This window comes from Gadus morhua, chromosome 4 (genome assembly GCF_902167405.1).
Source record: "Gadus morhua chromosome 4, gadMor3.0, whole genome shotgun sequence".
NCBI classification, from domain to species: domain Eukaryota; kingdom Metazoa; phylum Chordata; class Actinopteri; order Gadiformes; family Gadidae; genus Gadus; species Gadus morhua.
In genome coordinates this window covers 16836850-16897797 of record NC_044051.1, presented here as the reverse complement: position 1 = coordinate 16897797, position 60948 = coordinate 16836850, and the positions used below count along the sequence as shown (strand labels likewise).

Genomic DNA, 60948 nt, shown 5'->3' with positions numbered 1-60948 from the left:
TCTGTCGCAACCAAAGCATCGAGTACGACCAACCTCTTCCAACACTTGCAGCAGCACAACGTGCTCAAAAAGCGACCCAAAATCTTAAGCTGTCGCGACATTAATAACTTTTTATTCAGATAAAGGCCGTACAGAAATTGTCCCAAAATGATTGCGGACACCATGTCACTCATTCAATTCTGTGCTTCAGATTGATGAGGAAGTGGAAGAACCAGAGACGTAGGAGAACCCGAACGTCGGGTTCTCGTTCGGGAGATATATTAATAATATAATTATTATTAATATGTAGGCTAATAAGATTCATAATATTCCGTAGGCGCATACAGCTTTTGGCCGTGATATTATATTATATTGCAATGTTCGGCAGTGTCTAGTCCAGTTTCAACGTTCAAACTGTATTCAATTCCGAACGGTAGGAATAGTAACGGTAAATCCAAACGGTAGGTAGGTAGGTAGGCTATAGTAATACAGTAGCTCCACGGTAACTCCCCCCACCCCCCCCCAAATCAGCAAGGCAGGTTAACGAGCACAGCGACGCAGGCAGGCTGGAAATGAGAGCACAGCGGCGCCACCAATGTAGAATGAAGAGTTTGAGCGCGGCAAAAGCAACTATGTTATTGCGTCAACAAATATCGATATTTATCTTATATCGATATTCTGCTTGAAGATATCGAGATGTGACTGTTGGTCCATATCGCCCAGCCCTAGGAGCGGTACTGGGAAGAGGTGGGGGCACTGGGAAGGGGAGGAGGGGCCACAGGGAAGATGAGGGGCACTGGGAAGGGGAGGAGGGGGCAATGGGAAGGGGAGGAGGGGCCACAGGGAAGATGAGGGGCACTGGGAAGGGGAGGAGGGGGCAATGGGAAGGGGAGGAAGGGGCACTGGGAAGGGGAGGAAGGGGCACTGGGAAGGGGAGGAAGGGGCACTGGGAACATGTGGGCGCACTGGGAAGGGGAGGATCCAGATAGTAGTCCAGAGCTGTAAACAGTCAGAAGCCTCGCAGGTTGCACAGGCGTGACAATAGAGGGGGTGCTCTCAGTGTGTAGCCCTAAGCAGGCAAGCGCGTAGTCGTAGGGACACTGTGGGGCGGGGGTAGACAGCCAGCTAGATTGGGGGTGTTTCACACGCGGCGCTGTTGGCTCAGTCACTCTCGTCTGGATTCTGGGGGTCCATTATTTTGACGTGGGTGAAGGGAAACAAGCCTCGCCTCCCATTCACCTCACCCTCCCATTGGCCGCTGATGTTCATCCGCATCACCTTGACGATGTCCCCCACCTGTGGAGAAACACAAAAAACACACATTCAGGAACTAACCAACAACAATGAAAAAAATTAAACAGTTAAGAAAGGCACACCAAAATTCAAGCTCGGGGCTATTCCTAGGAAAGAAGGGTTATCAAGGGACGTGCTCTCCTTCGAGACCAAGGAGGTGGATAGCCCCAATCCAGCCTTCTGGAAGAGATGCCTGATTTACAAATTGCAAAGTTGCGACAACCGTGGTATCTCAAAACAAGGACAGAATGTTAAAACGAGATAACCAAAAGTGTATTCATGCAAAGGCAGCATCTAGTCGTTACAACAAACCATGCATTATTCATAACATCTCGAACTGCTGGAGGTTTATATAAAAGTATCTAGACATGTGCCTCAGAGTCTAACAACCCCGGAACTACAGATTTTCAGCAAGGGGCCGAACTGCTTTACGACTTCGCTAAATAACATTGCACATTCAGAAGCATAGGCTCTCAATCCAGGTATAAAAAAATAACAGTGAAATGTCATCATCAAGATAGTGGACAAATCTCCAAAATGAAAGCGTGGAAAGCCCCGTCTGAAAGTCACCGTTATCTGTGATCATAGGTATCCTTGGGCTCGTGGATGAATTTGCATCGCAATCATCTTATCTGGAGCAGCCAGAGAAGCTGAATGCGGTGATAAGCAACTACGTACTTCATCACATGGGACTACACTGATTTACAATTCGAAAGAAACCAAGACTCAGACAAAATGAAAAACAATGCATACCCGTTAAGAAGCTGCCAATCACAGCTGACTATAAGGACCATGTTGTTCAGGAGTACAGATCTAGTATGCCTACATGTATACTATGGAGACTGTGGGTTAAACCAAGAACTTCTGGTGACTAGGGTGTGTTAACTTCCTCCATCATCTTCTTCCTGGTCCCCCAAAAGACCAGTGAAAACCTCATGCTGAGACCCTGCATAGCGGGTGTGAACTCCAGGCTGGGCCCTGCTCACACCCAGAGGATTGGAACCAAGGGATACCGTTGTCCCTGCCTGCCGTGAGAACATGTCAAACAGTATGCGTTGGGAGGGACTCAAGTGAGTAATTTACAGCGTTTGGCCATCGAGGCCAAAGTGGGTAATTGTGTGTTAATCGATGGGGAATTCCATAATTGTGTGTGTGCGTCCATAATTAACAGTTTGACATCGCCTATCCTAAATGAGTACACATTAAGTTATTGCAGTTCTTTTATCTAATAAAATGAGGCAAAAAAGCTAGTGCTACTAACTATCCTTAATAAAAGTGTGCTAAATGACAAAGATAAATAGATCACACTTTACACTTGGTAGTACAGTTCTACACTCTGTACTGTCCCTCACAACCATAAAACCAGTTTGGTCATCTGAGCCACATATGCTGCGCACTGTGGTGGATCCGGTCTAGGCTAGCGCCTGCATGCATCTTGACAGGAAACCCACTACGGATGTTTCTAGTATCTACACATCAGGTCTCACAGTATCCGCCAAACTTGTCACCTGGGACTCTTCGAGTTACCCAACACCGAGAACCAGTGAAATCCCCATCCAAAGCATTTTTCTCCAATCCGCGGTGTATCTGCAGCATTCATCTGTCTATCCAACACCAGTTCACCCTTGAGTCAGCACAGGGCCTTAATCCCAGGTCGTAAGCCAGACCTGCTGCCTGAATTTGTTCACACCAAACAACCATTTAGACTGAACACGTGCAAACGACATGATCCAATGCTGACCAATTTCGCTTACCCAATGAATGCTTCTGATCTTAAAAGAGCATCGCTCGATAAAAATGATTAGCAGACTACTTCAAGACTTGGTGGTTTAGGTTTATAGGATGCAGACGATACTCTGATTCAAAGATAAAAATCCCATTTGACCCAGACACCTCACATTCTGGTTTAGATGGAATTTAGTTTTTAACTAAAATGTATTAAAATGATCAGAATTAGTTTTTTTTATTGATCAATTATGTTTGCAAAAATTATATCCAATTGTATATCTTCTTGGTTTTTCCAAATTTATGCAATTAATTGATGAGGCTTATATTAGTTTTAAATAGCTTGACATCTCCAATTGGCTTCATGTACTGGAACTGTGATGTTAATTGAAAAAGTTTGCTTTATATATACTTGAAGGATCAGGTTCCATTTTCAAGTAATCTTATGACAGACTTATTGAAAGAGCTGCACAATGTAGTTTCTCTTTGCTGCTCGTAATAGATTCAAACTGAGAGGAAGCGAAAGTAAACTTGCAAAAGTCATGGCTACTGAAAAACTATGGCAATGCCAAATGCGTTTTGCCAGGTACAGACATGAACGTGAAGATGATTGTTTATTGTGCAGCTTTGTGGAGTCCCTGGCATGCTTAGGACATGACTTCCTGGAAGATTTCCACCAATGGGACTCGAGGCCAACCCAATTGAGTCTCAAAAGTCACATGACCGGAATCACTTGAGGCCTGTTTTCAACCCAGTCTGATCCAAATCCGATTTTTTGAGTGTCGCAGGCAGTTGTGGTCTCACACACACACACACACACACACACACACACACACACACACACACACACACACACACACACACACACACACACACACACACACACACACACACACACACACACACACACACACACACACGGCCGGTTTTAATCGCATATTTTTTCTTTACTTCCTCTTTGTCAGTGTTTCACAGCTGTTTTATAGAAAGGACGACAGCGGAATAATAAAATACCAGGATGGCCTCAGTTCTAAACAGATCTTTGAACAATGGAAGAATACATCCATTTCAAGGTTTTTAATTGGTCCAGTTCTGGCAGACCTTGCTTCCGCTGGCTGGCTGCTGCAATATAATATGTTGTTGTAATGTATAGCAGCCAGGGTAAAGAATATGGGAGTGAAGATAGGAAAAGTCTGTAGACCAAGACAAACGAAGAAGAAGAAATGCAAGGCAAGCTGAAATAAACAAGTACAGATTTCTTGACTGGGAATCGACATAAAATCGGTAGCAATGGATGGGCAGGGATTATACTAAACTAAACAGCTTACTAGCCCTGATGGCTAAATCAATTTGTCAACGACTGAAAATTGTAATTGATATGTTTGTCATACCATTGTCAATAATAACGGCATAACAGTTCAAGAGTATTTTGTTATTGTTTTGCATGTTATCCATAATAGCTAGCTACCAAGACTCCCACAGAATAAATTCTGAGATCCGCCTCCCGATGGGCTTTTATACAGATGAACCAACACATTGATCTGGCATTATCCCAGTCCCACCACGAGGCTGCCACTGTCCTTTATTGGTAATCTATGGATGAGTTCACCAAACAGTACACTGCCAAGTCACCAGGCCAAACATTACTCAGCATTTCTTCACTCAGAAATAGCTGACTGCATTTTCCCTTTAGAGAGTCAACACAGGGTGATTAATAGACCCTGGATTCCATTCAAAACGGTAGCAGAGCACCACATCGCTGAGGAAAAGGGCAGCTTTGGAGGGAATGTAAATGCTATGGATAGGAGAGTTGTTTTGAAAGTGGGTTGCACGTAATAGTACATTATGCTAAGCCATAGCATAACATAACAATCTCATGTGGCTACAATAGTTCATCCGATATGGATGGTGGTGGTTGGTTTACAAGTCAAATTCAAATGCAATTTCCCCCATTGTGATTGAAGAACACTTGCATTGATAGTGGTATCGGTCACATCAATCACTTATAAAGCCCAACATGTGGCCATGCCTGTTAATCCTTAAGATCATGTCATCTGAAAAGCTGTCTCAACAAACAACAGAGCTTCACCTATAACTAAACCTCCAGCCTCTGTGTGAACCCACTCCATCTCTTCAGGTGTTCACATTGCATTCTCTGATTATTTGGAAAGCTTTACCTCAAATGTTTCCTAATATAATGTATCGTAAGTTTCTTTACGTTATTCAAATTTTCCTACTGTGGAAAAGCTGACATATTTACAAAAGAAGTGTGAACTAAAGTGTAGCCTGATGTGTACAGCCCCGTGGATCATAGACCAACAACGTGTGCGTACCTCTAGAGCCAGGGCCGTCTTGTCATAGGCACAGGGGACTCTCCTCTGGATGGCCTTAGCCATGACGGGCCCGTTGGCCAGGGATGGCCCCGGGGAGATCAGGGCGGCCGGGGCCCCGGGGGGCAGCGGGGTCGGGGTCTGGGGCTGGGCGTAGGCGTGGGCGTGCGAGGGCTCGGGGATGCCGTAGCTGTTGGAGTTGCGGGAGCCGTGCGGCGGCTGGCCGGGGTGCGGGGCCTGGCGGGCGAACTTCTCCACGTAGGGCACGGGGATCATGCCCACGCGGCCCTCCTTGCTCTTGGCGCTCCACCACTGCTCCTCCGGCTTCTCCAGGATGATCAGCAGCTCGCCTTTCTTGAAGGGCAGGTCCTCGGCGTCATGACCCAGGAAGTCGTACAGCGCCCGCACGTACTCAAGGTTGTCGTCGGGGGGGCCCATGGGCTGTACCGGGCCTGAGACAGGGCTGGCGTACCTGCAGCAGGGCCATTGTTACAGGGGAAGACATGAGGAACAACATTAGCAACGATAGAATAAAGAGAGGATCGCTCTTTAAAGCTTTTTGCTCCCACCACTTCTAACAGTATTTTAAAATCAGACGGAAAATACCCTGCTAGTGTCAATGGTTGATTTCTTTACTCCTCCAGGATTAGGCTGAACGCCACTATGGGTTGTGCCATTAAGTATGTGTTATTCTTCATGAATGCATTGCTGCTTCAGCACCATAAACCCTAGGCTCAGGGACAACCAAGTATCCCTAGGTGGCTCAGATCGTTGCCAAATTGCCAATCATGCAAGAGTCAGATTAGGTTAAGTTTTTGAACTATCAAGGGAAGCACCTCTGACTACAGTCACCACCGTCCCTGTAACCTGATCTAGTAAAGCCTATTGTGTATTCTCTACATGCGTGTGTATTAGTATGTCATCTCCAAATAAACAATTCTAGGTCATAGTATTCCAAAGGAATCCTTTTGTTTGAATTTACAAAGACACAGAAACACACATTTGTGTCAACTTGGGAGGAACTCTGACAGACATTCCAAAAATTAACCGTGAACCAAAATTATTTGCAACATGCAAACAATTGTGCATGTGGTATGAACCGTTGTCCACGCCTCCATGGTCTAGTTGTAAACAAAAAGACAAGATAAACAGATATTATTTCCATTACACGTGTATGTATTCGGGAGCAAATGAACTTGCTCACTTGTCATATTACAAATGCGTTCGCTTTCATTTCCATACTGGCGCAGGCACACCACACCACACCTCCCTACAGACCGCCCAGAGCAGTGAGATATGTGGGAGGTGTTGGAGCGTGTTCCAGCCCCGGCATGCCAGCTACAATCGAACAAGGACGTTTGAATAAAGGCTTAATCAGAGCATAATTGCGGGAACCGTGGTAATACTTCATATGTAGCAATCCGGTTGATCAAAACACGGATGATCCTCAGAGTAACTCACTTGCTCGTCATAATGAGATATGTTAGATACAGGCAAGAGATTGAAGACATTAGCCAACACCTGAATGGAGCAGTCACTCACCTCGATGCTGGCTCTATCAACGTGGTGGTGTCCAGGTAGTGGATCTTATAGAACTCCAGAAGGGCGGCGAGGTGCTCGAACTCCTGGTCCCCTATCTTAAACCTCTTGCTCGTCAAAGAGTTTATAATATAGTGGGACACTTTTGAATTCTCAGATACTGACAGCACGTAGTCACCCGGGCAGGTCGACGAATCCCTCACCAGGAACATACCATGTCTCTGTCCCTGCAATCTGTTCTGAGCCTCCTGTCGAGACACCGGTCCGAAATACCAGGCGGACCGATCGGACGAGTCGAACCGTGCCGCGGACATGATTCTCTCTGCGCGAAAATAAATAAACAAACTAAAATAGAAATGACGAGTAGACTAACAGCTACACAATAAATTAAAAGCCTCGAGAAGCCGCCGGGCTGGAGGAACAGAGCGATCTACCGGATCTTGAGATCCAGGGCAGGGCGGTCGGCGCTGACGTTCTCGAAAGGTTTTCTATCAAGAAGGTGCAGGGATCCGGAGACCTCCACCGGACCAGGACCCGACGTTCAGGGTCAGGCTTCGACTAGCTGGCTCAAACTTTGGGACATAATGTGTCTCCCTTGTCTTGAGGCAATGGCGACGGGCGGTGCGAGCGGCCGACACTTGGACGAAAGACCCACATCCAGTGCGGTTCAGAGCAGCAAATGATTCAAAACGACGGTTCCCCTTTTCGTTCCTTCTTCCGACAAAGTGAGCAGTTCTGTTAAAACTACTCCTCTGCCGCCCCGGTCACGCCTGAGAACGGAAAAGGTGAACCTACAGTGGCATCAAACCGGGTCCTCATAACGGCGCCATAATGCGGACGGCCACAGGTCGGACACAGTTACAGTCGCTGGTCGATCCGAGTGTAAAACACGAGTCACGGAAGCGTCTCAGAGGTCCTCGTCTTGAGTCGGAGAAGACTTTTGGAAGCGGTAGCAGTCAAAAATGGCGGCCTGGAACACGTCTTCACATCAAATGCGTTAATAACAGTGACCTGCCGGCACATGCGTGCGACCTGGGAGGGTTACAAAACGAGCGCAGGGTTCGCGCGCACTCCAGTCACCGCTTTGTATGTATTTCCAGTTCGCGCAGGGCTGTGTTTTATACTTTCCACGGTTCTCTGCGCAGCAGCCCCCCTCTCGCAAGCCGCTCGAGTGAGACTATGCGAGAGCGAAAAATGGCGACGGGAGGGCAGGTCTGCGCGCTCCCACTCTCTAGCCGCACGTCACGGACCGCTCGAGGAGGCTGGCTCGAGCTCCCCGCCAGCCAGGTGACGAGTGTGGACGGAGAGAGAGGTCGACGGTGAGAGTCCCTCGTGGTCATAACGGGGTTCATCGATACGACTCCAGATCGACATTTAAAGGTTTATAAGTCATTTGAAACCTAGGTAACATAATACAACCATATCGTCGGTGATACTTTATAAAAAAAAATCCAGTCATTAGTAAGTTATAAGCTTTTAGTTCATTACAAATGATTTAATATACCTGATGGTTAAATTGCTTTAATGTTACGATAATGCTTTGTTCATAATGAACTAAAGGCTTTAAATTACTTAAGTTATTGTATGGTGATACCATATCTTCCATTTCCGTCGTAGTTCCTGGAACCATATCGTCATGAAACTCAGTTTAGGGCCCACAGTTCACACGGCTTATGATGATATGATTCTACTCTTCCGAGCTCTCGTCAATGAGTCAATCCCTTTGTAATGACATATTCTTAGTCTTAACACAATCCTCCTGAATTAATATAGTGTGAGATGTAAACAACAAGGCTGTATTCAAAACAAGCAAGTCATAAAACATAGTATTGTAGTGTATAGTCTATATTTCTTAGCAAACAATCAGAAAATCTTAATTCATCTGATCTGAGAGACCCCTGCCCCTTTTTAAGAATCACTCAATATTTCACACAACATGAACACAAGCACAAACAGGAGTCCGGGAGGGGGCTGGGTGGTGGGTTTACTTCTGCTTATGGCATAAAGAGGTAGTTCTCTCGGGCTACCAAACCAGGCAGTCACTGAGGCTCCAGTTCAGCCCCAGTAGACTGCAGCTGGCTGGCAGGACGCTGCCCGCTCCAGCAACGCTCGCTGAATGCTAATAGACACTGAGCCACTGGTTGGAACTGGCTATAGTGCCGGCCAGTTCCCACATCGCCCTACAAAGGCTCTGTGATGCAACAAAGTGGCACGGCCGATGCTGATGAATTATTCGTCCTAGGCCCTGACCACTGACAATGGACGCCGGGCGGCCTTATTGTGTGTGGTTCTGCAGAGCTTCTCTTCCCCCCATACAATGTAGCCGTAAGGCACGTTAAGCGGGAACACCAGGGCCATGATGGTTTTGGCTTATAATAATAATAATAAATGAAATTTATCTAGCGCTTAATATGGTACTCTAAGACGCTTTAAATATTATAGTATCTGATAAATGGCATTTGAGATGTTTCTCCTTCATGTTGTATATCTATGGTTTATTTAGAAACAATTATATGCCACGCAAGAGGAACGTGTGAGGTCGTCCCGAATATGTGCAAAATAGAGTGAGTAACAAGGAAGCTTAAGCATACAAAGACTTGGCTGTACTCTTTCGTTAATAACAAAGTGGTTTATTTATATTAACCACAGACAATGCCACACAACAGTCTGTAGGCATGTCTCTATTCATTGTGAAAGCAACTTCCTTCATAGGAACAGCCCCTGGTGGAGGAGGGCAGACGATGACTACTTTTGCATAAAGTAGTCATCGTTGAGTGAGTCAAACTTGCATATTCAAACAATGGGACCTCTTAAATTACTGACTGACCTAGGGTAGATCGCTGACCTAGAGTTTAATAAAGTCTCAGTAGTCGTTTCAAGTAATTTTTATGATCTTCATATATTTTCATAAGTTTGACATAGGCATGGCAATGTCATTACAAATCCTCAGTGAATGCGTATTAATATAAAGGCTAAATCTAGCCAGACTGTTATGGATTTGTAGACTGGGTAGCCCCGCCCATTCTGCCTGCGATTTGAGTTCGCCCTGCACAAGGGTCTGGAGAAGAGCAATACATTTCTTTCTGCTTCCGATACGATTTTGTGGGAGCCAATCACCAAGCTGGCTTTTCCCCTAGGCGCACTATTGGCTGGTTTAACACAATGACGTCAGAGAAGCGACGGCAAGTAGCCAATCGCGTACAGAGTCAGTTGAACTAGGCCTGTTCATCAAGCCTCTCGTGCTGAAGAAAATGACGGCAGCTTCCCCAGACCAACGTGCAATCTTTGATTGAGCTTGGTCTGGCAATAGCTAGACTAATGGATTTGGTCGGTTTGAGGACAGTGCTGTACATCAAATTAGTTCTTCCACCACTAGAGGGCGCTGTTTTTGTATAATTTGCTAATACAATGAAACACATGCACGCATAAGAATCAAAGTCATGTTAAAGTTTATTCTACCGAGTGGATGTTTCAAACCATGGAGCTGCATACATGAGGATGCATTTGTGAGCTTTAGTCTGACCTCAGCTTCATGCCATAGTTCATTTTGAGTTCCTTGTTTGATGTTTGTACTTCGTCTGGTGGGATGGCCTTTAGGGGGCCCTGAGGGGGGCCTGTGGGAGTCGTGAACACATTTTGAGACACCTGGAGCTTGCTCACTGCATGGTCCGTTTCAAGCGGCTCCTCTGCGCCGCCTGGCCCCTCCTTTGTCTCTCTAGGATGGTGGAGCTCAGACTCTGATGCTTCAGCGCCGGGAGGATCACTGCGTCCGCCTCCCTGGGCTGAGGTGGCCTGGGGCTGGGAAGAAGGAGGGCACAGGGCGTGTGGAAGACCCAATAGTAGCTCCAACCACAGGGGATTGGAGAGTGAGAGTAATTCACATGCCTTTTGATTGGTCACCCTGTGAAAGCTTTACTACACGTGACCACGTGTCTGATTTGACATGCATAGAACACTAATGTGGAACTTGAGCTAGGCTTAGAAAGTCGGGACTCGGGACACAGGTTAGCTTTACCTTCCAGGTTGTACAGGTTGTTATTTAATTTAAAAAACGAGACCTTCCCAAACAAAGATTGATGATTGTAAGATTGCTTGCTTAGATTAGTTTAAAATATAACTAAAACTAAAACAAGTGTAAGGTTTGTCCACCTACGTTTTCTTTGGGAGCTGTTTATGTGCGAGCGGTGGAAACCTCTCTGTCGACAAAGTCTTGCTGTAAAGTACAAAAAAAGAAGGATAATAATACTTGACTACAAACATGTCTGGCTAATGCATGCCTCTGCCGTGTTAACCATATGATAGGGCTCTGTCGTCCTACCGGGGCCCGTCTCCAAGGAAGGCCTTGGTCAGGATGTAGTTCTCTGGGCTGATCTTCTTGTGGAACACGATGTCTCTCAGAACGGCTTTAATGCGTATAATCTAGAAAAACACCAACTATTATTAAATTACATCATCAAACCTCTAAAGCTTGATTAGAATTGAACAATGTTTCTGTCAAAGGTTTCAACACAGATACAAAATCTTTGCACACCTTAAAGCTCTACATACCATTAGGTGAACGCTCTACCAGTGGGATTCGATCCCATAACCCTGGTAGTGTACGCGCCACGCTCTACTAGAATGAATCACGACCCTTACCCTTGTAGTGTACGTGCCAAGCTCTACTAGTGGGATTCAAACCGCTGACCCTGGTCTTGTCCAAGCCACATTCTCCCAGTGGGATTCAAACCCCTGACTCACCTATTCAGAGTCCACCTCGACTCTGCATAGCCACCCTCCCCCTTCTGGCCACCATTGTACACTGTATTGTGTTGTATTGTATTGTATTATAGTACTTAACTGTGTAGTGTAGAAACTGCAGTAGCTGCTATCATTGCTGTAACACGGGGAATGGGTTAGCCTAGCGATTGTTGTACTTGCACTTGGTTCTATGAACATCCTTTCTGTACCGACAGCGATGTATTGTTGCACTTCTTATGACAAATGTACCTATTGTAAGTCGCTTTGGATAAAAGCGTCTGCTAAATGCGCTAAATGTAAATGCAAATGTAAATGACCCTGGCAGTGTTGATGCCGACCCGGTCCCTTACCTCTTGAGACTGCAGACTGTTGGTGTTGTAGAGCTGTCTGATGATGACCTCACACTCCGGCAGGGTGGGGGCCCTGGGGTGGTGCACCGGGCTGCTATGGATACGCAGCGGCTGGAGGGAGGTGATGAGCCCCCCGAGCAACCCCGGGCCGCGCTCCACCGGCCCCGCTGCTCGGGCTTCAGGAACGGCCGCGCTGCCGGGTTTGTCCATTTCATTCAATATTATTATTATTATTATTATTTATTTTGTACGTATTGGTACGTCCAAGTATGATGATAGGTAGTGATACATTAAGGCTCCAAACGTTAAATGGTTCCCTGGTCTCAACAATTCAAACATAAAAAGTTCTGTTAATTTTACATCTCAGGCTATAACTTTACCAATATTGTTATTACCAATAAATAGCTATTTTGCTATATATATATATATATATATATATATATATTATATACATTAAATATTGCCATTAACCGAAATTATATATATAATTGTACATGCTATTATGTACATAACATCCGGCCCTGATTTATGCAATTTTGTGCTCATTATACAAATTCATACCTCGCCAACCAGCCATCAGTGTGATTAGAATACATTTTGATGTTTGTATGTTAATGTGTACGTTACACATTCAATGTTTTGTTTGTTTAAATTTGATTCTCAAATTAGTATAAACGGTTACTGTTCTCAAAAGGTGGCGCACATCCAAAATGTTCCACCTCCGCAAATGCAAATGTGTGGATAGATAGGGGCTCCCATAAAGTATTTTGAGTGGTTTGGTTACCTTTCACCTTAAAATTCTGCATCAGCTCATTTCCGTGCGGGTAGTGTAACTTTAACGGACTGCATGTTGGCAATTTAAGTTACACTGGAGAACCACAGTATGGGAGCAGCTGGGTGGGCTGGAGATCCCGTACCGTACCTGGCTGTGTGCTGGGGGTCCTGGTAGGGGCAGTGGGCCGCCTGCAGGGGCCGCTCCAGGTAGAGCCCTCTGCTGGCGTCACCTCCCTGAGTAGGGGGCCGGAGCCCCCGCTGACTTGGGTGTGTCGAGGCTGCACCCACAGGAGACAAGATATGATACATGCTGGCTGTGGTCAGTATTATTAGCGTGTGATGGCTGCATATGGTCCAGCGAATGGAACTACTGCTGAGACAACTTGTCAACGAATCAATTGCTCAGGAATGGATTAACATAATAATTAATCTCACACTTTATAAGTACAATGTGTGTGTGTGTGTGTGTGTGTGTGTGTGTGTGTGTGTGTGTGTGTGTGTGTGTGTGTGTGTGTGTGTGGGGAAGGATTACAACTTACTTTTTCGGCTTAATTTTGGAGGATCCATTATCAGTTTATACTGCAAATCTGAAAACCAAAGGAACATCAGGTGGAGTACAAAATGTCAGTCCTGTCCTCTTCCCAGTTATTAGCAAAATAACCTATTGAACCACACTGTCAGCCGGCTGCTGAGATGACGTCAGCAAGAGACACGTTACGGGATTCCTTTTCAACGTGTGTGAGACAACTCTTGGTGGGGGGTCCATTGGGGAGACATGAACATGGTGGCACTGCTCGGTAACGCGACACTGGAGCAGCGCCGATTACCCCCTACAGAGAGGCATCATTCACCATCCGCTTTCCTCCCCCCGTCACAACCATGGCGTTGCCATGCAACCACGAGATGTAAAAACCGCGTCTCAGTTTTCAGCGGCTCATCCTCGGGAGTCAATCGGGTCATTTGGACAGGACCACATTATTAGAACTGTTGTTTGAATTAATCAAATGCTTCATTGAATTAGTCAAGTGAAATGTCACGCTAGTCTTCCAAATCTGCGCTCTCCTTAAATTATAACATGTGCACGAATACTTTATTTATCTTAAAGAAAAGTTCAAATCTTGTTATTAAAGACATTATTATACATTACCTCACCCACACACACCTCACCTTTATTCTCTCGCTTGAGGTCGTCTATCTCAGAATGCAGCTTGTGGAGCGTATCCCCGTGTTGCTGCTGCAGGAACGTGATGTTCCTCTGGAGCGACGCTACGCGGGTGTTCGCCACCATGTCCCCAGGGGAGCGGCCCCTGTCCCCGGGGGTGCGGCCCCTCTCTCCGCCTCCCCCGGCCGCCCGCACCGCCACCATGACCCCGGGGGAGCGGCCCCTCTCTCCGCCTCCCCCAGCCGCCCGCACCGCCTCGGGGTCTGCTCGGATCAGGGGCTGCAGGGGTTTCGGTGGTCGTGAATTTGAAACGCCAGATTTGTCCAGAAAGCCGACTCTTGTCCAGTGCGGCAGGTTCCTGACCGGCGGGAGGTGGCGGCTCGACATCCGCTGTGCTGAGGGGACAGCGGAACTATTTTAGACTGGAGCTGATCGATGCTAACGTTAGCCTCGCACCTCCCGGCCAGCCTCACACATCAGCTCATATTTGGCCTTACGGCGTGTTGACGAAACAAAGTTAAACAACTCATTATTATAGTATCATTCGTCGGGATGTCGGTGAGGGGTCTCACCATTACTATTTTTGCGCAATTAAAAGCAAAGTAAACCACAGGTTTGTCACGATTTAAACCTGTTAGCTTTAGAAGCCGGAGCGTTTAACCTTCAACAGACATGCGCGTTGATCACTGACAACGTTGCCCATGACAACGGATTTTAAAGGCGATTAGACCAAATGTCAAAACTCATCTAAAGTGTTTGAAGGAAAACAGAAATAAAATAGTCAAGAAGTCCAGTTGCTTAACAATTTATTAATGTTGGACATTTCAAACAGTAATGGTACATCAGAGCCATTAAGATAGTGTCTTCATTTAAATGCCCTGCAGGCGTGGACCGTATGGGGTATTTGCTCATGGCCAAAGCTTCTTTGGAAGTTTTATGGTAATATTAACTCCATGCTTCCCGTGTCATATTTACAATAAGAACAATAACTTAATATACAATATTTACACATGGTACCGAAAAAGTAAGATGTGTTATGATCTTGAGCAAAGAAACACACAAAATAATCGAAATGAAATTAGATATATATATATATATATATATATATATATATATATATATATATATATATATATATATATATATATATATATATATATATATATATATATAGATCTATACACATATACAGAGTATAAGCATCTTCCTACCACTATTAAATGAGAGTATGACTTCACAGAGACAGTAGGAAAATAAGAACGTAGAAATAAGACATAGTCACGAGTCAGGGACATTATAACATCTTAAACTCTGGTCCCAAAAAGTATAATCTCCAAATTTGATTCTGCCTATCCTGTCAATCTGTGTTAATATGGTTTGATGTACATTGAATTCCTACACAATAAGAACGACCACAACAATATGATAACTATCATGATTGAGACATGACAGTGGTGATTGTAAGTAATCCTGGAAACAAAGTGTCACATGCTTCAGCTTAAAAAGGTCGGAGGTCATTTACAACCTGCTACGTACCCACAATGCACTTCAACGAGATGTGGGTCAATTCAAAAGGAATGTTTTTATATTAAAAAAAGAAAAAGTAATATATAAACACACTACAACTTGAATAAATTGTGTACGCAGGCGAAATTTGCGATTAGTCTTAATAAAAGAAATAGCAAGTACACGTGCATAAATAAAACACTTAAACCGACACATTCTCTTCACACACACACACACACACACACACACACACACACACACACACACACACACACACACACACACACACACACACACACACAGGGTTTAATGTTTTATGCGGGTTACACTTGGAGAAAAATAGACTATGTGAGGCTATGACACTGGGTTAGGGTTAGTCCTATTCCCCCCCCCCAGGATGTATAAAAGAACAGTGCCCCTTACGCAAACAGCATCATCAAAATGGGACTAATGTTTATACAGCACTTCTTTAGATCTGTGTACACCACACTATCCATCAACACCTCCCACAACAATGGCATCATGCATACCGCTCACGTCAAGTCTTTCTGAAGTAAACCAGGAATTGACCCATACCGCTGGTGCCACATTCATAACAACACCTGGGATGTTGGAGAACATCGTTGGTCAAATTCTACATAAAACACAAAAGGGGTTTCCACACTTAAAATCCAATGCAGACCATCTTTGGGCTACCCAATAAAAAACACCTTTTTCAAAATCTTTCAGTGTTCAACATTTTTGCTTTTCAAATTGTATTCATCAACTTCTAAAACCGCTTTCGAAAGGTTGAAAAGCTTAACACTCACACACACACACCAACCTTAACCAGGGGCTCTACCTACAAACGCTATTATTGAGAAGCAACCAAATGAAATTCCACAAAATGCAGCCCATACAGATAGCGATCTACAAAACAAGCTAAAACTGTTCAGCAAATACCACCAAACCTCTGTCCACACACTGCTTCAGTACAGTTCAACACTGCAGCTCACTCAGGCCCTCAGGCCTTTACCATAAACTCCTTTTGGTTGTGGTCTCCACTGAACGAACCTTGACATTCAATAACTGATTATACTCGCTATCACCCCCCACCCCCCCCCAATAAAAACCAGATCACAACAGGCAAGAGAAATGCAATTCAACTCAACTCATCCAAAATCAACTTAAGGTACTAGAGACGTTGCTCATGCTGCAACACGTCCATGAATCCCTGTTAAAGTCACGGTGATTGCCTGCATGACCAACACAGTTCAGTGTGTTCCTGCACAGTGATCCATTCCTTGTTCCAGGTTCTGTCTGTTGCAGGCAGCGTATCCAGCTTTCATCTATAGAGAGAGCCTGTACAACGGCTTTTCACTGATACACTATTGAGTCCAGTCCTCGGAAGAAAGTTGAACGTAGTCTTTGATATGGCAAACATAGCGAGCCATAAATACAGTGATCGATAATTACAGCGATCCATAAAGTGACAAAAGGACAGGAATAGTTCCTGGAATGTGAAAACTCACAAAACTCCTGGTACATAACTTAAATCTTAAAATAAAAACACACACTAAAGCTCACAGTTACATTGCCACTATTCTCGACAAGGGACTTTTAAATACAGCATTTTCTGCATGTAGTGAAAGTGAGTCCTTAGTACATCTATTTTTGCCGGATAAGCATATGGCCCTACTTGGCTAGGTGTGATTAGCTGTGGCTATATGAACCCACGTGGTCGTTAGGCCAGCTCCATAAGGAATAACCGAGCTCGGGTGAGATAAGGCTAAACTCCTCCACACCGTGGTCTGCTCCGTCCTCCATCAAGAAATCGGACGCTCCTCCTTCATAACAACACCGACACTTAATAAGTCCCAGCGCTGTGAAGTGATGTCCGGGGATGAGACACATCAGCATCTTGACACATGTGGGGGCGTTGCGAAGCCTCAGCGGGTGGACGAGCTCAAAACAGCATGTCACTTGGTGGGAGCTATTTGTGGACCGGGATGTCAATCAGCAGGGTTGAAAGGGCGAGGGGGGCGGGGCTAAGGGTAAGGTGATTGACACCCTAACGATGCAGTATATCCAGGCTCTAGCGGGGGTGTCTCGCTCTATTTCAAGCGCAGAGCCCCGACTGCAGAGCTGTGAGACGCCTCTCGATGCACTCTTTACCTGTTGAGGGGGAGATAGAGATAGAGATAGTTAGAGTTAGTGGGATGATTAAATGAATACAAATATATAATATCTCTTTCAATATCAGAAGAATCAGAAGCAGAATTATGTTATGCAGATTTTGCAGATTTGATTATGTACCGAAGCAAGAGATGTGCACTTTAGTCCGTTGAGGTTTTCATATGTTTAGATCTAACATAAAAGTCCTGTGGGTCCAAAAGTGCATTTAACTGCACCGCTGTACATCTATTAAAAGGTCCTATATTATACCACCAGGTGTGAGTGTGATTACCGAACGTGATCTGGATTATGTTCTGTATGTGCATGTTTTTCTGGGTTGGTGTAAAGTAAACATCTGACGTTTGGTGCAGACATCTGACATTTGCCCATGCATAGAAATGGTCAAAAACCTTTGACACAGTATTGGCCTGTAAACAGGATCTAACACTCTAATGCACTTCGTATTAGAAGTGCATTAGAAGCGGGTTCCCTATGCATGCAAACCACAGATTGCTTGAGAACCGTACATTTGCTAACACTGAGGATGTCGTCCTGTTCAGTGAGCAGCAGCGTCAGGCCCTCCATCAGCAGCAGGGCCTTGTGGTAGCGCATGGCCGAAGATGCCCCCTGCTGGAACATCTCGTCGAGTGCAGCCGCCTTCACCTATGGAAGGGAAGGACAGGATATTATCAGGGGGTTTCACACCGCATTCAAAGCATGGACCTATTAAAGAAAGGTAAAAAATGGCGCCCATTTTTGTACAACTGCTCAATGGCGCAGGGCAACATCAAGGAGAGATTTGCTTCCGCATTATGGGAGCCAGCCACGCCCTAGTGCATGACGTGCTGGATGCAGAAATATTCTCGTTGTCTAGCATTGTTAGCATTGTAGCATCATAAGCGAGAGGTCTGTCTGCACATCCCTCAGCGACCCTAAGTGATAAAAAGTCAACACAGTGCCTAAAAACCATCAACGTCCTTCATGTTAAGTAAAAGGAAAAACCTCGAACACGAGAAGTTAACTGAGCTCTCGGATGCCGGGCCCAAACGACATTTGTTTCACTACGACTCCTTTCAGCTAGCCACCCCCACTTCTCCTGCAAAAAATAAATATAAATAAATATAAATAAAACGGCTAATAAAAAGGTGGCGCTTTGAAAAGAGAAAACGTACATTTGGATAGTACATGGTATAAAGATAATTATGAGCCTTTGATTGATATCCAGACATTTTTTGTGGAGACAAATTCCTGTCCCCAACTTCTGTTGGAGTGAACTGAGATATCCATTTCTGGGCCCCTTGAATCGAGGGAGCCGTCCATAGCCCGCTTAAACAGCTGCAATACCAGGCTTGGCACTGGTGGATTGTGGAAGTATGCACTGCTCCTGGGGGCCTGATTCAAAGTGATTCAAAGGTCAGGGTTGATTCAGTCGGTACTAAAAACACAGCTGTGATCGCTGCCAAGAAACATCTGGGACGCATGTCATCATCTGGCGTCACTACATAAATAACACGTTGAGATGTGGTCCTTGATGATGAATGAGAAGACATTGTAGGTGTGCTCTGAATGCATATCTTTCTCTGAGGGCATGCCAGAGTTTTTTTCACCAGGATCATTCATGAGCCACTCAACAGGGAGGGGTAAGCCCTGTTTTCAGAAGAGGCAAAACATAAATCCAGCCCAACAGAATGAATGTGCAGAGTCTCAAGGCCTCTCGAGTGGATGGAAAACTCTTTACGTTCTTTAAGCGATTTATTTTAATACAGGCAAGCTGCAAACTACAGACGTCCTGATAAAAAAAAAAATGCAAAAACATGCACCTGCACGAACACACATGGTTATTCCGAAGGATGTGGTTTATCTATATACTTCAACACTATAACCCTACTACCCACACCTTTAGGCCAGAGCTGCACTTTTTCTAATGAATGAAAAAAATAATAAAAAAATAATAATTTCCATCCGCTGCGTGTGACGTTGGCTGACTGCGCCTGGGGGTGGCTGACTGCACCGGGGGGTGGCTGACTGTGCCTGGGGGTGGCTGACTGCGCATGGGGGTGGCTGACTGTGCCTGGGGGTGGCTTGTGGTGGGTAGTGGTACCCACCATGTGCACCGTGTGGCTGAACAGCAGCCTCTCGGCCCGGATGCAGGAGACGTGGTCCATGAGGAGATGCTTCCTGGAGAAGAAGTGCTCCAGGCGGCCGCTCAGCCCTCGGCACGACCCCACGCTGCTCTTGTAGAGCTCGTTCAGATGCCGCACCACTATACACACATGCACACACACACACACACACACACACACACACACACACACACACACACACACACACACACACACACACACACACACACACACACACACACACACACACACACACACACACACAATTATACTTTTTTTCGTTTCACTCAAGCCATACGGTTCTGGGTTTGAACCCCAATGCGTGAACCTAACTCCTGGGTTCTTGGTTTAAACCCAACCCCTAACCAAATCAATAGTAGTAAACGGTAACATATGACGAACAACAGAACCATTACTCACAAAGTGAGTGGAGAGGAGAGTAGTGACCCTGAAACAACTCAACGACTCTACCCCTCCTAGCGGTGTCTTACAGGGACCACGAGGCGGCCCCGGTGAGGGACGGGGGGTCAGTAGCAGGGTCCTACCTTGCTTGACGGTGGTGGAGGGGTACAGCTTGCCCTGCTTCACCTGCTCCATAGCCATGTGCAGGGCGCTGGACAGGAGCTCTGCAGCCTTCAGGTACAGGACAAGCTGCTCTGCATAACTAGAGACACACACACAATAAAAAATGATGGAAAGAACAAAATAAAAAAAGAATTGTTGACATGGGGACCAGATTAGAGATTTTCCTCCATCCTCCCTTGCCTGGGATGCCTGGCTGCTGCCTACGCACTAGCCATCACCACATACAGCCCTTTGGAGGGCTTAGAGTTAGAGGAGTGTCTTGAAATGCAGGCCTGCGAAGGCTTTTGACACTAGCTGTAGCTCATATATCAATATATTGCTACGTTTATTCCCTTCTTTCTCTGCCATAGTGACCCTAGTGTCTCTGTGGGTTGAACAATACTTTATTTATCACAGAAAAATGTCTGAGTTCTTCTGAAGTTAACAGAACAAGACGGTACTTTCTCTGTCCCAGACTGGGCGTCTGTGGGCCCGTGTCTTAACGCAGGGCCAATCGGCTACAACTGGGAAGTTTCGCTACACACAGCGCTGAACCACCGCGGAAGGACTTACCTCCACTCTCTGCTGAAGGAGCTGATCTGATCGGCCACCAGGCTCTGCTGTTGGAGGATGGAGTTGCCCCGGTCCAGGGCCCCTCCGGACCCCCGGTCCCCGTCCGCCTCACTGGACCCCCGGGCCCCCGCCACCTCCAGCAGACAGCGGCAGAAGTCCAGCGTGAAGCGCAGGCTCTGCAGGGTGTCAGTGTGCTCCTGCTGCACTCAGAGAGAGAGAGAGAGAGAGAGAGAGAGAGAGAGAGAGAGAGAGAGAGAGAGAGAGAGAGAGAGAGAGAGAGAGAGAGAGAGAGAGAGAGAGAGAGAGAGAGAGAGAGAGAGAGAGAGAGAGAGAGAGAGAGAGAGAGAGAGAGAGAGAGAGAGAGAGAGAGAGAGAGGGAGCGAGGATATGTGTAAGATATAGAAATAACAAGCTGGGGAGAAAAGATAATGTGCTCTCTTGTGTGGGATAACACGAGAGAGACTGTTGCGATGCTGAACAAACTAGACTCCATAGAGTCCATAGAGACTAGAATACGTCATAAGACACCTAGGACCCCTCACCTCCATCAGGGTCTCCTCCGGGAGCTCAGGGGCCTCGAAGGACACGGGCCCGCCCATATTGGCGGCGATGGGGTCGGCCGGGCCGTAGCGTGGGCAGGAGGACCCCTGCAGGCCGTCCACGCAGGTGCCGGCGTGGGCGTAGAGGCGAGAGAAGGAGCCCGCCGGACTGACGGAGCTGGGGGAGCCTGCGGCACAACGAGGGTTTATCAACTTTATACCTATTTACATTGAATATCTCTGAACATCTCATTACAATATCACTTATTTTCCCAGAGGGAGAAATCTCCGGCCACCTATGTTTACAGCAGCTCCTGTCGGCTCTGTAATGTTCAGTCATCTTATTCTGTGTGTATTGATCATGGTTATTCAGTATTAAGTGAGACAGAACAGGAGCCACACACTCACCTGGACACTGGCGTTGGTATGGTGAAAACCTTTTATGTTATTAGGATGAACCCTGGCTGCAGGGCATCACACTCACGCACATGTGCACACAAGGAGACACACACACACACACACACACACACACACACACACACACACCTGAGTACTTCCTGTGTCTGAGGGTCTGTGGGGGGGTGCTGCTGCTGGGCGGGGAGCCCACAGTGAAGACCACCTGAGCCGGGCCTCCGGGGGCCCCTCCACAACCAGGAGGCGCTGCAGGCAGATGAGGAGGAAGGAGAACCAGAAGATAAGATAAGATAAGAAAAAGGCATGTTTACAGCAACAAAAAGACTGGCAAAAATAGAGTAAAGTTGAAAAAACGCAATTCAATAAAATACAAAAATATAACATGACAGACATTAACTGCAATAAAGCAATTATAATAATGAACTAACAAATGTGCATGAATAATGCACAGAAACTGCATTATTTCAAGTGGATGCGCCTTGGTATTTAAAGTGTCCATAGGATAAGTGATCTATCTTTCTGATCAACCCTTTAGTTTATTGACTCAATTACATCTGACATTGGTTACCTGTCCATAATAATACTAATATGAATGATAGTCCATATGTCATGTCTTAGGGAGAATGATGAGCAGACCTTTTATGTCTATTGCTCTGGCCGAGGTCACGGGCTCCGAGTTTCCTGGTTCGCCAGCGGCCACGCCTCCTTCTCCTCCTCCTCCTCCCCCTCCTCCCCCTCCCCCTCCTCCTCCCCCTGCTCCTCCTGCTCCAAACGCAGCCATCAGCAGCATTTCAGTGAGACGGCTAGCACTGCTGGACCTGAGGACCAGAAGGAACACAGCCAGGAGATCAGGAGCGAAGCGTCAACACACACACACACACACACACACACACACACACACACACACACACACACACACACACACACACACACACACACACACACACACACAAACACACGAGGCTACCCCGGGGACCCAGCTACGTCTCCTCCCCGGCTCCACCTGTCGCCTTACCGTCCGAAGCCTCGGGGGTCCTGGTATGGGGGCCGGGGGGCCGTGCGGTGGGCCGTCGCCGGGAGCTCCGGCGGGGCGGGGCCCAGAACCAGGCCCTGCTGGGTCAGGAAGGTCACCAGGTTGGGGGAGCCGGAGGGGGAGTTCAGGAACTCAAAGGGGGGGATGGTCTGGGGAAGGAGATTTGACAGATTAGATGGATACTTTAAGTACATTTAAGAGGTAGTTCTTCTTAACTTGCACTGAAGTACAAAAGTCAATGCGGTACTGGCACGCAAACACAAACACACACACGCACACACACACACACACACACAAAAAAACAACCACAACCTAACTCACCCTGGAGGGGGAGCCGAGGATGGTGGGGAGGGGGCTGATCCGGGGGGAGGGGTGCAGGGGTTGGGGGGTCATCACAGGGTCAGAGTGCTGCTTCCTGACCTTCTGCCTAACGCCGCCACCGCCAGCACACTCCAGCAGACAGGGGGCGCTGTGGAGCCGCGTGCCCAGCCCGGACTCCTGCTGCTGGGGCGCTGGCTTTGGCTCAGTGGACTGGAAGGCTGGAGAGAGAGGAGATGGATGGTGAGAAGAATGAAGTCTGAATATCAAAGCCCACTTTAAAGTATTATATATATTCATTAATGCTTTTATTTTGGAAAATGCGCTTTTATTTTGAAAAACCCAAAAGATTGTAATAATTTTAAAAAAGAGTATAAAGATTGAACATGCAGTCCTACTCTACTACAGAGGGAAACTACTAATGGGAATGTAATTATTAAGTCAACAGATATGTTGAAAGTCCAACAAGCAATCAGAAACATATCAGAGGCCGTAGAACACATGCATGCTATATTTGAGTAGATCTTTAAAGCTGATTCCAATCAAGCAATCTAAGAATATATCCATCAACCACACAGTAAAAGCCAGCTCTTCCCGTCTCTCAACTGCCACATAAAAACACTGGTATCTTGAATGTTTTGGTCACAGCAGATGTTACCAGTCATCTGGTGGTTGAGAGCTTGGAGGAAGTGGGAACATCACTGCCTGTTGTTGTCGCTCGCACTGTGACTACCACACTTTCATATCAGCCCGTTGGTCGGCTGCACAAGAGGCACTGGGCCAGTCTTGAAGAGTGTTAGCAATATGCAAAACTACTGACATGCCTCCCGTCAACGGAGGCGTTGTATCAGTGGTGATGAATAGCCTGAAGCACTCTAGCAGAACTCTCTGCTCTCTTCTGAGTAAAATAAACGGCCGCTTGCAATGCACGGCTGACCGTTTAAGAAAAAAAAAAAAGTGCTGACGAGACCAAATTTAAATACTGTGAATAACTGATATCGGGAAATTCCAAATGCATTTTTACAATCAACACAGTCCGACTCAGGGGAGCCTCTAGCTGCCAGAGCGTGTCTTTGCAAAGCGAACGCGTCCGTTTACCGTGAGGGATGAGAGGGAGAGTCTTGGCCCCTCCGATGGACTGCCTACGGGGGGTGCTGCTGTTGGGGGGATGGGGTCCGTGGCTGGACGGAGATGGGGGTCCCATCCTGAAGAAGCCAAGCGACCCTCCACTGCCGCAGCGATGGACCGGGCTGGACAAGCTGGGAGGGGGATCATGTACACACATCAGCGCCCGCAGCACTCCTACTGCTCCATGCACTCCTTCTCAAGGTTCCTGCCTTGATAATGAAGTGAGGTTCTCCTCGCTCTTCTGAGGGCTATGGTTTGTGGGGGTGACGATGAAATGGGAAGCAAATAAAATGCTAATTAATTGCTCTAAAGCAGGGGTTGGTAAACTATGGCCAATGTGCCACAACAGGCATGCGGAGCAATTTCTAAACATCTAAATATTTTTGGAGTAATTGAGTAACTATAAACTGAAATAAAGTCATTTGAATACTGAAATAATGAGCTAGTCTCAAACAGCACATTTTGAAAGAAGAAATTTGAAGCCTTTGGGAGATGATGGTGGCTAGAGTTGAATACTCAATAAGGCAGTGGCCCAGTACGAGAAGCAAAGCAGTGGGTTTACAATCCTATGTACCGTCAAAAATCAAGATACAGAGGGCAGCTATGAAGTCGTGCAGTGCATTGCTAAACACAGGAAGCCATTCTCGGATGGAGAATAAATAAAGGGAGGATCTGCTCAGCAGTTCAGAGGTTATATTTGATGGATCAAAGACACGATCATCTCCAGGATTAAAGAAATGTACGCGACAACTCTAGAAAGGCGCATTACTGAAAAACACCAGCAAACTCTTGCATTGAAAGGTGCTTCAGTTTTTAAATGACGGTCCACCTCTAGTGGTGGTTGCCAGATACTGCGAGAATGCATCGATACGTGAGAAACGTTGAGTTTAAAGCCAACCACTAAAGGGGAGGATGTGGCAGAAATGATTTACTGATAATTTTGAGGTTAGAGTGTTTCAAATCAACAAGATATGCATACAATATATGTATCCTGTTACGGCGGCCGGAGCCGATTAGAAGATATTTTGGCATTGGCCCTGCAGACAGGGCGACGGGCAGCAGCCGTTATGTAATAAATTAATAAATGGCTATATCCAAATCATAACTGGCACAGGGGTCTCGTGTTGAATGTCACGTGACATCCAGAAGGTGGCTGACCCTGCTCTCAAGGGTTCAGGACAATATTTGAAATGATAAATAATAATAATCACCAAATAATATAAATAGCTCTCTTTAACCCCAACATGATCCCATGTTTCTTCACAGAGCTAATCGTCAAGAATAAACATCTCTGGGTCCCTTGGGTGGATGAGGTTCCATGCTTGAGGAAATCATAATTTGAAAAAAAAAGTCTGCAATTCATAAATAATGCATTTTTCTTTGACAAAAGTGAAGACTTCAAGCGAAGAGTTACGAGTATGTGCCTGTTTGCGCGTGTGTGGTTGCGTGTGTGGGTGCGTGTGTGAATGTGTTTGTGTGTGTGTGTGTGTGTGTGTGTGGGTGTGGGTGCTTGTTTGGGTGCGCGGGTGTGGGTGTGTGTGTGGGTGTGGGTGTGGATGTGTGTGTGGGTGCGTGCGTACAGACCGTGGGGAGATGTCCGTCCTGGGTGAACTGAGGTTCTCCTCCATGCGCTGGTAGTTGTGGACCTGAGTGGGAACGGGGATAGGCACTGACTGGCCGCGGTTTCCATGGTGACCACCGTAGTTACTCGGTGAGCACTCAATGGGCTTGCTAAAGAGAGGGAGATGAACAGAGAGGGTTTTTAGGAGAAAAAAACACAGTGTGTGTGTGGGTTGTGTGTTCGTAGCATATTGTCCGCGGTTTGGGGGAAAAAACACATATTGGTCAGGTTTAGATATGTTGCGTTAATTACACCAATTTATGCGTAAAATACTAATGCAGATAGTGCAAACGGCAGTTACAATCAAAAAACAGGGCAATTATCAGGGGTGCACATAACTTTTTTAGTGAGTTACTCGGGTGAGTACCAGGAGATGGTGTTTGGTACGCACCCCACACATAGCCCCAGACGTAACATCTGAACTTATGAAACTTACCCAGTTTCACAAAGGTGATTGTTTTTTGCTCCACTTTTCTTTTATGAAACTGTAGCAGCTTGACCACGGAGCGTTTCAATATCTCACTAAAGGAACGTTGCTATCAGCAGATTTTGGGCAGTTCTCCAGTGTGTGCGCGGTGCACGTGGTCTGGCAGCGTATCATACGTTTCGAGCCATGACCCATCTTTGCGCCACTTTTCAAAAAAAACAATTTTCTTCTGCTCCGGCTCCATTTGCCTTTTCTTTGCAGGTGGTGAACGCCAAAGTAGCGGCTCAATGTATTTTGTTTTATCAATTTCTTTCGATCTCCCGTTAGTGACAAAAGTGTTGTAGTGACACAAGTGACGTTACGCATCCGTGATTATAGGTGCACATGTGTACTTGCGTACCAGTTATGTGCACCCCTGGCAATTATACACATTTCCAACTTGTAATGGAGATTTGTGCACGTGTGTGTGCGTGTGCGTGTGTGTTTATGCTTACCTGACTGGGTTGGGGGATGTGCTGTAGGAGGGAGAGTGTGGGGGGGTCCTGGCCTGGACACACAGTCCAGCCGAGGCCAGCATAGAGCTGACAGAGAGAGGAGAGGAGTAGAGTAAATAGATGAAGACTTTACAAAAATCGTTTAGTTTTTAAAAACTCAATCTTGACCTTATTATCAGGATGTACGGTATATTAAGGAAGCGGGGAGTAGGAATATTAAGTAAAGTATGCAAGTGCCCCCTGTCAAGCTCAACTGGAAGAGGAGCAGACCATTCACACTGCCAGGGTTTGGGGATTAACTCCCAGAGCACCAAGCATCCATACTAAGATGCATATGTAAGCAATTCACACCAATCATTAACGCAATGACATTTACTTTATGAACCCTTTGCGGCGGTAATAAAAGTGAAGAGAACCATCAGAATAACGGGCGATGCTTACCCACTGTTCATCAAGCTGTCCTGGAACGCTGCGGCCTCGCCTGGGGAGAAACAACGTCCGCAATAAACACAGTGGCCTGGAAGTATCGGGAGGTCATTATCGTTATTGACTCTGCGGATTATATTACCCCCAGTATCTACCTCAGCAAAAGCCTCTCTATATGCATGCTCCTTTAAAGGAGAAACATTGAAAGAGGCCGGCTAGAGTTTGATTTCCAGTTTAGAATAGAACTCATAAAAATAATAGAAAAGTGTTGGGCTCTATAAATAGCTTAGACACTGTGCTTCTTCAATGTAGGAATGCCAGAGGACCGGGCCTTCATTAACACTGATATTTATGGGATACCGAGGCACTTGTCAAAAGGTTCAAGTATACTTCTAACTATATTTCCCCAGATCCACTCACAAAAACAGCGCTACCTTAAGAGATCTGCCTGAATCACCTGCATCAACTATTGGTCGACAATGTCACATGATAGACCAAAGCCTTACTGGTTCGTCATCTCCCTCAACTGCTGTGGATCACCCTTAACCAAAAGGTAAGGATCTACAATGTGCTCAGACTTCTTTTCAGCAAGCACAGACAGGTTGACTGTTTATGGGAGGGAGGTCCCGATGCCAATGTTCGTAGGTAACTGTTTAGGGGACGGATGTTCCCAGTAAGGGTCTTACTGGGACACTGGGCTGGAACCATCACAAAGTCGTCCGTGTCGCACGAAGACGAGTTCTTGCTGCTGCCGGCGCCCCCGGAGGAGTCCTTGAGGAACCCCGCTGCATCCTGGGTAGGAGAGGCCAGAGTCTTGGGCCGCGGTGGCTGACCTTCAGCCAGGGACAGCTGAGGAGACGCCGTGAGACACACCACACAGATACCGCCACCGAATGGAAGAAAGACAATACGAGGCAAAGAAATCAATGGATTGGAACTATAGGGTTACAAAATAGAAGCCTATAGAGCGGCTGAGGAATTATGGCTGATAGCTGGATGTCCCTTCAATGACTTGCACAATAAACTGCGGTCTGTGCGCCGAATCCCGCACTATGCAAGTTTCCCGATCAGCATACGATAGTGGCTTGAGTCGTGGAGCTACAGCTATAGCTATATTATTAAAAGACAGGCTACGGTCAGAATTGGATTAGATTAAAACAATACACAGAGGAAGACTCCCAGCATGGATTGAGCTGTGTTGGGGAGCGTGTTCTTGAGGAACCTTCTAGTTCAGGAATGTTTTAAAGTAGTATACAGCTGCAGTGGTAAAGCGACATAGTTCAGGTTTAATGGCTGTCATGGCGGTGTAATTCAGGCTCAATGGATCTCCATCACAAACCAAACACCACCCGAGCGAACACAGGACCCTACCGGGGGAGAGGCCAGGTGGGAGGTGGAGGAGCTGCTGCAGGAGCTGGCCGATGCAGAACTGGAAAAACACGTCATGGTGACGACTGGAGTCGCTGCAATAAAGAACGGCAAAGACACGCTTAAACACGCACACACCGGTGCCTACTGCCACCTCTCTCAGACACAGTCTGTTCAACTACCTTCCCCTTTAATGAGGAGATTGAGCTGACGAATGAGGAGGATCTTTCAGTATCAATGGGAACCTTTTTAGAGGAAATTCCTGGAATGTTTCCCTGTCAGCAAACTCTAGTAGATTTTTAGTTTGAGATACAGCTATTGCTATGTCATTGCCATATGACAATTACTGTTGTCAAAATAAAATTATTTAAAGTGAAAAATTCCCTGAATGGATAGCTGCAATAAGAAATTACATAGTGCAGGATTAAGTAGTGGGGCACAATTCTCATTTAGTCAGTGTGCGGTGCATTCTGGACTTCAGTATGTATGTCTTTATGCTATCTATATACACCATCATGATGTTGTGAACTCTTGAAATAGAAAGTACTGTACAATAGTAAAATTAATGTGCCACATTTATTCCAAGTTTACCGAAATACTGTGTGTTAATATGGAAAAGACCAGAGACAAAGAATAAGAGTGAAGAAATACTCACTCTTTTTGGTAGAGGAGCTGCTCTCGAGGAACGGATGAGTAAAGAACTCATCTATATAGGGTTATGGGGACATAAGGAGAGGAATTCAAAGTCAACAGTGATTCTGAGCCCAATCCTACACAGTCACACTTACATAGCAGACGTGGAATTTATAACAGAAATGCATCGTTATGCAATGGTTACAGTAGACCAATAATTAATGAAAAGGAGCTATCGTGAGAGGTTTTTAGTGGGAGGTGAGACTCAGTTCACACACACACACACACACACACACACACACACACACACACACACACACACACACACACACACACACACACACACACACACACACACACACACACACTTCAAAAAAGATCCATTAGCCATGAGGGCCAGTTCGATCAAGAGTTAACCAGTGTTGAATGTCATGTTCCCTGCAGGTTGCTAAGCGATAGACGTGTAGATGTAACTGTGAGCGTACCGAAGTCCAGGCGGTCCTTGTGGTTCCGCTGAAGCAGAGCCAGCAGCAGAACCCTCAGATGACTGGAGGTTTCTCTGGGGATGCTGGGAAAAACACACACAAAAAGAGACACAAATGTCTGTTAGCTTAGTCTGTGTTGGCAACCACACAAGACCCATGATGTTTTTTTTCTTCGGGCATGACATTATACTACATAATACATAATACATTTTTGTATTATGAATAATCATAATACAAAAATGTAACATTGTTGTTAACAAATGCGATGGACGAAGTGAAAAAGTTATATTGTACATTAATCTATCTCTCGGCCCCTTAACACAGGAGGTCCTCGTCGATGAACGGGTTATCGTCAGAACAGTCAAATTTGATTGTTAACAATACAATACAAAGCATGGTATCTTATTTCATGTACGTGGTAAATGACCGTACCTTGGGCTGAGATTCTTATTCTTTTCATAGAAGAGGCGTAGGTCCTGAGGGCTGCTGGCCTGTTGAACAGACACAACGTGGAGAACTAAGTTCACGCATGTTCACTAGTGTACATGCTAAATAATAAAACACAATCATAAAGCTGTGCTTAGGGCCACGTGGAGAGCAGTCCGCTGCACAAAGCTGAACATTTTAACCTGCAAATCAGACGCAGAGTTGAAAAAATTCCCCGCTCAAGGGAATCCAGTCTGACCGGTTCAGTTCAGACAATACCTCGAGAGGTGTGATTAACATCCAGTAACACGACAGAAGTGTGGCAGCACGATAGATAAACAGGCTTTGAAATTAAAATCGAACTCTTTGAAACCCAATCTCCGACATGAGCAGATACACCTCCGGTTGGATCCAACGTCATCGTGTTGCATTGCAATAGCAAAGCACTGCATCCAGTCAATCATACGAACAGCAATGGCTGCAATGTGAATAGACCTGCTAAGTGGAACATAGGTATTAAGAGTTTTAATCTCCCTTTGATGCTATTATTGTTTTAATACCACTGTGTAAGCAGAATTTCCAAGGCCTTCTCATTTTTGACAGGTTTGAGTCTGATTGGTCAATAACATTCAAAGGTTGTTTGGGACACCTCTGCCCTTTAACAGTGTCCAGATCAATGCGCTACAAACCTAACATCAACAACGACAGTCAAATACAACTATCGACCAGATAATTCCTTGACCGTGCAAAGACTATAAACTAAAAGCAGCTGATTAAGTTGTAAGAAGACGATTAACATTACAGATGAAAGTAACTTATATATAATCACTGTTGGTAACTAGTACAAGCGAAATAAACCACATGGGGAAAACAGGTTTCTTTGCGATGGTAGTCAACCTGGGATTACATGCCGTTCTGGGATTACATGCTGACAACAGACAGATTAGTGAGGTCTGATCCCCACGGGGTTTACCTGGAAGGGGGCCTTGCCAGTGAGGCACTGGAACACGATGGTGCCGATGCTCCAGAGGTCCGCTTTGGCATCGTAGTGCTGGGACATGATGACCTCAGGGGCCTGAGGTCAACACAACAGCAGGCCCAACCATTCAGAACGGCCCTCGTGTACCATGGGTTAGGTACAATGTGTGTTCAACCAACATTTGTGTTGTTGTGCAACCACCATTTTAACACATTCAATGGAAGCTCAATGTAACATTCTACCTCATGGAGTCGTGATGTTGTTTCTGTTTTAGTATTCTTTAAATAACGTCATTCAGCATAAAGCTGTTGTGCCTAAGAACTCATCATTGCGTTCTTAAGCACAGTAATTACTGGATGGTGTTTTGAGTATGGCTGATGGTCACCCAGTTACTCAACGTATATGCGGGCGCGGTTTGGCCAGAGGAAGGCTCACCATGTACATGGGAGATCCACAGAGGGTGGCAGCCATCATGTTGGTCTGGAGGTACCTGGCGAAGCCAAAGTCAGCTGGAACAAAACCAGGAGAGGATGGAAGAGGTAGGAGGGAGGAAAGATGAATGCAAAGATGAAACAGCTTACCCTCACTATATTCTAAGGCCATTTGTATTGCCTTCGCAGTTCCCATGCCAGCTGCTGGTAAGCTAGCCAAATACTTAAATTGCATGTTAACGTCGTCTTTTGTTATTCTTCTTAAAATGAAAGACACATCCGTTCTGATTCAATTGGTCACATCTTAATGTTCAGTCGTCCTCTGGCATTTCTTTGTATTCTTCTTTCATAACAAGTAGTTTTGTGGCTCTGTACACCCGGAAACAGCCTACCAACTGGGTACTGTACGGGGTACAGAGAAGGAAAACTGGAATATCCTTGAGAATCTTCCAGCATGAATCAGAGGGTTGAATTCCATTGAAAGCGTTGTGAACACAGGCATGGAAAATAATTACAATACACAAGTATGATCCTGATCAGGTCTGTGTAAGAATGAGAGCCTCATTCTTACAACTATTATGATGGTGTACATTTGTTGGCATAGTATGTGTGTGTGTGTGTGTGTGTGTGTGTGTATATTTCAGTGTATTCACTTAAAGGTGAAAAGGTATGAACAGAACAGTGATGATTATGAGGCTTTGCCCCTGCTCAATTGTGTCCCTCCCCCCCGTACCGATCTTGATGCAGGTGTTGTTGGAGTGGGATTTGCGCCCCGGCGGGTAGGAAAGCAGGATGTTCTGGGGCTTCAGGTCCCGGTGGATGATGCCCTTGCCGTGCAGGACCTGCATAGCCCCTGCGATCTGCTGCAGGAACACGCGGATGGTGTCCTCACTAAGGGTGCCTTTAGCTGCAACACCGGGAAAAGTACAGGCCAGTATGTTATAGGTGCCAGGAAAAAGAGTAACATTCAGCACTACATTTTGTCCGCACTTCTCGTATATTTTTTGAATACGTAGGCAGATTAAAAAGGTGCATTTAGAAGTGTATCATTTTACAATCTAGATCTGTTTTTTTTTGTAAATGATAAAGGGATAATAGAGATATTTCCAGTCAAGTCTTGCCCTGACTCATGCCCTGCCCTTGAGAGCAAAATTCATTGTGAAAATATATCAAACGGTGTAGGCATGTGTTATGAAAAGTGGTTTGATTTAGGCCGAAACTGATTCTTGGCTCAGGGGAAACCCACTTAATCATGTAGTTGTTTCTCATTTACTCCTACTAGCGCTTACAATCAAAGTCTTAGTCAAAGAGAGAATGTGGTATTGGACCCACTGTGCTCTCCATTCTCACACCAAAATAACCCACATATCTCGACGCCTTAAGATAAGAATCTAAGAAACCGTCACAGAGTAAGTGTAAGAGTAAGACAAATTAAGTGACTCACATTTACGTTTTAGTCTCTGAACATCATCTTTTGTTTCATTAATAAAATGTATGAATATTCACTTTCATTTTGGTGTGTGTTTCTTTATTTCTTATTCACCCGTGATGATGTTTGATCATTGTTTATGCGTTGAATAAATCTCTCATAAGCCCATTGGGATGGAGCATAATTAATGATGTAAGACACTATAATAAACGTAGGATCAAATCATGAACACAAACACGCCACTAAACAACAAAATGAAAACAGTGCAGACAACAACCTCTGGCGTTCTATCTCAAAAATTTTATTTACACACAATTTAATACAAAAAATTATAATGTGAGGTGTGTGTGTGTGTATATATATATATATATATATATATATATATATATATATATATATATATATATATACATACATACATATATACACACACACACATATATATATATATATATATATATATATATATATATATATATATATATATATATATATATATATATATATATATATATACACCCCTAACATTATAATTTTTTTTCAAGGAAGACATGACTCATTTCATATCATTTATATTTTCCAACATGGATAGGTCTAAGTCTCTTGTCCCACAGTAAATGTTTCCACTCACAGTGTAAATAGTCTGCCAGGTCCCCGCCGTTGCAGTACTAGATGTATAGAGAAAGAAATAGTAAAAATACACAAACTTTACAGGAAATGTGTGAAAAGCAATAAATTGGTCGGGTCAGAAGAGAGAAAAACGTAACTAAAAAGTTACACTTGTGACTCTGGTCAATGTTGCCCTGAGAGGCTCAGTTCACAGAGGCGTCATCCTAGGACAGTGGTTCTCAACCTTTTTTGAGCAAACGCCCCCCTGACCTTACCCTGATCCTCTGGCGCCCCCCCCCCCAATAAAAAAATAAACAAACTACCCCACTCACACTCGTGAACACTCGTAAACTTCCACACACACACACAGAGAGAGAGAGAGAGAGAGAGAGAGAGAGAGAGAGAGAGAGAGAGAGAGAGAGAGAGAGAGAGAGAGAGAGAGAGAGAGAGAGAGAGAGAGAGAGAGAGAGAGAGAGAGAGAGAGAGAGAGAGAGAGAGAGAGAGAGAGAGAGAGAGAGAGAGAGAGAGAGAGAGAGAGAGAGAGAGAGAGAGAGAAGCGTTGAGGAAGAAGGGGCTGGATTGAACATTCATTCACCGTGACCGCAGTGTGGGAACTCCCGCGACTCCCGGCCGCCACGTCTCCCGTCGTGCCGCGGCACCCTGCGGCCCGGGCACCATGACCTTTGGCACTGCGACCACTCCCACGGCAATGCCCCGTGAACGAATTAATGTATGGCCCGGGAACCAAGGGCACCGCGGCCCGGGCAACGCGGACTCCACGAAAAAAGATTGCACGCAGAGGCCTAATAAGGCCTATATATTTTGTATTTCAAATGAAACAGCCTTTTTGTGGAAACTACGCTCAGAACAGCTGGAACTGAACAAGAGGAAGAAGGAAAACGGGCTATGAAACAAAATTTGATATTTTTTCCTTGCTATCGGCCATGTTTGATTGTGTTGTGTTGGTTATTGACCTGTTAACCCGCGAACTTGGGTTATGTTTATCAGCGTTACTATAGAGATCATGACGATACCGCGCTGTATTGTCAATGTTCCACTGCGCATAGACAGTAAAAAGTAGCTGAGACGGTAGAGGGGTTAGAAACCAATAAATGAAAATAGGCTATTTATTTCAGGTGGCCTATTCTTTCATAAAAAAAAAAAAAAATCCCCCCCAAAATTGGAATCACGTTCCCAGCGCCCCCCTAGGTTGTGCGAACGCCCCCATGGGGGCGGTACCGCCCCCGTTGATAAACCATGTCCTAGGACAAACACAGCTCTCGCTCAGAACACTAATTAAGGTTATGCTTCTTTGATGTACCAGGGCATGGCTAGTAGACTTATCTTCACTAGTTTATTATGCTAGCAGTGCCCTGGTACATCACAGAAGCAGACCCATAATTAGTGTTATGCGTTTGTCCTACGACATCTGTGTTTGTCCTACGATGACCTCTCTTTGAGGGTCTATTCCCAGCCTGAATGTGTATGTGATCTAGTGAAAGGACAACGGTGTTTTCTGACATCACAGGCTGCGGTCACATCTCTTAGTATGAAAGGGCTCTTCTGAGGGATGCTAAGTATGTACTACCAGTGATTGTTTAATCATTTATCCAAATAATTGATTAATCATGAATATATGTATTTGAGATAGTTTGGTTTTTTATAATATAGTGATTTATAAGTTGAAGTGGAAAACGCAAAGATTTCTGTTATGTTCTCTTTTGCGACACCTTTGGCAATAAGTGGTAAGTGGGCCAATAGATCGTCACCATAACCCAGTTAGTAACAACCATAATGTCTTTAATCAGTGTGTTATCATTGTGTTGCCTCATTAGGCAGTGGATAGTGACTTAACCGCGCTCCAAAACCAATACACAAAACGTACCTCCATCACCAGGTACACTGAGCTGGCCGTTTCCTGCATGGAAGGTAAGAGAGAGCAGAAGAATACGTTACTTTGTGATCTTGTTCATGTGTGTAACGCGTACGTATGTGTCAGCTCGTTATCCTTGTGCAAAGGTTCAACTCTCACGATAGGGGAGCCAGACTTGGCAGGATGTAAGCAGTGTTTGTTTGGAGGTTTGCCTGAGTCAACACAGGACCATTATGTATAAACTCCACCAATCCAGATGTCATGTCAGCTGAAGGAAAGCCACCGTGAAAGGGGATTAGATGAATAGGGACATTACTTTAGCTGACACTCTAAGGGCATTCAGGTTACACCGTGTAAACCAAACCTGTCTACTTATTCAGGACGTCAGCAACGCTGACACAAACCAAGTCATTCAGAAAATCTAATCAATGATATGACAAAAGATGACCGGAAACACATTAAGAAAAACAGACCAACGTCCCATTTTCTACTCATTCTCACTATGATCGATCTCGTCCAGTGACCATGAGACAGAGTTTGCACACATTATCAACAGCTCTCTCTCATTACGGTCATCTTCAAATAAATTCAATTTAATCTTGAAATTCTAAAGTTTTCAAAAGAATGATGTTGGTTTTAATGGAAGATGATGGAAACATAGCTTCTCCAACTAAAACCAAAAGAGGGAACATGGATGGAATAAAAGATGGAGCTTTCAGACCTCGCTAGCAAGGCTTCCAGTCGCCCTCCATGCTGTTGTAGCATGAACAAGTACCCTGTTCACCTGTTTGGAGACGTCTTTCCTCTCCTCACGTTAACCCTTCAGCGTTAGTCAACACGGCGCACGCCACCCCAGAATCTCCTCTTATCACCCAGCAACAGGCCACGCTAGACTGCCCCCGTCTCCTCAGTCGGCCAATGACAGAGCTTGATTCTGTGGACATAATCCGGCTGACTCAGCACTTTCAGACTTTTTTTTCACCTTTTTTTTTTTTTTTGGATGGGTAAAGCAAACCAACAACAAGCCAAGTTCTATCTCTGGGGAGAGTCGTTAGCTTTGGATTCGCTGTGGTTTTCCGTCCGACATTAATGCAGCACCTCAGTGGGAAAAAAATAGAAGGGAGCAGAACGTTGTGAAACGGTTTCAGCCTCTTTAGGTGACCGTGGGGATGAATAAAATATCTTAGGTGAACCGTTAACCCTTTGACACTGTATTTATTAAATCCTTCCCTTAATTAAATGATGCCTGCGAGTCTTTAAGTCCTTGCTATCGACTGCCTTCAGTTCTCCTGCTACAATCTGATAAAAGTTTTCTACACACATATTCTCCACCAGAGTGGGAATTGAACAGGAAATGGGTTCCTCTGTAGTCGTGACAGCAATGCATTTTCCCTGCGTCTGAGACGTTTGCCCCGAAGTTCAAGTCGTGAAGCCGTCGCTGGCTAACCCACAAACTGTCCACACAGCCGCTGTGCGATACCCTGCCTGTAATCTTAGAGCCCAGAGAGAAATTGTTTGGATGCTGAGAGAGTCTCTCCCCTACCACCGGATCCAGAGTACGAGGCTGAGAACATACAGCCAACCCTGGTCCTGCAAGGGCCAACATATCTAAGGTTCCCATTTACTGTAACGACAAGCAGTCTCCAGGCATGGATGGGGCCGCTCCTACACTAGGGTTACACCCTCCACAACCAAGTGGTTGATCTGCACTCATTATGATTTGATGTTATAATATACTTTAATACTATCTTGGATAGACAGGTCAGTAGGTTCTACGACGCATGCTATTGAATGACACTATTAACCAGCATGTTAACAGTCAGACAGTGCAACATTGATGCCACAATCAACTACATTGTATCCGAAAATGCTCAAGACTCTTTATTATATCAGAGAGGAGGGTGCAACGTCTTAGCGGCCAACATGTTTTATGCATTTAATGGGTGTGCAAAACCGAAAGTCAGGTCAGTGCAAGCGAGAAAGTTACGGTGTACAACTGAAATGTAACCACCGCTAACAGCAACCAACCAGGTGGTCTCTCCAATTTCCTCTCGATAGGTCACAGGCAAACAAACTACATCCTAGCAAGATATATTCAATCTATACAATTAAAACATAAATTTGGTTTTGTCAGCAGAACATATGCCACATTGTGTAGGATCAAATGATGACCAGAAGAAAAACAAAGGACAGCGGAGAGAGTGTTCTTTTATGGGAATCTTTCCTATTTTAAATAGAGTAGTACATATGGAACTCACTGCCTGGTTTACGTCTAAATACCCCCAACTCATTATAAGCAAGGAAGATAATTTATTCCCAAAAAACAAAAAATGCCATGAAAAGTATGGCATTTAAAGGACTCTCTCTCTCTGAAACAAGTTATTTAACCTTTATGAGCCGTTGTGAGTCATATATATTCTTGTTGCTAATTTGTGCATATTCTGGCAGACTACTATAAGTTTCCCTTCAGAGTGACTCCTTCACTTGCATTTTTTTTACTTTCATGTTCTGCTTTTTGGAATATTTTAAATGGCCAGACTTGCTTATAGCAGACCACACAATGCTTAACCAGGTGCTGAAATATCCGGCGGTTGGTTTATTAGTGTGACAAAGACAAAATAAACAGCCAAGTGTGTATTTGGAGTCTGGCTTGCCTTCTGCCGCTGAAACTCTCAGACAGGTGTGTTCACATGAACCACCTGAGGTTGCCCGGCAACGATCAGGAATATCACCTTGGAGGATGCAAATTCCACTCGGACCCAATACAGCACGAGGCAATGGGTCAGTAAGAGGTCAAGCTGGCCAGCAGCACAGTTGGTGTTAGCGAGGTGTTTTAATCCACACCCAATGCAGGCTCACACCTCTTGTGAGTTGGCCACAACAGGTCAGCAGGTAAAGAAATTCCTTACGACACAAAGCCGCTTTCTAGGGCCCTAAAACAGGAAAAGAGCTTAACAGGAACCTTTCCTCCTAATAGGGAACCAATAGTGGCACAGAGTTACATCTGAATACACTGACCTAGAGAAATATACAGCAGAATCTACCAATTATAGTGAGTGTATCAGGTCCAACTGAGGTTAGGTTAGAACTTTTGGATGTGTAGCATTAACAACAAATTAGCCACACACGTAAATGAAATACATTCTGAGGAACAGACATAAATATCAAATGCTGACTACACATATGATTTACATTGCATGTGTCAAATTAAAAACACTGAATACTACAGGTTCCAATCCAATATCTAGAACACTGTTCTAGATATGTACTATTAACTATCTGTGGCTATAATAACTATTACAGCTGGAGATCAGACCGAATGTAAGTAAATCAGGTGTAAATCAAAGGCCTAATTGTAGTTGTTTAAATCTAAACAATGTCCCTTTCTCTGCGAGTTTGTACTTGCAGGTGTACCTAGCTAGTTTACTTTGTCTGCATGACATGAGATATCAGATACATCCTCATAACAAGCAGGCATGTGACTGGACATAAATTGTCTACAGAGGGCCATGCAGTATCCCAGCTTATTAATACACAATGCAGATGGTAGGTTTGCAGTGTGTATCAAGTGTTATTTGGATTTCCCAAAACTTGTTCATGCAATTGAATGGGTAATTTTCCATGTTATATTTTAAAACAATAGATAAATATATGGTTTAAGCAGCACAACCTTTTTTAAGCCATCTAATTTCCTGCTGTCTACCGTTTCCTAAAAAGATTATCATAATGTCACTTACCTGAAAGTCCAGCAAAGCAACAATGTTCTCATGTTTCAGTTCCTGTTTGGAAAAAAAACTTAAATCATTGTGGATCCAGCACACCAGCGCATCCAGTATCTTATATTGTTAGTGTACCAAATTAGTCTGCACAATAAACTGAAAAGCTGAAAGCTCTGAGGAAAATTAGAACAGAATAATATACCAACAACATAAAATATTTTGTAAGTCAACAAGTAGAACTTTCTAAACAATTATTTAGATACAGGTTAACATAGCACTATTTTGGCAATGATATACAACACGTCTGGATATTTAGCTTTGCAGCTCTCTGAATTCATGAAGAGAATTTAATTCCCCCTCAGACTATCCAACCTTTATTTCATTAGTGATGGTAGCCGATCTGTCTTTTGGCACAAAGAAGGCTACATCGTGTTACCAGTCGGTATGCCTAATGCTCAAACAAGACTGTAAATAGTCTGTAACTGACTGTCGCTGCTTTTCATTCAAAAGCAAACATGTTTCAAGTGGTTGTAAATACTGGCATCACACAGATGTACTATTTCTATGCATATTTTTTTTCTGGACGCCCATTGAACACAGGAAAGTACACACGGACAACCTTGCACATTGTGTTACTACATGTGTTAGGCATTTAAAATAACAGTATTATTGTTCGCTGGGCAAGTTAACAATCACAACACTGTCATTATACAGTCAGCACGTACAGGAGTTTGACTTACCTTGAGTATTTTGATCTCTTTCCCCAATAGTGTTTGCGATTTGGAGAGATTCTTCTTATTTATGCACTTGACTGCCACCTCCCAGTCATGTTTCTATGGAAATACATTTGCAAAAGTACGGATTAACGAATGCAGTGCGTATAAACGACAGATACATCGGCTGTAAGATACATTAACACTTATGTGATTGCATGTAGGCCTAAATCATGCAACATGGTACATTTAACCTTTAACAAGAGCTATGAACAAACATACACAAGTACATATTATTAACCAACTTTGAAGGAGTAAAATGCTTAACGTTATTTTATATACCTATTATAAACGACAGTGCTGTCTAGAGTCAATATTGTTGATGGGAGAAGCGTGTGGCTGTTCACGTCGGCCTCTTAAGGTCGTACCACGAAAGTACACATATTTACTGGGTCTCATTACAGGATACAAATACAGAGGGAGCTCCGCACTCTCCTGTTAGATGTACAAATAGCTTTGCCCCTGATGGTTGACATGATATGTCTCCTAGTTTGGCCCCTGGGGGCTGACATGGTTATTGAGCCTTGTCCACTGTAATTAATTAACAAATCAATAAAAACAACAAAGTAGCGACTCACCTCTCGGTGCCTGCCTTTGAACACGACTGCGAATGCGCCATGTCCGATTAGGTCCTTACGGCTGAACTCGAACTTCCCCACGGTCTCCATGACGGACACCCTGGAGGTCTACTCGGGACGGGCAGATGGCAGCGGGCCTGGTGCTCCCGTCTCCTCCTTCAAGCAGGACCAGCAGGAAAGTGGCACCCTTCCTCCGCTTGCCATGGGCAGCCGTCCAGACAACAAACCACAGTCTTCTCTCATGTTCGTGTGCAATGACACAGGCGTGACCCCACTTAACACAGTGCTACAGTGATCCCCATCGTCGATCCAATGAAACAACACGAAGCGAAAGATGGAGAGATGAAGGAAAATAATAATACGCTAGGTGGTTGGAGAGTTCAGCTGGCGTTGACGCGCCACCTTAAAACCAGCTCGTCGTTTGTTTGTATACATGGGAGTCGCTTTTCTGTCGCGATAGGCACTCGATTCTGCTGTTACATTCCGAGTTGTGCTATAGAAGCAGCAATAAATTATATTAAAACACGCTCTGATGATAGAAATAAAACATCAGCTTGGAGGGAAGTAGGCGCACGGAGAGGTTCAACAAAGACCCTACATCAGCGCGCATGCGCAAAGCTCAGTGTATTCTGACGTAGGAAAGAAAAATGCTACGCCGACACTAAACGAAACAAGGTTATTTATGCACTGTTATATTATAACATACACAGATACACCAGTACAATTATACGAAACAGCCAAGCCCTTATCCTTCTTATTGCTAACAATTTAGAATCAAAGAATAGTCAATTAAGAATAGTCAGAGACCAATGTGCAGTACAATATGAAAAACATCTGATCTTTACAGCCTAGGTTCTGAATTGAAGCTAGAAAATTACCCTGTATGATAACAAATACTGTGAGCGATCCTGACATAGTTACAATAATTCAAAATAAAACAATGCCTCTAAGAGGACACAGGGCAATAAAAGAGAAGGATATTCTCTAATAAAATATTGATATCGTTTTTTATTGGACTTGTCATTCTAACTCTCGCGGACCAAGGAATTATAATTCCCCCAAATTTGAACATGAGATCAAGTGGAAAGCAGCCAGACGGAAGCAGATGATTGTACGAGATCACAGGAGAGCCCAGCAATCAAAGGGAGGCTTCAGGAAACACACTCCTGCCGGTGTGAGTACCAGATGTGTTCGGCTGCCAGATCGGCTCGGGGACCTGCGGACTTCGGTGAGGGTTTCATTCCATCTATACACGGGTGTACGCCTGCAGCAGGGGGCGCCAAAGTACCTATTCCCCACACAATGTTATGTCGTACTTCATTGATAACCGCTACGCAGCGCATTTTTTTTTTATACTGCTCGTGGCGCCACCCATGTGATTTGCCGCCCCCCACAAATATGCCGCCCCGGGCGACTGCCCGGTTCGCCCGTGCCTAAAACCGCCACTGCACACACACTCCAGCTGGCGGAGCGCACGTCAGAGCTTCCGGAGCGCGCTCCCCCTTGCTCCCCCTCAAATTAAGCACTGCAGATGACGTATCGACACTTGACGTTTCGACACAAGCCAATGGACAAAACCGGAAAGGTTGTTTATAAACGGTGCTCAATCAGTTTTGGTTTTCATTTCATTAAACAGAGCCCGTTCTCTCACAAAGCCATTGGAAGCGCGTCTAAAAGCAATGAATGCATATTTTCATTTTCACATATGTTAAAGTAAGGATTGGCATTGGTAAAGTTGGATATTAAGACAGTATTTTATAGTTTATATTAACTGAAAATGAAGAACTTGGACAGTCATATGATTGATGAGATTTTATTTGCTCATACAAAACAGAATAAATAAGACAATACATTGATACAACTGAGGAACAGCTAAATGTAAATCCATAAATGTCTGTCATGTTTAGATCCCATGGTGAATTGAGGATGAATTCATGAATGTGTTCATATTAGATAGTCATCCTATTCCTTGAAAATTGATTTTTTTTTATGATTTTCAAGATGTTCAATGAATTGTATCCTTGCCTCTAAAACTAAATTTCTTAATACCAGTAGTTATGTCGAAATAAATATTAGACAACATAACATAACATGCAAAATAAAAGAGCGCCCTAGTTTCCATTTCCTCCGCGCCCCTACACTTCCTTGTTATTTGGATAACCGTTCTGCTTTTGGTGTTATGGCGCATGACTCGTCGGATTCTCGTCTCTGGTATTTCTCCAACGAGACTCGTAGTCGGGGTTATCTCATGGTTGAGAATGAATTGGGGGAAAGGAACTTTGGCTTTGACTCCTCAAGAACATGAACCACGACATGGAGGAGAAAGGGATTGTTGGCGGCGAATGTCTCCCGCTTCTTGAGCCCCGCTTCCCGCTCCCGAGGGACCACCGCCTCGGCGCTGCAGGAGGCGGAGGTGCCTAAGCGCTGCCCAGCAACAATCCCTTTCTCCTCCTTGTCGCGGTTCAGTCTACTTCACATTGATGTGGACGTGGAAGAACCAGAAACGTCGGAGAACCCAACACGGTCGTTTGAGATTCATAATATCGGCTCACACAGCTTTTGGCCGTGATAATATATATTATTTGATATAGATATCTATGTAGGCTATATGATATTATTTAGATATAGAGCTCCAGGACTCCCGTGTGTTCTAGAATATTTACAGAACACGGCTAAAGGCTGTGTGCGCCTCGCCATTGCGATACATCCACTGTAAACAGAGCGCATGGTACCGAGGCTGCGAGTTGCTCAGGGCCACACCCCCACCCTCCTCCTTGACCCGCCTCGCTCCTCCTCATTTTTATTATAGCTACAGACACCAAAAGAGCGCATTTGGGGGAAGCTCAATGTGCGACTGGCTCGGAGTGGCTGTAACTCTGCACCACGGCTGAATTTCGGGAACGTCTTTGAATACTTTGTTAGTGGCCCAATAATACCTATACTAAAGCATCCATAAAATAGCATGTCATGGCACCTTTAAGACTTTTGAAGGACTGATTAAATACATTTTAATACCAATACCATTTATGGTATTATTTTAAGCATTTGTATGACTTGGATTTATTCTATACATTTGCATAGCAATTAAATGACTTACTTGTAGATGTATGAAATCAATGCTTAGAAAATAATAATATAGATACATCACTCATGAACAATTATAGGCCCATATCTAACTTACAATTTTTAAGCAAAATCATTGAAAAAGCTTTTTATCAACAGCTAAATAACTACTTACTTCTTAGCAATGAATACATTTACATATCGCTGACACCCGGCTACTGAGTGACACGCATGCGCATTTAATGACATCATTTACAGGAAGTGCGTCATTATTGCGCATCTAGGACCCCCGAGCCGATCTGGCAGCCGAACACATCTGGTACTCACACCGGGACCGTCTTCAAAGGGCACGCTCTCACATCTTTAATCAAGAGCTGATCAAGAGAAATACGAACTAGGCCATTAGATTAAAGTGTGAAATAAGGTTGTGGGACGTTTTGGGTCTCGCTGCTCAGTGGGATAAACTGTACAGTTATGCTCTGTGCACAACAAGATTAGTTTGTTAATGGTTATTATGACAAAGTTATCTGGAAAGGCCAGGAGAGGAATTAAAGAACGAATAATGAGATGTTGGGCAAAAGGATGGGGATTTTTAGAGGCAGTGAGAATTATGAACGAAAAAACCTGAATCACAAGTCGCATCTGGATGAGAATGGCCTCAAAGAAACACAATTCCCACGTGAAAGAGCAGGCATCTATAACATGTGTGCAGAATGGGAACTGGTCGACAGCAGAGGGCGCTATGAGAACAGCAACAAAAATGAGTATCCAAAGTCGAATGGAAAAAATAACGAGAAAGTTCAGGATGAAGCCAGCCATCCATCTATTTATAAACATTTATTGAATGGATTGACGACCACTTATGGCCACACAACTTGAAGCTGTATGCCATCATGTCTGGGGAGGCAGTATTTCAGTCCTTTTTTAAAAAGCATACCAAAGGTCCATCATGAAATACTGTTTCTACGGCGTATGACTGGATTTATACCAGACCGTAGGTGGCGCCACTTAATGCTCCATTGGCTTCTGCTCCTCTGTACCGCATGAGGGCAGCATGAAGACCTGGATGCACACATCGTCGGTAGGGGAATTCTCTCTTCTTTTTTTTTCTTCTTTTTTTTAATGCAATGAAAACATTCGGCCACAGCAATTTATTGATATTAGAAAAATATAATTGTTACTTTTGAATACTTTAGAATAAAGGATGCATTGAATTGAGTGATTATTGGCCTACACATACTAATCATAAGTCCGAACGGGCTACATTTGGCTGAATTATAAAAGGTTTGGGAGCCAAAAGAGCCGGCTCTTGTTGGTGAGCTGATCTACGCACAGACTTTACACTGCGTTCTCGCGAAATTATTAAGGCTTTAGGGCTGTCCGTCCCAATGTCGAATTCCAAAGGGCGTGAGGGTTTAAGTCCACCCTTACCGAGCCCCTTCCGTGAGTCCGCATCAGTGCAGACTTTACCGAAGGGAATTACCCCCATTTCAAAGCGTTGTGACGTTTACCGCGGAGATGTTGTAAATTATTTTGGTCTATGCTACTTCAGATGAAATGTTTCAAGCCAACCAGTTATGTATGGTGTTGCATATTCTCGAAGAAAGTTGTCCAATCCCGGGTTGCTTTAACTCACTTCATTTATTATAAAGTCGGCATGTTTCGGCATGGTAAGTGAAGCTATACGGAGGGAATTGTTTCTAACGCGAGTGAGAGGAAAATACCGTGATCTACTTCAAGCCCCCCGGGCTAAGGCCCGGGTGGCTTGCTGCGCCGTCTACCTATTGAACTCTGGCCTGTTCACTCGACGTCCTCCGTACAGGACGTCAAGTGGGTGTGGCCTATGCAGTGGGCGTTGCCTAGTGGGCGTGGCCGGGGTGACGTTATGGCTTCGGCTTCTTCACTTAATTAAAGGTGAAGAGGGAGCAGCCTTCAATAACATCATGCTCCCCTTGTGGCTATGTGAGGGTAACGCAGCTTATATGTTTGGTCCTGCATCATTGGGTCTATGTGTGGGTAGCTTAGATTCTTAAAATACGTAACAATCCCTCCTTGGTCATCTTAGATGACCATACAATAATATTTTAAATCATAAACACCATTTACCACACCGAAAACATATCCAAAGTAGGATCAATCATCAACACCATCAACCGGAGTGGAAACAACTCTTGAAGAGAGAAAAACCACTACGCGTCCCCATAACACTGAAACGGTATTCACATTGTGGGTCTCATTAGAAATACAGGTCATTATTTAACAATACAAAAATGAACATAAATCTTGTTATCATACAATCACATGGCCAAACAGCACACAAACAAAACTACTCATAGAAATCCTGAGCTAATACTTTTGGTCATGTGCTACAAGGTCATACAATTTTCATCATGTGCGAAAGTAAAGTAAAAATTGGTAGTCATAATACAATTTTAAAAAATTCAAGATTATTGATAGCCTAGCATGGATTCGGGTGGTTCAGGTGATCTTCGTGCATTGGTTCGCTGTTGCATGTGGGTGGTTTGGGCATGGATTCTGTCGCCGTCGGGCCTGTAGTTCATGAACCCAAGAATCGTCCTTCCTTGTCAAGGGCTCAACTCAGAGAGGTTACTCCTACATCATGGGAGCCTCCAAACAGGTTCTCCGTCGTCGTCGTGTCAGCAACAGGTGGCCTGTAAACAACCGTCTCAAAGATCAACAGTACCATTATCAATGCAGCGATTCAGAAATAACGGGTTGCACTCGCAACCAAGCAATACTACCAAATAATAAACATAGTCTGGTATGGTTGTTTTAAAATGTGTTATTCAAGTAAATCCGGGATATTGATTATCTTAAATACAGTCGATTCTACTAGAATAGTATAGGTGTTGACTATTCTACATATTGCAGCTGGATAGGGTCGGGCCCCTCAGGTAATGTAAGCCTGAATGGCACTTGGCACTTCTGTAGCGCCCACTGCTGTGGTGATCAGCAGATGCAGTAGCCCTCGTGCGCAGGGAATACAACGGCAGCCGGTGACAATTAACACGGTCTCTGCATTTATTCCCGCGACGGGCACTTACTGGATTCTGCCTTTCCACCTCCCAGACATATTCTCCATCCATCCTGTGAAAGGGTCATTAATGCCGGAGTTCTCTGCCAATTCTAACCTGAGGGATTGTAATCATACCAGCGCCCTGGCCACCAACCCATCCGGTGCGATTCAAATCCTGCTGTTATTTGATCTCCTCATGTGACTGTTAGTCCTTGCTCGGCGGTGGTAGTTTGTAGGCTCCGGGTGTGTCTGCATCTGGTTCTGGAACTTTTTGCTTCTATTGCAGAAATACAAACTCATGTACAGCAGTTAGTTGTTCAAAAACATATTTCCATGAATTCTAATTTTAATTGTTTTACAGTATCTACTTTGGTTTAATTTCACACTACATCCCTCCTTGCGCATTGCTTCAGCCACGTGCATTGAATGACAACCAAAGATAACAACACCGTAGTTCAACCAAGTTGCTATAACCAAAAAGATGTAAAAGGGAATTAACAATGTTAAAATTTGCATGTTCAATATCACTTCTGTGTTAACCGTATCTCATAATAACAGTTACCTTCATCATACTACCCGATTGTCCTACACTAACTATGCATATTGGATGACCTAATCTTCATTTATTCTACCTATTGCTCGCATTTGATGTTGTCCACACTTTGATTCACTCCTATGTACATCGCATACCACATCAAACGTGAATACGCCTTATTCTCTGCACAATATCCTATTGCGCCACTTTCTGCATACCACATCAAACGTGAATATGTCTTAGCAAAGTGAAGTAAAGTAAAACTCAGTTTTATCTTTACTTATTTTATAGCTACACATGTCCCGGACACGTTCATTACTATTTCCAAAACAGTTTTTTTAGCTACGCAGGTCCCAGACCTAACTATACCATTACATGAACAGTATTTATTATTATAATTATCTAGTTTTTTGTTGGTCAACATCAAATCGATACATTAATTCAACCTTCTGACTTACCGACCTACCCGATTTCTCCCCGTGTGAGCCCGCGAATGACAACTCTCCCGGGGCCTCCCCATGAGCCCCATCGTTACCACCTCAGAACACTGCAGGAACGATTAGTCGATTAACGTGTGGCTTGGAGGAGGCTCCCAGGAAGTGCCACAATCCTACGTCTGACACCCGGTGAATCTTGAGCTAGGTCAATCAAAACCGTCTAAACTAGGCAGAACAAAGAGTCATCCAAACCTACAACAATTATGCACATCTGGGTATCAAATATATGGTGATATTCTATAAACAAAACAAAAACTGAACCTAAAAGAAAAATTCAGAAGTTATCGGATGAAACAAATGTTATTGTAATTGAACTACAGCAGTTGAGCTAACTCCCGCCTTGGGCACCGGTTAAAACCATGAATGCCGGGCATCCATCACTGCTTGTGTTGCAAAGGCCTGAAGAGGAAGAACAAATTTAGTACAAATGTGAACATTTACAGATCGTTTAAACTATTAATGTTGGTGAATCAAAAAACATTGATTACAACCCACACAAACATTTGCGTGTTTTGCCGATCTCAACTAGGTAGTGGCTCTCTGTATTTCAGCACCTAGACACACAGACCCTCAAATATACAAACACTAAATTTACATCCTGCCTCCAACACATGGCTAGGTGTGAGGGTGGGAGGCCTCTCTATTGTTAGTTAAATCGAAGCCCCCGTCCCACCGTTCCCGATCTTCTTTAAGCAATATGAATAAGGAAGGGTAGGGGAAGAGAATGTTTGCAGGGACAAAGGGTGGGGAGGGGAGGATCCGACGACTGGACCTGTGGACAGGGGGATGGGGGGTCTGACTACTGGACCTGTGAAGACTGGGACAAAGGGAGTGGGGGGGTTTCACGATAGGATCTTCTAGAGGGAAGGGGGGGGGGGGGGGGGGTTGAGGGGAGAGAGGGGGGGGGGGGGGGGAGAAGAGAGAGAGAGGGGGGAAGGAGAGAGGGAGAGAGAGAGAGGGTGGGGGGGGAAGAGGAGGGAGAGAGAGAGGGGGGGGGGGGGGGGGGGGGGGGGCTCCCCGCTGCTCTTGGTCTCTGCAAGACCCAAGATGGCGGACGTCTGGACAAAGGAAACCCACGTCACGAAGACGCGCCGTCTCTTTAACACCCCGTGGTTACACTCTACGGCTGCGTTGTATACTAATCAAAATTGCACATTAGATTTGAAATGAACCGGGAGGAATCAATCCAATTTGAACTCCTTGGCCAAGCCTCCGTTTTAATATGCAACTAAACTAGATTAACGTTAAAAACCTGACCTTTCCTCACCCCACCGTAAAGAGTTTGGAAGTTTGTGGCCGGTAATAAATAAACCTTATAGTGGCCCGGCTTAACTTCGGCGCTTTCACTATTTACCTTATGATGGTCTCGGCCTAACTTCGAGACATTCATCAATTACCTTATGATTACCTTATCTCGGCTTAACTTCGAGACATTCATCATATAAATCAAAAAACAAAACAAAACAGGTACTACGTCTCCCACGTGGTACAGACAGACACAGAGACAGAGACAGACAGAGACAGACAGACATAACACACCGGGGGTCCCTTTGTGCAGGCTACCATTGCCTTATCAAACAGCCAGGAGCGCCCAGGTAAACAAAGGGATGGGGGGGGGGGGGGGGGGGGTCTTCACAGTTCCTTGCAACCGTTGATCTACACGTGTTGTTATGCTAGGCCACTGCAGCAGCACAATCGGACGGTGGCTAAAACAAGCTTACACCTAAGTGTTCTTATAACCAATCCTATTTCAGATTTAATCTTTAAAACAATGATTTATACTTACCTCAGACGTGTGTGGCCTGTTGAAGTTGTTTTAGCGTCGCGCCCCCCGGGATTTTCGGGACTTTCTTCCAAACGTCGCGGGTCACCAAATTGTTGCATATTCTCGAAGAAAGTTGTCCAATCCCGGGTTGCTTTAACTCACTTCATTTATTATAAAGTCGGCATGTTTCGGCATGGTAAGTGAAGCTATACGGAGGGAATTGTTTCTAACGCGAGTGAGAGGAAAATACCGTGATCTACTTCAAGCCCCCCGGGCTAAGGCCCGGGTGGCTTGCTGCGCCGTCTACCTATTGAACTCTGGCCTGTTCACTCGACGTCCTCCGTACAGGACGTCAATGGGTGTGGCCTATGCAGTGGGCGTTGCCTAGTGGGCGTGGCCGGGGTGACGTTATGGCTTCGGCTTCTTCACTTAATTAAAGGTGAAGAGGGAGCAGCCTTCAATAACATCATGCTCCCCTTGTGGCTATGTGAGGGTAACGCAGCTTATATGTTTGGTCCTGCATCATTGGGTCTATGTGTGGGTAGCTTAGATTCTTAAAATACGTAACAATGGTTTCTTCACTACACAATGGACAACAACATATACGGTTTTAATCAGTGGTGTAGTCTATTTTATTGTAGTGGGTATACTGTGATGATTCCCTCCCAGCCTCGGCACTTATGGGATGTCGCACCACACTCACCAACGCAGGGGTCTACAACCCGCTGACCTATAACGATTATCAACAATCATGGAAAGCTGAGTAGGTTTATCAGTTTTAATAACAGTATGAACAAATAGAAGGCAAAAATGACAAGTTGTCCTTTGTATATCTATAGTAGCAATAGCACATGCTAAACAAGGACAAAATCGACGCAAAATAATTTAATGAACTGTTTACAACCATGGCTATGAGAAGGAGATGACAGGAGACTAATGTTTCACTCTTTCAATTGCTCTAATTTGAGCTCTTACTGTTGTTATCCAACATACCATACAGTAATTGAATTGTGTAAAAGTGTGAAATTACTGCACCTTAAAAATTACCATGAATTAGCTATACTCTCATTTGCATAGTGATTAACATTATGAATTTCAATTGTGGATACCAACTGTATGTTGGCTGACATTTACCTAACTTGTTTTCCCTCCACTCTAACCAAGGATGCCTGTTTTTAAATTCCCTAGCCTGACACCCCCAGTCCGAAAGGCTGGCCAGGGGTTCTCATCTAAAAGTAACAAGGAGATATAAAGTGGGATTAAAACATTGTCTTCTGTTGACTACTTGTTATGTGGTTTACACATTAATATGGGAGGACTGGACACACACACACACACACACACACACACACACACACACACACACACACACACACACACACACACACACACACACACACACAGACACACGCACGCACACACGCACACACACGCGCGAGAAGGAGGGGCTCGGCCAGCCAACTAACGTGCAGAGATGCAGGGGCAGCTTCGCGCTTCGTAACAGAGACAGGGCAGAGCGCGAGTGCGCAGGGGGAATTTAATGAATGTGTGAATGTAGGAGATAACTTCCCCTGCTTAAAGTATTTTATTGCAGTTATACCCAACCGATATTTGCGAAAAATAAACACAGAAGTGAAAGATCTGTCACAAGACGATTGATACGTATCCGTGCATATTTTTAAGTGGGTATACGCAAATCCTGGTGCGTTCCTAGTGGGTATACGGCGTATACCTGCGTATCACGTAGACTACACCACTGGTTTTAATGATAAGTTAAAGACTACTAACATGGCCACTTTACCATTTCTTTTTAAGCCAAGACAGACCAAAGGTTTACCTGGGTAAATTCGAACATGTAGGCGTGGCCTATTTACCTTACGCCCACTCCCAATAACTTTGTTTACCTGTGTTCGCGAGCTGCCTCATGAAACACAAAGTACTGGCGGCCGGTGGATAACATGGGTTTCAATGGGAGAGAGGAGGAAAATGCGAGATTCTTCATGAACCATCTCCAGAACGCAAGCCCGTTTACCTTGTATCTCTGTTAGAATAAACCACGTTGTTGAACATGTACCACTCTCCGAGTCATACCTAGCACGAGACCGACCCACCACAAAGGATCAAATTAGTTTTACTTCAGAGACCCCAGGGAAATCCGGAAATTAGGAAGGTAAACGAGACGTGCAAGCCACCAGGAACAGTGCATACTTCCGCAATCCGACAGTGCTCAGCGGCCAAGCCTGGTATTGCAGTCTTTTTAGCGGGCTGTTGACAGGCCCCTCAATTCATGGGGCCCAGAAGTAGATATCCTCGTTCACTACAAGTGGGGAGCATGAATGTGTCTCCGCAAAAAATGTCTGGCTATCAATCAAAGGCTCATAATTATCTTTATACCATGTACTAAAAAAATGCATGTTTTCTCTTTGCAAAACGCCTTCTCAAGCGTTTTATTAGCCGTTTTATATATATTTTTTTGCTGAAGAAGGAGGGGTGGGTAGCTGAAACGAGTCGTAGTGAAACAAATTATTATTATGGCATCCGAGAGGGCCTAGTGCACTGCTCCGTTAACTTCTCGTGTCTGAGGTTTTTCCTTTGACTTAACATGAATGACGTTGATGGTTTTAGGCATTGTGGTGATTTTTATCACTAAAAGTGTTTTAGTGATAAAGGGATTGGGGATTGAGACTGGTACAGCAGCTACAATAACTCTCACGTCCCTCTTCTTGCGATAATTTCGATTCACCATATATTGATCCATTCATTCAAAAAAAGAAGAAAAAGAATGGGTGCATTAAAGGGACTCTCACCTTTGTTGCATTTTTACACTTTTTTTGGATAAGCAGTGATGTTGATAGGTTTTCAATGTAGTGAGTCCCCGGGACCCACAGGTGGCGAGTTGGGTGGGTCCCTGAGAAATTCAATGGGTCCCGACTCCCCAGTTTAAAAAATGGGTTTATTTTTTATTATTATTCTATTTCTTAAATTAAATTAATAGTGTTAAACTCCTTGATGGTGGTATGATATGGTTATAATAAACGGATACATTAATGTATGTTCAAAATGTATCTGAAATTAAACAAATAAAATTCAAAATCTGAAAAGTTTATTGCAGAACTGTCACAGTGGCATGACATATTACATTCAAATCAAACAGGATTTTTGTAGCATCATAAATAGCACCAAAATAAATTACTAGAATTCAAATCAAAAGAGGAGTGCAGAGGTAGTGGGGACAGAAAATGCAGCTGCAATAGTTTGCTGACCTGCACTAGGTTTCATCTTTTTCTTTGGTGGCATTTTTGCGTTCTCTCTTCTCTGCCTGTTTCTCGAGAATAACGGGATCTCGTTGGAAGCGCGATGTATGCGCAGGCACCGTTTGGGCATAACAATATGGCGGCTGCCGTTCAATGTAGTTTTCATCAACACCACCGGATTATGTTTCATTTATTTCATTACAGCACGTCCCCTAAACGTTACAACATAATCGACACGAATGAGCACAGCATCGAGCAGTGGAAACGTGGGTTTATGTACTATGAAGTTCGTATTTTTAATTGTTGAAATGAAATCAGCGGTGACGAGCTAGTTGTTTTGGTAGCGGCTAAATTAGCATGTCGCGATACTTTGTACAGGGGATCACGTCTGCGCCGAGTAGATGCGCAGAGGGTTGAAACAGCGCTTGTCCGGTCTGCTCACAAGAAGGTTTCTTTGGCCAGTTACTGTGATTAAACACGAGTTGTTTAATGTTCACAATGTATCGTTTTTCATGGGGAAAATGAGATGCGTCCCCGGGACGCATGGATAGTGAGTTTAGTGCGTCCTTTCAGATTTTAATGCGTCAGGGACGCAGGACGCGTACCTAGCAACATCACTGGATAAGGTTAAATTGGTATTAATAAGGTAATAACACTCTAATATGCAAGACAGACCCACCAGGAGTAAAAACTAACAATTATTTTACTCTCATAATATTTAGTGAAAACTTCAACCAATAAAATTCTTCGGACCGAATGACCTTATTGGCCGACAGACCTGTCTGTTTGCTGCATGGATATATAAGGTTTTCCGTCTGCTTCTTGTGGCGCATTCGGGCCCGCGTCATCAAGGCGCGTCCTCAACTAGAGGGTTTGTTTTGATTCCACGGCAGACAGCGAGTAGCGACCGTAGCGACCGTAGCGACTGACGATGGCAGACCAAAGTGGTCCACGGCATACTGAAACTGCACCATTCAGTCCGATTAGGGGACTCATCTCGGACTCAGACTCACAGAGTTACCCTCCTCTGGAGCCTCAGGAAGACCTCCAGACTGTTGGCCACCAACTGCACCATTCAGTCTGATTAGGGGACTCATCTCGGACCCGGACTCACAGAGTTACCCTCCTCTGGAGCCTCAGGAAGACCTCCAGACTGTTGGCCACCAACTGCACCATTCAGTCCGATTAGGGGACTCATCTCGGACTCAGACTCACAGAGTTACCCTCCTCTGGAGCCTCAGGAAGACCTCCAGACTGTTGGCCACCAACTGCACCATTCAGTCCGACAAGGGGACCCGATTCGGCCTCAGAAGCCAAGTGGTCCCGCTCCCCTGGATGATTCTCAGGACCTCCAGACCGTTGGCAACCAACCGCACCACTCAGTCCGATTAGGGGACCCGTTTCGGACTCAGACACGAAGTTGTCCCGCTACTCTGGAGCTCCAGGAAGACCTCCAGACCGTTGGCACCCAACCGCACCACTCAGTCCGATTACGGGACCCATTTCGGACTCAGAGGCGACGTTGTCCCGCTACTCTGGAGCTCCAGGAAGACCTCCAGACCGTTGGCACCCAACCGCACCACTCAGTCCAATTACGGGACCCATTTCGGACTCAGACGCAACGTTGTCCCGCTACTCTGGAGCTCCAGGAAGACATCCAGACCGTTGGCAACCAACCGCCACACTCAGTCCGATTACGGGACCCATTTGGGTCCCGTAATCGGTATGTGGTGCGCCGAGAGGATGGTCGCAATGACAATGGCTCCGCATGCACTACGCAGCTTTATGTTTATAATTGTTTTTATTGTTCGTTTTTTTGTACGTACTGCACTGTCGCTCATTCAGTATGATCGACTGGCACTTTTGCAAATTCGTTCGTCACTTAAAACGAGTTTTTCTCAACTTACCGGAGTGCTTGCTGTGACTCCCTTGTCTTACCGCCGGTATGCCTACCAATACGCCGACGGAAGAGAAAGAAGAGAGGCAAGCGAGCCGGCATCCTGTGCAGATCTCGAACGAGATACTGCAACCCACCGCTTCCAAGCATTCTACTAGAGATGTGCAATCTTTGGACAATAAACTGGAAGAGCTACACGCACGGATTGACTCCCAGCGGGACATTGCAAACTGTTGTGTACTGGCGTTTACCGAGACCTGGCTGGATCCTATGGTGCCTGACTCTGCCGTCACTCCGACCGGCTTCTCCATCTACCGGCAGGACAGGACTTCCGAGTCAGGTAAAAGAAGGGGAGGAGGGGTATGCTTGATGGTTACCTCTCGCTGGGGCTCGGATGTTGCTGCACTTTCAGCACACTGCTTACCAGACCTGGAGCTGTTATCGATTAAAGTTCGCCCCTTCTACCTCCCACGGGAATTCAGCTCCGTTATTGTCACAGCAGTATACATTCCACCGCAGGCGGACAAAACGTGCGCGTTAGAGGAACTTTACGGAGTAATTAATGGACTTGAGGATGCTCACCCTGAGGCGGTTTCTATTGTTGTTGGAGACTTCAATAGGACCAATATGAAGAAAGTTTTACCGAAGTACTATCAACACATAAACTTTCCTACCCGGGGTGATCAGATTCTTGACCATTGCTACTCACAGATTCGAAAGTGTTACAAAGCCCTCCCCCGCCCCGCTTTCGGAAAATCGGATCACACCTCCATTATGCCTATCCCTACCAGTGGAGGCTTCTCCATTGAGGAGAGGGAGGAAGATCCTCCCTAACATTGTTGAGAATAAAAAATGTAGATTGCCCAGACTATTGTAATGAATTAATGCCCTTAAATATGACTACTTTATTGCCTTTGAATATATAATGTTCGTTTCCCTGGGTAAAGGGACATTAGCACCCCCTATCGCCTATTGACAATTACTTCAGGGAGGAACGTCCTCCCTCCGCCTCCGTTGACTCCCATTAATTTTCCCGAAAGTACTGGCGGCCGGTGGATAACATGGGTTTCAATGGGAGAGAGGAGGAAAATCCTCCTCTGAGTGGGTGGGACCTTAAGGGGTCTGATTCACGCAAAAATCTATCCGTCTGCGCTATGAACCAATAAGCAGGATCCCTGGATGTTGAGCAGTGTTGCCAGATTGGTCCGATTTCCCACCCAATTGGGCTACTTTTAACCATGTTAGTGTTACGGGTCCCGTGAACCTGGCCGCGTAGCAGGGTGTAAATGGTGCTCTTTCAGTGTTGTACCGTCCTGAAATACATATAACAAACAGAGACACGGGCACATCACTTCCTTCCTCTCCGATAGCACGTGGAAAGAGTAGATTTATTGTACAGTTCACACTTGAACACAATTTGAGATCTACTCAATCTTCATTAATCCACTATAAATATTCTCATATATGCACTCTTCACATAACACAATATTATTTAGTATTTTCTTAGGTTTAAACCTTGCCACAAAACAGTTTACTAACTGTGTTTCCTCTTCCCTGCAAACCCGGAGCAAACAGACACACAAATCACAACTCTCAACAATGATAAAAACATGAACTTTAACCAAATGTACAGGAAGCCACACATTCGCACTGACGCAACAAACACACACGCATTCGTACCGACGCGACAAACACACACTCGCATTCAGACACGGACGAGGACATGAGCACGCGCCGCTACTGCGCCGCTGCCGGGCCACTGCCGTTAGCAGCCAACGTCGGCACACACACAGGTCCCGACACGCACACACAAACTCTCTCAACACCAACACACACTCGAGGACACCACCACACCAACACATCAACACACGAAACTCAAAAGCACCGATACCGACCTGAAATACATATAACAAACAGAGACACGGGCACATCACTTCCTTCCTCTCCGATAGCACGTGGAAAGAGGACGACCGCAACGCAACCCACTCCGTCGCAAACTTTCGGTCGGCCACCGGCGCCCCGCCTCATACTGCCCCCTACTGCTCGTAACGCTAAATTACTACTGTGCTCGCAACACCATGAACCGGTTTTCCAACCTCAATTCATTCAAATATATTTGAAATCAATGTGATCTCTCATGGGCATCACACGCTCCCTGACAAAAAGAATGGCTCCTGACATTTATGTAACCCAACACACTACAGATACACTATATATACAATGGAAATACAACATAAACTCTGAAATACTCCCCTTTATCCTACACTAAAGGCAGGTACTGTATGCAAGGCATGAAAGCTGGGTAAGTGAACGTTTGGTGGGGGTTTGAACAATAGCAAAATGGGACGTACACAGGAGGTACAGTGGGGACCGTGAGTGTATTGACGCCAGTGTGAGGTTTGAACGAAGGCTGACCTAACTCTGAGTAGGTGAACATGTGTGTGGGTCTCTTTCCCCTGACTGATCTCCTAAGTGTGTGTGTTTGATTGTCAGTGGTGGGGGTCAGGTTTAGTGATGGAGAAGCACCTGGTTCACGTTCTCTTTCAGGTACAGCTGTTTCATCCTCTTCCAGCGAGTCATACTCCTCCACTCCTCCCTCAAACTCTTTGGGCTCTTCCATCTCATTTCCAGATGTCTCCACCATAACTCCCTGTGCTCTTTCAGGTTCCTCATGGAGAATACTTGGTCGTGGATTGTGGCTAAGTATTTTGACCACAGGGTTCTGGTAAGAGTCACGGGTCGGTATTGTCCCAACAGGTTTGCAATGAGGTTTCTGAGTGGGCGTTTTATCAATAGAACACTGGTCATTCCGACGTCGCACTCTCAGCCAGTACCGATACTGGGGGTCTTCCTCTTCTTCAGAATCTGTCTCCCTTATTCGTGCCTGATCAGATTGTTTCTCCATCCGGATAGTTGACGACCTTCTCTTTCCTCCCCCTCTTGTAGGTGCCAACGCCTTGGTTGTTGCTGGAGGTAGGTCTGCAGGCAAATCATTTACCACATGCAAAAGGTTTCGATGAAGGACACGGGTCCTCGACGCATCAGTCTCTGAAACAACTTTGTACACTGGGCCATCATGAATTTGATCTTGCACAACATAGATAGTCTTTTCCCAGTAAGCTCTTAGCTTCCCCGGTCCACCTCTTTCTCCCAAGTTCCGTACCAGGACTCTGTCACCTGGTTTCAGGACGACACCTCGTGTGTGCTGGTCATAATATTTCTTTCCTTTTGCACTTGACTGTTTGGAGTTTTCTGAGGCGATACGATAAGCTTCAGTCATTGTCTTGGCCCATCTCTCTGCGTAGCCTCTCGGGGTCTGTGCTTCCTCGTTGTTGTTCAGTCGAAACAACAGATCCACTGGCAAGCGCGGATTACGGCCATACAACAGGAAGAATGGTGAATATCCAGTTGACTCATGGCGCGTGCAGTTGTACGCGTGGACTATTTGTGGGAGCTGTTCCTTCCACCTGTCCTTCTTATCTTCTGCCAAGGTTCTCAGCATCTGTAGTAGAGTTCTGTTGAAACGTTCTGCTGGATTGCCCTGAGGATGATATGGTGTGGTCCTGGAGCGTCCCACCCCACTCAACTTCTGCAGAGTATGGAACAGTTCGTTTTCAAACTCTCTGCCTTGGTCGTGATGCAGTCTTGCTGGATAGCCAAACCGAGGGATGAAGTCATTGAATATTCTTTCCGCTGCCGTTTTTCCAGACTTATTTTTAGTTGCATAGGCTTGGGCAAATCTCGTGAAGTGATCAACTACGACAAGAATGTACTCATAACCCCCTTTGCTGGATTCAAGGTGCAAGAAGTCAATGGAAACTAACTCCAAGGGCGAAGTCGTAGTGATGCTGCCCATTGGAGCCCTGACCTGAGTGGCCGGTTTCTTCTGTTTTAGGCAGGGACATCTTTTGGTCACATAATCTTCCACTTCTTGTTTCATATATGGCCAATAGAAGCGTTCTCGAACCAGGTGCAGGACCCTCTCCACACCCACATGACCCATGTCGTTATGGAGTTGATGTAGGACAAGCGACTTGTACTGAGCATGTAGGACAAGCTGACGTCTTTGGCTTGTCTTCCTGTACAGGAGCCCGTCTTCGATTTGGAGTTTTCTCCACTCATGCATCATCTTTTTGGTTGTCCCCTTAGCACTTTGTCTAATTTCATCGGCCAATGTCCCATTGGTCTCCTTGAGTTTGAAGATAGGTCCAATGGCTGAATCAGTTCGCTGAGCCTTAACCAATTCATCATGGTCAAAAGCTGGCAAGGGATCGGGAGTACCACACTCAACCACTCCATGTGCCACACCCAGGGCTGCAGCCCAAGCAACCTCCTGCATTTCCGCTGCCCTGCTACCTTCCCAGGCGGCAGTGACGACTTCTTGGGGCAACTCCTCCGTGCACTGACTGATGTACTGGTCAACGTCCAGCGGGCAGCGGGAGAGTGTGTCCGCATCCACATTACTTTTCCCTGGCCGATACTTAATGTTGAACCTGAAGTCGGCCAGTTCTCCCACCCATCTGTGACCCACAGCATTCAGCTTGGCGGTGCTGAGCACATACGTCAAGGGATTATTATCTGTATACACCGTGAAATGTGGCGCGTAAAACAGATAATCTCTGAATTTTTCACAGATGGACCACTTGAGAGCGAGGAATTCCAGTTTCCCGGAATGAAGTCTGTAATTCTTCTCCGCAGCGGTAAGTGTTCGGGAGCCATAACCGATAACTCTCATCCTCCCGTCCTGCCGCTGGTACAGGACCGCTCCCAACCCTTCCTCCGAGGCATCTGTATGCAATGTGAAGGGGGAGTTGAAGTCTGGGTAAGCGAGAATTGGGGGAGTCATCAGGGCCCCAATTAATTTGCATAGCACTTGCTGATGTTCCTCCTTCCACATCACAGGGGTTCGTGAAGGCAGCTGTGCACCTTTCTTCTTCCCTGCTTTGAATTTGTTGTGTGGGGTCTCAGTGATAGCATATTTTCCCTGCAGCAACTCATAAAGTGGCTTGGCGATCCTGGAAAAGTCTTGGATATAGGCTCTGTAATAACTCAGGAAGCCCAGTACACGACGGAGATCTCCAATCGTGGCCGGTGTCTTGTCCCTCAGAACACGCACAGCATCGAAATCTTTCGGATCAATCCGGACACCATCAGCAGACACTAGCCGACCCACATAGCGGACCTCTGGCTTGAACAGCTCACACTTGGTTGGTCGTAGCTTGACGCCATGCCTTTGGAGGGCTTGAAGGACTTTCCTCAATCCTTCCACATGTTCCTCAAAGGTTCGGGCATAGCAGAGGACATCGTCCAAGTATGGCACACAGCATTCATCCCTCAGGGAGTCCAGCATTTCCTCCATACTTCGTTGAAATGCGGCAGGGGCGTTGGTCAGGCCGAAGGGTATCCTCACCCACTCGTAGAGCCCCCAAGGAGTGATAAATGCTGTCACGTGACGTGAGCCTTCCGCCATGAAGCCTTGATGGTATGCCTTCCCCTGATCGAGAATTGAGAACCAGCCATAGCCACCAAGTTTGTCCATGAGGTCCTGAATTCTAGGCAGGGGATGCCTGTCAGAGACAGTCTTCTGATTGAGAAGTCTATAGTCTATACACAGCCTCAGTGTGCCATCCTTCTTTCGGACGCACACCACTGGAGCTGAGTACGGGGATTTGGATTTAACAATCCAGCCTTTTGCCAGGAGATCTTGGATGTATTCCTTGACCTCCTGATACAGAGGTTTTGGCACTGAGGTGTACGACTTCTGAACTGGTATGTCATCCTTGAGCGTTATAGACATCTGTAGGCTCGGGATGGATCCCATGTCGTTGTCACTGCGAGCAAATGCCAATGATTCCTCAAACAGCATCTTCCTCACAATGCTCTGCTGTGCCTCCTCAAGGTGAGCTAGAACAACTGGGGGATCCCACTTTTCAACTGTCTCACTCTGGCTGGTTCTTGGGTGAGTCTGGGTGTTAATGTTGTTAACCTCTGTGTGATTTGTCACTTCAGATTGGTCTGTCTTCATTATTTTCTTAACAGATTGAATATTCCCCAGCACAGTCTTCCGACGCAGGACCACATCTTTACTGGTGTAATTTGCGATGGGGACGCTGACAGAGGGGCTTTCTGTATTACAGACCTCCACCAAACCATCTCCAATATCAAGTTGTGGTAACTGTGATTCTTCTTGGTTGGTTTCAAACAGCCAAACAGCCTCAAGGGAGTCGAGATGGGATGGAACTTTACATTTGACATGGGCCACCTGCCCAGCACGGATAACAACATCACGTAGTCCAACGTTGACCATGGCTTCGCCCAGTCTAGTGACCGGTTGCGTTTGGATGAGGTTAACAATTGTCGTTGCCTTGTCCTCCTCAATCTCCAT

At 45.3% G+C, this 60948-nt stretch overlaps 3 protein-coding genes across 5 annotated transcripts; all 3 read right to left on the bottom strand.

Annotated features, from left to right (window-relative positions):
* Positions 1 to 847: 847 nt before the first annotated feature.
* On the bottom strand, positions 848 to 8092 carry crkl (v-crk avian sarcoma virus CT10 oncogene homolog-like). The gene is made up of 3 exons (XM_030353903.1): positions 6870 to 8092; positions 5331 to 5799; positions 848 to 1275 (listed from the first exon to the last, which is right to left on the bottom strand). Exons 1-3 carry the CDS (start codon positions 7178 to 7180, stop codon positions 1141 to 1143), a joined length of 915 nt encoding a protein of 304 aa, XP_030209763.1. The 5' UTR covers positions 7181 to 8092; the 3' UTR covers positions 848 to 1140.
* Positions 8093 to 10298: 2206 nt separating this feature from the next.
* On the bottom strand, positions 10299 to 14571 carry ccdc74b (coiled-coil domain containing 74B). Of its 2 annotated transcripts, XM_030353756.1 has the most exons (8): positions 14465 to 14571; positions 13898 to 14287; positions 13270 to 13317; positions 12879 to 13014; positions 11957 to 12149; positions 11185 to 11285; positions 11020 to 11079; positions 10299 to 10664 (listed from the first exon to the last, which is right to left on the bottom strand). In XM_030353756.1, exons 2-8 carry the CDS (start codon positions 14277 to 14279, stop codon positions 10523 to 10525), a joined length of 1062 nt encoding a protein of 353 aa, XP_030209616.1. In that variant the 5' UTR covers positions 14280 to 14287; positions 14465 to 14571; the 3' UTR covers positions 10299 to 10522. The 2 variants fall into 2 exon arrangements, with proteins under 2 accessions (XP_030209616.1, XP_030209615.1); XM_030353755.1 differs by having other exon boundaries at positions 13898 to 14554.
* A 110-nt stretch (positions 14572 to 14681) lies between these two features.
* ulk1b (unc-51 like autophagy activating kinase 1) lies at positions 14682 to 41138 on the bottom strand. 2 transcript variants are annotated; one of them, XM_030353753.1, is made up of 27 exons: positions 40516 to 41138; positions 39905 to 39997; positions 39183 to 39224; positions 35458 to 35490; positions 33595 to 33631; positions 32268 to 32441; positions 31539 to 31612; positions 31098 to 31199; positions 30131 to 30189; positions 29699 to 29781; positions 29236 to 29286; positions 28584 to 28675; positions 27899 to 28061; positions 27228 to 27267; positions 26787 to 26873; positions 25829 to 25975; positions 24215 to 24375; positions 23120 to 23337; positions 22781 to 22947; positions 22402 to 22583; positions 21898 to 22011; positions 21355 to 21539; positions 20813 to 21012; positions 20221 to 20339; positions 19658 to 19815; positions 18080 to 18215; positions 14682 to 17552 (listed from the first exon to the last, which is right to left on the bottom strand). In XM_030353753.1, exons 1-27 carry the CDS (start codon positions 40603 to 40605, stop codon positions 17497 to 17499), a joined length of 3063 nt encoding a protein of 1020 aa, XP_030209613.1. In that variant the 5' UTR covers positions 40606 to 41138; the 3' UTR covers positions 14682 to 17496. The 2 variants fall into 2 exon arrangements, with proteins under 2 accessions (XP_030209613.1, XP_030209614.1); XM_030353754.1 differs by lacking the exons at positions 39183 to 39224; positions 39905 to 39997; positions 40516 to 41138 and adding an exon at positions 36230 to 38583.
* Positions 41139 to 60948: the final 19810 nt, after the last annotated feature.

Excerpts from the sequence above, each read along its gene's own strand:
- ccdc74b (XM_030353756.1), bottom strand. The coding sequence starts at position 14,279 with ATGTCGAGCCGCCACCTCCCGCCGGTCAGGAACCTGCCGCACTGGACA. Across the intron at positions 13,015-13,269 it reads TCCAAAATTAAGCCGAAAAA|GTGCAGCCTCGACACACCCA; the intron begins GTAAGTTGTAAT and ends TGTCTCCTGTGG. Across the intron at positions 11,080-11,184 it reads TTCCTTGGAGACGGGCCCCG|CAAGACTTTGTCGACAGAGA; the intron begins GTAGGACGACAG and ends TGTACTTTACAG.
- crkl (XM_030353903.1), bottom strand. The coding sequence starts at position 7,180 with ATGTCCGCGGCACGGTTCGACTCGTCCGATCGGTCCGCCTGGTATTTC. Across the intron at positions 5,800-6,869 it reads TTGATAGAGCCAGCATCGAG|GTACGCCAGCCCTGTCTCAG; the intron begins GTGAGTGACTGC and ends GCCCTGCTGCAG. Across the intron at positions 1,276-5,330 it reads AGACGGCCCTGGCTCTAGAG|GTGGGGGACATCGTCAAGGT; the intron begins GTACGCACACGT and ends GTTTCTCCACAG.
- ulk1b (XM_030353753.1), bottom strand. The coding sequence starts at position 40,605 with ATGGAGACCGTGGGGAAGTTCGAGTTCAGCCGTAAGGACCTAATCGGA. Across the intron at positions 31,200-31,538 it reads GTGGATCTCCCATGTACATG|GCCCCTGAGGTCATCATGTC; the intron begins GTGAGCCTTCCT and ends TGTTGACCTCAG. Across the intron at positions 21,013-21,354 it reads CGGAGGAGACCCTGATGGAG|CAGGAGCACACTGACACCCT; the intron begins GTGAGGGGTCCT and ends CTCTGAGTGCAG.